This window comes from Arachis ipaensis, chromosome B2 (genome assembly GCF_059453495.1).
Source record: "Arachis ipaensis isolate K30076 ecotype BB chromosome B2, ASM5945349v1, whole genome shotgun sequence".
Classification (NCBI taxonomy): Eukaryota; Viridiplantae; Streptophyta; class Magnoliopsida; order Fabales; family Fabaceae; genus Arachis; species Arachis ipaensis.
In genome coordinates this window covers 76,070,520-76,142,608 of record NC_142437.1, presented here as the reverse complement: position 1 = coordinate 76,142,608, position 72,089 = coordinate 76,070,520, and the positions used below count along the sequence as shown (strand labels likewise).

Below are 72,089 nucleotides of genomic sequence, written 5' to 3'. Positions count from 1 at the left end.
ATTACCTGGAGGACGTTCTAGGATTGCCTTCGGCTTTCCTCTATTATTATGTATTATATATGTGGAAGCTGTTACCGTACTGGGGACCTCTGGTTCTCACCCATGCGGATTTTGTGGTTTTCAGATGCAGGACGCGAGGCTTCTCGTTGAGGCATGCTGGAGACTTCTGGATTAGCGAAGATCCTTTGTTCTTGGGACTCTGTTTGGTTTATATATCTTGTTTAGATACTTTTATCTCCATTAAATAATACAAACTGTGATGACTCCTTCTAGAGGGGATTTTGGAGAATAGGTTGTATGTATTTGTGTCCCTTTGGGTTTCCTTTGGGGTTTCCTTATTTTATTATATGTATATATTGCTATGCTCGGACCGGTTCTCTTCGCAGCCGGATTTTGAGTCTTGATATTCTTGTTTTTGACACTCTTTATATATATGACCTCGCGTTAGCTTATCCCGGTTCGTTACGTTATCGATCGGAGTGTTGCGCGTTCGAGTTACGGTTTTTGTTTACTCCCTTTTTCTACAAAGGCTCCTAGTTATAATCAATTATTCATACTACTATACGTACTAAATTTTTGTTTTAGAGGTCGTAATACCTTGCCATCTCTGAATTATGACTTAAGCATAAGACTTTGTATGGTAGGGTGTTACATTATGGTATCAGAGCAGTTCGTTCCTGTAGAGCCTGAGAAATGGACTGACTATGCTTCTGTGCATTCTCTGTGTGTGTGTTATGTGCTACTAGTATATCTGCTTGATATAATTGGCATAAACGTTCATGAGCATGCATTTGGGACTTTGAAGCACTAGACTTCCGATATTGAGACTGATCAACTTAATATTGATTGTTTGGTGTGTATAGGAACCAGATGGCGCCTCGTGGACGCGGTAGAGGCCGTGGGAGAGGACATACGAATGCTCGTGCACCGGAGACTAACCCTAATGACCCGGTGAACTTTATGACTGCGTTGGAGAACATGGCTGCTGCTATGCAAGCCACTGCTGAGGCTCTTGGTCAACAGATGAACAACCATGGTAATGACGGAGGTGGAGTTCAGGGCCCGATGACACTGGCAAACTTTTTGAAGGTTAATCCACCGAAGTTCAAGGGAACTACTAGCCCGACTGAAGCCGATACGTGGTTTCAAGCCATGGAACGAGCACTGCAAGCGCAGGTGGTACCTGAAGGGCAGCGTGTAGAGTTCGCTACCTATTTGCTCACTGGGGAAGCGTCGCATTGGTGGCAAGGAATCCGACGCCTCCTGCAGCAGGGTGATGATTATATCACCTGGAATGTCTTCCAAGAGGAGTTCTATAAGAAGTACTTTCCGACTTCTGCTAGGACGGCCAAGGAGCTTGAATTGTTGCAGCTGAAGTAGGGTACTATGTCCGTATCTGAGTATACTGACAAGTTTGAGGAGCTGTTCAGATTCTCTCGTATGTGTCAAGGGACTCCGGTGGAATATGAGGAATGGAAGTGTGTTAAGTACGAAGGAGGACTCCGGAGCGATATTTTCAGTTCGGTGGGGCCAATGGAGATTAGGACTTTCTCTGAATTGGTGAACAAGTGTAGGGTTGCTGAAGAGTGCGTGAAGAGGGCAGCCGTTGAGAAAGGAAGTCACAAAGGATCATTTCCACAGAACCGAGGGAAGAGCTTTGCACCTAGAGGTCTGCCTTTCAAGAGGGGAGGTTCTTTTAGGAGGCCCAACAACAACTACTCCCAAGGGAAAAGGTTTGGGAAGCAGCCTCAGAATGATCAAGCTTGTACTAGGTGTGGAAGTCACCATCCGGGAGTACCATGCAAGGCCGGATGGGGTTTGTGCTACAATTGTGGAAAGGCAGGGCATAAAGCCGCAAGTTGTCCAGAGAAGCAAAAGCAAGGTGCTGGGAAAGCACAACAGACTGGTCGGGTGTTCACCACCTCAGCTGTGGGTGCAGAGGGATCCGAGACACTCATTCGAGGTAACTGTGAAATGGCTGGTCAAACTTTAAATGCTTTATTTGATTCGGGAGCATCGCATTCATTCATTGCATTTGAGAAAGCCCATGAGTTAGGATTGAAGATCCTAACCTTAGGTTATGACTTAAAAGTGTATAATGCTACCCATGAAGCCATGGTAACTAGGCTAGGATGCCCAAAAGTTTCGTTTAGGTTCAAGCAGCGTGATTTTGTCCAGAATTTAATCTGCTTACCGATGATCGGTCTTGATCTTATCTTGGGATTGGACTGGTTATCTGAGAACCATGTCCTGCTTGATTGTTCTACAAAGTCGGTGTACTTTATGCCGGAGGATACAGAAGGGCCGGTTGTGGTGAATAATTATTACTTGAATTCGATGATGGTGAACTGTTCTGGAACCGAATGTCAGGGTATCCTGTTGTTAACCGCGGGTGTTTCGGGTGATGATCAAAGGTTGGATCAGATTCCGGTAGTGTGTGAGTTTCCAGAAGTGTTTCCCGATGATATTGAGGAATTTCCACCTAACCGAGAGGTCGAGTTTGCTATTGAATTGGTGCCTGGGGCGGGGCCAATCTCAAGTGCTCCTTATAGGATGTCACTGTTAGAGATGGCCGAGCTAAAGTCTCAGTTAGAGGAATTGTTGGGTAAGAACTTTATTCGACCAAGTGTATCCCCATGGGGTGCTCCAGTGTTACTGGTAAAGAAGAAATTATGGAAGTATGCGACTCTGTGTGGATTACAGGCAGCTGAACAAGGTCACCATAAAGAATAAGTACCCATTGCCGAGGATTGATGATCTCATGGATCAGTTACAAGGAGCTGGGGTTTTCTCTAAGATCGATTTGCGATCCGGTTATCACCAGATAAGGGTGAGGGGTTAGGATATCCCTAAGACCGCTTTCAGGACTCGTTATGGTCATTACGAGTACACTGTAATGTCCTTTGGGTTGACGAACGCTCCTGTAGTATTCATGGATTACATGAATAGAGTATTCCGTCCGTTTTTGGATAAATTCGTTGTTGTCTTCATTGACGACATACTGATTTACTCCAAGACTGAAGAAGAGCATGCGGAACACTTGCGGACCGTGTTGCAGATTTTAAAGGAGAAGAAACTCTATGCGAAACTGTCTAAGTGTGAGTTCTGGAAGAGTGAGGTGAAGTTTTTGGGTCACGTGGTGAGTAAGAAGGGAATAGCCGTAGATCCAACTAAGGTAGAAGCTGTGATGGATTGGAAGCAACCAACCACAGTAACTGAGATAAGGAGTTTTTTGGGTTTAGCTGGCTACTACCGAAGGTTCATCAAAGACTTTTCGCAATTAGCTTTACCGTTGACAAAGTTAACTCGCAAAGACACTCCGTTTGTTTGGACTCCTGAGTGCGAGGAGAGCTTTCAGACATTGAAGAAAAAGTTGACCACTGTACCTGTGTTAGTGTTACCTGAGCCGAACGAGCCTTTTGAGGTGTACTGTGATGCATCGTTAAAGGGCCTAGGGTGCGTGCTGATGCAGCATCATAATGTGGTGGCGTATGCCTCACGACAGTTGAGACCTCACAAAGTTAGTTATCCTACGCACGATTTGGAACTCGCTGCGGTTGTGTTTGCCTTGAAGGTGTGGAGGCATTATCTCTATGGGGTTAAGTTCCAAGTCTTCTCCGATCACAAGAGCTTGAAATACCTCTTTGATCAGAAAGAGCTTAATATGAGGCAAAGGAGGTGGATGGAATTGGTGAAAGACTATGACTTTGAGTTAAATTACCATCCTGGAAAGGCGAATATAGTGGCGGATGCGTTAAGTCGGAAGTCGTTATATGCGTCTTGGATGATGCTTCAAGAGGAGAAGTTGCTCAAGGAATTCGAGAGTCTAAAAATTGGTGCTCGAGAAGTATCTGGAACCTTGTGTTTGAGCCGATTAGAAATCTCAAGTGACTTTAAGTCCGAACTCCTAAAGGCTCATGAAAACGATGAAGCGTTATGGAAGGTGTTACCGGCTATCGAGCAAGGAAAACAGTGGAGAGTGTCGGAAGAAAAAGATGGGTTATGGAGATTCAAGGGTAGGATCATTGTGCCGGATGTTGGCACTTTGAGGCAAGATATCCTAAAGGAGGCACACAAAAGCGGATTCTCCATTCACCCGAGAAGTACTAAGATGTACCATGATTTAAAGGCGATGTTTTGGTGGCCAGGTATGAAGAATGATGTGGCGGAATATGTTTCAAAGTGCTTAACTTGTCAAAAGGTAAAGATTGAACATCAAAGACCTTCCGGGATGTTGCAACCCTTAGAGGTTCCGCAATGGAAGTGGAAAAGTATTGCAATGGACTTTGTGTCGGGATTGCCAAGGACTAGGACTGGTTTTGATGCTATCTGGGTGATCGTGGACCGACTGACGAAGTCAGCTCACTTTTTACCCGTTCGGATGACTTACACCCTTGGGGAGCTAGCTCGGTTATACATAAAGGAGATTGTGAGACTCCATGGTGTACCTGCTACTATAATCTCTGATAGAGATCCTCGTTTCACTTCGAGGTTTTGGGGTGCATTTCAGAAAGCTTTTGGAACTCGATTAAGCTTGAGTACAGCGTACCATCCTCAAACAGACGGTCAATCCGAGAGGACGATCCAAACACTAGAGGATATGTTGAGAGCATGTGTTTTGGACCAACCGGCGAGTTGGGATCGGTGTATGCCGTTAGTAGAGTTTGCATACAATAATAGTTACCATGCGAGCATCGGAATGGCTCCGTATGAGGCTTTGTATGGGAGAAAATGTCAATCTCCACTATGTTGGTATGAAGCTGGAGAGAAAGGCTTGTTGGGGCCGGAAATGATAGCTGAGACCACTGAACAAGTCAAGAAAATCCGAGATAGGATGCTTACGGCGCAGAGTCGTCAAAAGAGTTACGCCGATCAAAGGCGGAAGCCCTTAGAATTTGAGGCAGGAGATCATGTTTTCCTGAAAGTTACTCCGACCACAGGAGTAGGTAGAGCGATTAAAGCAAAGAAGTTGAATCCTCGATACATTGGTCCATTTCAGATCCTGGAGAGGATTGGGCCGGTGGCGTATCGGGTGGCTCTACCACCCCATCTTTCAAACCTGCACGACGTATTTCACGTGTCGCAGCTTCGAAAGTACACTCCTGATGCTAGCCATGTGTTAGAACCCGAATCGGTTCAGTTAAGAGAAGATTTGACGCTTCCAGTGGCTCCAGTCAGAATTGATGATACTAGTATCAAACGACTGCGTGGAAAAGAGGTTTCATTAGTCAAAGTGGCTTGGAGTCGAGGCGGTGTTGAGGAACACACTTGGGAACTTGAGTCGGAGATGCGAATGGATTATCCGCACTTATTCTCAGGTAATTGCATTTGAATTTTGTGGGCAAAATTCCCAATTAGGTGGGTAGAATGTAAGACCCAGTTAATTAACAGCTAATTAACCCATAAATGAGAATTTATTCTAGAAAGCCAAAAATGTTATTTTTATGGCTAAATGTGATAGAGGAGATTGAGACGAGAATTTCGGTACCAATTTTATAGAAATCGGACCAAGATTGGACCAAACGGGCCAAACCGGTCCAACCGGACCCAAAGTGGGCCCTTGGCCCAACTAAACTAAACCAAAACCCTAGTTTTCAGCACTCTCTCTCCTCACAACACACTAAACACGCTGAAAATGGAGGCTATGGAGGGAAGAACACTCTCTCAAGTTCTTTCTCTCACTTGATCTTCAAACCACCATAACTTTTGATCTAGAGCTCCGATTGCCGCTCCGTTTGCGGCCACACATTCACCGCGGAGAGCTCTACAAAACTCATACAATTAATCTTGAGGTAAGCCACGTTTTACTGTTCGAAATTCCAGCCCATGATTTCGAGTTTCATGAGCAAAAATGTTGAGATTTTGGGTTCTTTGATGTTATAGGACCCAACTCTCTTGAAGGAGAAGGTTAATCTTGTCTCCTTGGACCTTGGGTGTGGTAAGATTCTCAACCCTAGCGTAATTTGTTGTTCTATGAGGTTTGGGCATTGAGATGTTGTGTATGGGTATGATGATTGTGGCTTAGGTTGTGTATATGTGAATATTGGAGCTTGATTGGTGATTTTGGAAAGCTTGGAAGAGGGTTTTGTGTGATAAAATCTGTTCTTGGAGGTGTTGATACCTTGAGAGCTTGTGGACAAGTGGTTTGGAAGTGCTCCGGTTGAGCGTAGAAAATCGGCTAAGGTATGGTTTCGGTTTCTCGTATCTAATATGTAATGTGGTAGGAAATACTTAGGCTAGAGGCCCTAAGATAGGCATTGAATTGTTGGTGTTGTTGAATGGTTGAGATATATGATGTGTTCATATATGTGATTATGAATATTGATGCCTTGATTGTGTGATATATGAGAAATGCATGTTGTGATATATGCTTGATGGATGATTGAGGTTGAATTGAGGGGTGGTACCATGTTGATGGTGAGTATGATGTTAATTATGTATAGTGATTGTTGATTGGAAATGGTATTATTGGAAATTGGGATGAGGAAGGATGCATGACATGATATTGTGTTTGTCCTTTAGCCATTTGATTGAGAAGTGTTAAAATGGTTGGAGGTAGTTTTGGGAATTTTGGTAAAATGTCAATGCGTGAGTTGAGGATGGCTTGTTGTTGAATTTGGTACACTTTGATTGATTTCAAAGAAAAGGGATGAAATTGGCATGTTTTAATTGATTTTGAAAAGAGTTGAAAGTGGCTTGTTTTGAAAATGGCACTTTGTGGTTTTGAATGAAAATATGGTTTTTGGGCATACTTTGACGGGACATAACTTGGACTACGGATCTTTGATTTGTGCCAAATCTATTTAGAAATGAAATTGGATCCGGGATGTCCATGCCGTTCGAAGAACGGGTGAAAAATGATTTAAAATGAGAGAGTTATGACCGTCGAAAGATTGGGGGTTGAATCTGTGAATTCTGCAGCTTTTAACTTAGAAAAATTTTAGCAGAATCACCCCCCGCGCGTAGGCGCACTTGGCGCGTACGCGGCGTTCTTCGAGAAAGCATCATCCACGCGTGCGCGTGGTGTGCGCGGGTGCGTCGATGCGCTGCATCGAATGCCCAGCCATTTTCCAGAGAGTTGTGCCAGAGTTGTGCCAGTTTTGTGCCTGGGGCACAATGTATTCGCGCGTATGCGTGGCTGACGCGTGCGCGTCGTTTGGCTAATTTTCGACCCACGCGTTCGCGCGTATGACGCTTGCACGCTGATGAGTTTTAAGGCCATCCACGCGTGCGCGTGGAGTGCGCGTACGCGTGGCCCTGTTTTCATCCCAAAGTTGATTTTTGAGTTTTAAAAAGCCAAACTTCATACTTCTAAGCCTCCGATCTCACCACTTATGTCTTAAATCATTATGATATGCCTAGCATGAGGAAAAAGGCTAGTGATTGTGGTAACTTGCGAGTGAAGCAAGGGAAAAATGAATGATCCATGAGGATCAAAGATGATTATGTGAGATGTGGAGGATGGCGGTGGAAGTGCTTGTTATGCCATGGGCCGAATGGCCGTAATTGTTAATGAATTGGCTGGTTATGGATTTAACTGTGAGCCGGATGGCTGGATTATGCCGTGTGGCGGCGGAGCCATGTTTATGGCTAAGTATAAATGCATATATGCTGTTGAATGAATTGTGAATGTTTGCACTTCCACCATTGGAGATGAGGGTTTCCCTGGGTAGTAGCAATGGCTAGCCACCATGTGCTCCAGGTTGAGACTCGAAGCTCTGTTAACCCAATGTCGTAAGTGTGGCCGGGCACTGTGAAAGGCCCGGATGAGCTCGCCCCCATAAATATTCACCAGTGATGGTGATGGATAAATATTCACCAGTGAGGGTAATGGATATGGATCATGATTATGATCAAGTTTATGATGAGTATAACTCGAGTTGGGGATGCACGACAGAGGGACAGTCCAATGGTTAGCTACCAGGACTTGTCGGGTTGGCTCTATAACCGACAGATGATATCATCAGCCACTAGGGACAGGCATGCATCATAAGCATACTACATGAATTGTTTGAGATTGCCTATTGACTGCATATTACTTGCTAATTGCCTAAATTCCTTATCTGTTCCTATTTGTAAATCTCTTGTCTGATATAACTGTGTTTGCTATATTATACTCCTGCTGGTGGTTGGGAGGTCTGAAGGAATTGGAAAGGGAAGCATTAGTTAGAATGAAGGATCTTTAGTCAGTTGCCACTTACGGTTTAGCTTGTTTATAAGCTTTGATATTACCTGGAGGAAGTTCTAGGATTGCCTTCGGCTTTCCTCTATTATTATGTATTATATATGTGGAAGTTGTTACCGTACTGGGGACCTCTGGTTCTTACCCATGCGGATTTTGTGGTTTTCAGATGCAGGACGCGAGGCTTCTCGTTGAGGCATGCTGGAGACTTCTGGATTAGCGAAGATCCTTTGTTCTTGGGACTCTGTTTGGTTTATATATCTTGTTTAGATACTTTTATCTCCATTAAATAATACAAACTGTGATGACTCCTTCTAGAGGGGATTTTGGAGAATAGGTTGTATGTATTTGTGTCCCTTTGGGTTTCCTTTGGGGTTTCCTTATTTTATTATATGTATATATTGCTATGCTCGGACCGGTTCTCTTCGCAGCCGGATTTTGAGTCTTGATATTCTTGTTTCTGACACTCTTTATATATATGACCTCGCGTTAGCTTATCCCGGTTCGTTAAGTTATCGATCGGAGTGTTGCGCGTTCGAGTTACGGTTTTTGTTTACCCCCTTTTTCTACAAAGGCTCCTAGTTATAATCAATTATTCATACTACTATACGTACTAAATTTTTGTTTTAGAGGTCGTAATACCTTGCCATATCTGAATTATGACTTAAGCATAAGACTTTGTATGGTAGGGTGTTACAAATTTCACATGTATTCAACCTAATTTCATATAATTTCATATACATACACAATTCCAAAACCCTAACCTCATAAAATTGGAATATTAAAAGGGGTTAATTATTCCTTACCTCATACATTGATGATTGGGGTAAAATCCAGTAATTATCTAATGTTAGATTGTACCTACACCACCGAAATCATTAAAATGCCTCAATACTCAAACCAAAAACATGGAAAAGAGAGAAACAGAGAACTGGGAACTAAAATTAAAGACCCATACCACTTTGTTGGGTTAGAATCAAAGAGTTCGTCAATCAGACCTCCGGATTGAAAGTTATGGAAGATAGAAGATTGAGCTGGAAAGGGGTTTTGGTCATTTGATGTCTCTTCTCTTTGCAGCGTGAATTGAATGAATGGAAGGGGAAAGAGGCTAGTTACATGCTTATATATGTTGGGCCTTGGGCCCAATATGGGCTTGGTCTAACTAGTTTGGCCCATTGACCTAATTTTGGGCTAAAACCTTTAAAATTAGTGTTTAAATTCTTATTCTAAACATTTTTACTTCTCTAAATTATAAAATTCAATTCTCTAATTTCTTTGGATCGTAACTAATTTATTAGTTAAATATTTATAAATTTTCAGGGTTTTACACCCATAGTACATCAGAGGTCATCGTTATTTCTGACAACAAGGACATCGAGGAGATAGAGATTGTGGATCTGACTTTTGAGGACGATGAGGATCCTGAGATGGAAATAGAGATCATGGACTTGACTTCTGACAGCAATTAGCTAGCGATATCAGCATCTTCTTTTGGCAGCTTTCTAGTTTAGTGTTTCTTTTGTCTTAGACTCACACTTTTGAGAGATGAAGTTAGAATACTAGCTAGTCTGGCATTAGATTAGGGGCTTTCTATATGAGCCAGACCCTAGAGATATTTTGAGTTGTATATATGTACATAACTATGAGGGAGTAACTAACTTTTCATCTTTTTGGTGCTATATATATATATATATATATATATATATATATATATATATATATATATATATATTATAGTATATTATCCTGTTTGTGTATGTATCTATTTATCGTTTTAGTTTGCAAAATCTCATGTTTCTTCTTATTTGCGAATTATCTTTAAGGAATTTTTTTTTATAAAAGTTGAGCTCTATTAACCCATTTACAGGCTTGATATTATTAATAACAGTGTTAGTGTAGTTTCAAATTGGTAACACTCGATGTTTTGGTATGAGCATGCCATACTGAAAATTGGGTTGTTACAACTGCTACTGCTACCGGTTGCGTCGCTGGCGGTCCTGCTTGATGTTCTTATCGTTGTCGATGTTGTATTTCGGGTCTTTAGAATCTCTGCACCTCTCATGGTTCTGTTATTATTGTTGGTTCTGAACTGATTTTAAATTCTGAATTTTTGTTGATGTAACAGTTGTTACTCATGGTGGGGTTCTCCCAATAACTCCAACTGACACTACACTAGTGCCATCTAACAACACGGTTATCTATGAGGAGAAACCTTTAAAGTTTCAAAGGAAGCGAATCGTATATAAACCTGCAACACTGTGTTTATTGCCATAGAATGGTTGCTTAGTGCTTGCTGACTCATCTTTGCTTGCAGAATGAAGAAGCTAGAATACAACATGAACTTGAAGCTCATGAGAAAAGAGTTAGAAAAGAGATTGAAAAATAAAAGATTCTACAGTGAAAGATTTGAGTCACTCTCAATTTTTCCCGATTAATATAAATTTATTTTATAGTATAGCTAATACTGTCATGCCATACATTAAGATGGAAGAGCAAATAAAGAAAGAGATGGAGAGGAATAACCGTGAAAGGTAGAAAGAAGAAGAAAGGTGGAAAGAAGAAGAAAGGTTTCTATGTGAAAGATAGCGAGAGAAGGAGAGGTACCAAAGAGAACAGAGGCACGGTCTAGAGCATAAGGAGAAGCTTTTATAGAAAGAATCAATAAGAGTATATAAGATTTTTCTACTAATTTACTCTGATATGTTAAATGAAAATAAATGATGCTGATCTTAGTTGTTCTTGTAGGCTGAGAAACTAAAACAGAAGGAAGAACTACGCAGGGAGAAAGAGAAAACAAGGATCAAAGCTACTATTGAGAGGGCTCTTTCTCGTAGAATGGCCAGAGAATCAATGGAACTTATTGAAGATGAACGTCTGAAACTAGCTACACTGAAGAAGAGACTTCCTTCGATACTGGCTCTTGATTATAAAACTATGCAAAATCTCATGTTTTATAGAGGTGAAGATATATTCAATGGGATTGTGTATCTTGTGTTTATCTGCTTCCTGAAGATTACACTATTTGGAAATTGAAGTTGAATTGTGGTAATTTTAATTTTTCTCATCTATTAACATCTATTTCATTTTGACTGAAATGAATTGGTATCTACTTTGTGTGTGTGTGTGGCATTTTTGCTTTTTTTTGGGAGAAGGGGGGTTATGAAATAATGATGATGACAAAAACCTCCAAATTAACTTTTTTACGAATTCTGCATGTCTTTATAACTGTATAAAGGATAGGAATTTAAATATTTTTATGGTCAATTAAGTGTTTAAACATAAAAAATGGGCATCACTTTGAAATCCTAATTTTTATTGATTGTTTTGGATTAAAACATGACTCTCATATCTCTTAAATTTATGATTTTTTTTCATTTTGGTTTAGCCTGTGATTCCTATAGTTGAAATATTCAATGCTCATTTTAAGGGAGCTATTGTTGGCATTTGTTTTCAGATTGGTAGACACCATTCCCACTCGAGTCTGTGCAGTTGAAAAGACCATTTTCAATCCAACCTTGGTTAGACTCAAAAGAAAACAGGAAATTTTCTCATGGTCAAGTTTTTTTTCATGTGTGTGTGTGTATATATATGTATGTTATGTTTGGCATTCCTTATAAGAAATATGTTAAAACTTTCTGATTACTTTATTTTTAGGTTTGGAGGTTCTTGAATACTTTTGCTGATATTCTTGGAATATGGTCATTTGCTCGAAATTCTTATTTTCTTTCTTTCCTATTTCTTGTTTTTCACTCATGGAAATAATTCTGTTACATTAAGCTTCTATGATACTCTTGGTGAGTAAATCATTACACATTAGGCTCAAAAAAATTCATTATGATATACTTCGTGTTGAACATGTTACATATTTAGCATTATTTCTTGAAAATTGATTCACCTAATGCTTAGGCTTATCTTCTTTTTATTTTCGTGCTTATACCTGTAGGTTTACTAAAATAGATGATTCTCCTCATATTTTGTGCATAATAATAAAAGGGAGGGATGATAGAGAAAATAATATTTCTACCTTACCCTGCAGTATTTTAGCAAATCAACCAACTATGTTTCCAAACATAGATATTAATGTAGTTGCCAAGTCTTAGGCGTTGTTTATTTGTATTTTTCATTTTTTTAATTTTTAATGTGCAATGAGGAACTTAGATGTATAATGTATAATGAATTTTATATAAGTAGGATCACATTTGTGCAGTCAGATTGAAACATCTCTAAATAAGTGAGTGAGTACTTACTTTTACGTGATATTGTAACTGAGCCTTTTTCTTTGTTAGTTTACTAATTAAGTCATATTTTTTAGAGCTATTGAATAGATAGAATAGGCATTTGATCAAGCCCAAGACTTGGTTATTATTAAGTTAAGCTTCAATACCTGATTTCTTTAAACATGGTTTGGGCTTTTTTAAACATGCATAATTTTGATGAACTAATTATATTTGTATGCATTATAATTTTTTAGTTCAATGACTAAAATAAAAAAAAAGTAATATGCTATTTATTTTAGTATAGCGACAAAATTGGTATTCTAACTAATATTCTGGAAAATATTAGTGACATACTCGATGTTGATGATGGTGACAAATTAAAGACTCCATTGTGACTGAAACATTTGTGAGATACCTATCGATTTGTTACTAGTTTAAAAGGAATTTGTGATGACATTCACCATAGTATTGCAACTAATTGACTACATATTATTTTCTAGCAAATTAGCGACTACTTCGTAACTTTGCTTTCTCATTTAGAATATCTTTGGTTTAGCGACAAAATTCCTACAAATTTGTTTAAGGATTTTAAAGATTAGCTATAAATTTACTACAAAATGTGATAGATTTGCGATTATATTAGCGGATAACTTACGATGAGTTAGGTTCAGAAAAATTCCTCACTAATTAGCGTCAACTAAGCATTCCATTTTATCTATGAAGTTAGCTTGGATTTAGCGATGAGTTTGTTGCAGTAGAGTTTGTCGCTAATTAGCGATTACTATTTAGTCTATTTCTTCTATGGAATTAGATTTTACTTTAGTGATGAATTTGTGACTATCTATTTAGTACCTAAAAAACTTTCTGATGAATTAGTGACTGTTGGGTTTGCCTCACTAATCTGCGACTTGTAATTAGCGAGAAAAGCATTAGTTTCTAGGCAGTAGCTAATCTGTCACAAAATTATATTTTGTGTCAGATTAGCGATAATTTTATAACTATTTTTGTGGTAGCTAATTGCCCTTATTCTTATAGTATTTTTGCATGCAAGATAATAATAAAACAAGATCAAACGCACCTTACGGTATAAAGAAAACTACAGAAAAAAATTTAAGCCAACTAAGGAAATGCAAAGAAACAAAAATAAAATAGAATCTAATTTTAGAAAAGGATTAAACAAAGAAAAGAAGGTAAAATAAACGAAAAAAGAAGATAGAAGGAAAGAGAAAATAAAAAAGAAGATAAAAGAAAAAAGGAGAACGTGGAACAGAATAAAAAAAAGTACAGGATTAAATTTTTTTTCAAAATAAAATAAACGTACATAAATTAGAAGAATGAATGGAAATAAGAAAGGAAACAAAAGGCGTGAAAAAGAAAACAAGAACAAAGAAAATAAACGGAAAGGACAAGAAATGTGAAGAAAAGAAAAGAAAAGTACGTAAACATGATCTAAGTTAGGATTTAATCGGACTTTCTATTGTCAATCTCAATTATTCCTGCGGCAACGACGCCAAAAACTTGATGAGCAAAAATTAAAGCTCACAGATACCGGAAAGTGCACTAGATCGTTCAAGTAATACCATGGTGAGTAGATATCGTTCCCATGAAGATTAAAGGATTGTACAAGCACTTATCAAATTAAATTCTTAATTAGATTAATAAAACCTAATTTGAAGGGGACAAGATTGTGTCTTGCTGAGAGCTTGAGAACCTTGAGTGCTTGAATGCTTGAATGCTTACGGACAGAGAGATTGAATATTGATTTTGAGAGAAAACAGTGATGGTGAGAGTCAAGAGCTTCGAGATATTTGTGCTTTTAGAGAAATTAAACCTTGTTTACTTATCTTGAAGTTTGCAAAGATCCTTCATGACAAATCTTTAGTAATTGATTTCCAATTTCCTGGTTCCTCAGGTTCTTATGCATTAATTAGTCGTCAATTAATTAATCAAGAGATTAATCACAAAAACTAATTTATTTTTCTAATTAGATTTAAAAGTAGTCCTTAGGTCGAATTACATGTCACATATTCAAGTTAGTTATGTCCAATTGAATCTTTAGAAGAAAAATACAATTTTCAAAAGTTGTTCTCATCTGACTTATATGTCACTTATTCAAAATTAAAGTAGCTACAAAAAAAACACCCATTCAGGTACACTTGAAAAGTGTAGCCAAAAGTGAAAAAAAATGATGCCTTAGGCTACGGCTACGCTTTTTGGGCTACGACTACGCTTTTTGGGGTGATTCCTATTCGCCCGTTGCCTATTCTCAAAGGCTACACTTTTCTGCACCAAGGGCTACGCTTTTGGCGTTTGGGAATAGGCTACGCTTTTCAAGTGATGCTGTCCAGGACCAAAGGCTACACTTTTCAGCTTTCATTCTTCCAGAATAGGCTACGTTTTTCAACGCTACTGCATCACTTGTAAAGCGTAGCCACATTGTATACCATAGCTACTTTTTATAAGCGTAGCCTTAGGTCCCTCTTTTTTTTATATATACTATAGCTACTGTATATAAGTGTAGCCTTAGGTCTCATTTTTTTTTGTATACTATAGCTACTGTATATAAGTCTAGCCTTAGGTCTTGTTTTCTTTCCTGTATATATATATATATATATATATATATATATATATATAATAATTATTAATACAACATAATAGTTAATATGATTACATGTATAAATGAGTTGAATATTAAAAAATAAAAATAAATACATAATTATACTAAATAATTTCTTTATATAATAAAAATTATCTCTAACCAAAATATATTTATAACATTGATCCAAAAGTACTAGAATGAAGTTAACTGTAAAAATTCATACATCTCAAACTAAAGTAAGTATAGCCATATCAAAACCATAATATCACTTAGCCAATAAAAGTATCTTCTAATAAAAATTATTAGTCAACCATACATGTAAAGATTCTAAATAGCACTCTATCTTAGCCAATAAACCACAATAATAGTCAGCTTAATCTTCATTATTGCTTAATCTTCATTGTTGCCCTGCATAATTATATAGAAAAATAGTTAAAAAAATATTCATAATGACATTCGTAATTATAAAAATTAAATGGAACACGTAGACATACAAACCAAGAAAGCATGTACTAAAAAAAATAACATGGTCACGGAAGAAGAGGTGAATTCAAGGAATTATGTATTATCTTGTTTCATTCAAACCATGAAAATCTACAGGTGTTTCTTTCTTCTATTTCCTTTAACACAATCCTGATATGTCCCTATAGCATTTTTCATGCACTAATTAACCAGACTTTCACACTTAATAAAGCCAGCAAACATTTCCAGCCATAGCAATTAATGTAAATGCAAGTAAAAAACTATGGAACAAGGAATAAATAAGGACATACCACATCTAAGTTCGGAAAATGTGTTGATCCATGGCCGCTATTCGCATCAATAGGAGACTGTTGGGCGTCTTGTAATAAAGCTTCTAGTTCTTCTGGCCTCATTCCAGGTTCCGATCACTGCAGTAATAACTTGATCATATTTCGCAACCCATGAATCTCTTTGTCTTGTTTTTGCTGTTTGGCCTCTTGTTTTTGCTGTTGGGCCTCCATGTGTCCAAGTTTATCCTTTAGGCTGGACACTTCCTCTTTGTGCTGATTCTTGATTTCATTAATTTCAGCATGTTTTTTTAAATCAGTCTTTGTCACAGATCTTCCATACAACCTTACCCAACCTGGTTGTTCTTTCCCGAATAAGGCCTCAAATGCTTCCTCTTCTGTTTCACCAGCAGCTTGGCGGTGTTGGAAGTCTTCCTGCATAGAAGAAACATTTAAAATTGAGTTAGTTACCGTATCCTAAATTTGAAATGTAATTATGAATGATTCAATGAACTCTTACAACAGCAGTTTGTGTTTCCTCACCCACTTCTTTCCTCTTCCGACTTGTTCGGGTAGCAATGAACATCTCAAACCTTTTTGATTCCTCGTTTGTTTCCTTTGTTGCTCGTTGCAAAACAAGATCATACTTCGGTTTCTTCCTTCAATTTATGCAAATATAAATTCTAATATAATATAAATCTACTATTTACCATAGCCACTCGTACTCTTCCGAAATTGATTGGCCCCATGCGATGTGGAAACTTCTGTTTTTCCTTGTGTTGCTTGTTTCTTTGACTTATTGACTGGAAGTGAATAAAAAGTTAGCATACAGTTACTAACACGTGCAGCATAATGAGTTAGGCAAATCTACTAGCAAGGCTGCATTATTAAGCTAAAGCAGTGAAAAATGCCACATTCACCCGACAAATATTATTCAAAAATAATGAACCTAACTCTACATCTAGTTATACAAACTATTTAGTACAATTTATCCATGAAAAGCAAGTACATAACCATCAAAAGCTTTGTTTATCTATGGAGTTTTCTCATCATAATTCATAAATGTCAAAAAAAAGAACGGTTACAAACTACAATTCATGTCAAATAATATGCAGCTGTCCTTGTCCAATGGAGAACTACTCATTTACAAAACCAACCTGACTAAAAAATAGTACCCCAGATTCACTACTAAGTACGGCGCCATCAGCTGATGATGGGAAACTTTTTGACCAATTAGTCTCATCAAGATTCCTTCCATTATTTCACCTCCCACTAGCTTCACAAAGAATCCAAAAAAACATAAAATTTTATCCCAGTTAGATATTAGGAACACCAACCTCACTGATTGAGTTCTCAATCTTATCTCCAACAACTTCACTATCCCGAGTAGGTACCTACATTCCAACACAAAGTATCCAAAATATCCTACTACCACAGGGGGAAAATGCCATCGCCACAACACACACCAAATCACAAATACCTAATACGCACCTATAACTGACTAAAAGCTGGGCAGAGAAAATGACAAAGCACACTCTATAATTCATCTCAGAGCATGCTCATTTGGCATGAACCACTATCAATTTGGCTACTGCTAAACATATATCTGACCTTTGCAATGAGATAAAAAAGTAGCTAGCCAAGTAGAAAGGCATATAGACATCACATAATGCTGAAACGCTTAATAAATTTTCTTTTAATAACAATAATTCACACCAAATTAGTGCTTATTGAGACATCAAAAAACATCAGAGCTGCTTCACATTAGTAACTAAATATATACCATATTGCTCTTTGAATAGTCAAATAGTTTCACATGAAAATTTGACATATATAGTCTTTTACCTGGATTAGAGGATGACTCCAATAATAGATCAATTTTATGAAACCACTTTGTGGTACTTGTGGGGGTCGATTCTTCACCATATCTTCAATAGTATCATAGGGAACAAAGTGCTTTTACTTAATCTTTTCTTTGAACCGCTTCCAAGCATCTCGAATCGCTTGCATTACCCACTTTTCTGCACTGTCTGGGAGGATAAACTTGGTCTGCATGATTATAAGTAATTGTTAATTGCTCTTGTGCTGAATAAAAAACTTGAAATCAATAATTACCAAGTATCTTACATTAACATAATCTCACATGAACTTCTTAGCTTTAGAAGGAACAGCATGCCAACTAGTGTACAAAAGGCTTACGAATCTTTTATTTCTACCAATAGTGCCAACAAAACTAGTTAAATTAGAAACACTTTGGTCGGTTGGTCCTACGGGCTGTCCAATATCAAAAGTGACTTCTTCCCGCTGTTCCATAGTCCTTGCATAAATCTCCTTGCAAGTTGTTTTTCCACGGGTTTTCTTCTTCTTTGGCTCTCCTAGTTTCATTCATTAGGAAATAGATTAAGGACTAATTAGTGATGCTAATTGAAAAAAGAAGCATTACAATTTATAAGAGAAGATAGAAAAATAGCAAAACAGTACCTTCTTCATCATCAATGTCCTCCATCACATGTTGATAATAGTCTTTATCAAGTGCCATGCTTTCTTCCCCGTCCTCACTTAGTTCAGTGCTTGGTCCTTCAATTTCCACGTCTATCCCATTTTTCTTTAAGAACTCATAAATTGTTGTAGCCTTTACTCCTGGCATCCTCTTACCCTTTGTTGATATTCCTTGCTCAAACATTACACTTTCAGGTTGTGGGGTAGTTTCAGGAGAAGGCAAAGTTGTGTCATCTTGCCCTGTTTAAGTCTCTTCATCTGTGAGTTAAAAATTCTGCTATTGCCCTTGGTTGATTGTGAGTTGAGTAGAACTTGGACAACTCAGTTCTTGGCTTAGACTTGTTGACACGTTGCTATTCCTTTTACGAATTGCTTCGAGCTTCCTTGGAAGTTCATCTTCTCCATGTTTGTAGGCTTAGACTTCTTTAAGCCTTGTGTTGATTTCTCACCCTGCACTCCATTCTTGACTTTCTCAACAGTAGGCATAGGCAATAGCTCCTTTCTCTTTTTATTTTCTGGCTGTTGCGAAGGAATATTTGGCTATACTTCCAAGGTGGTAGGCGTGGAATTAATCCTTTTTCTAATAGAATCGAATGTGCTTCGCAGATGACTAAAATCCAACTTCTTTGACGTGGATATCTTCTGCCCTTTGGTTGCACGCATCTCCAATTGACTTTCCGGTTCATCCACCCTTCACTCAGATTTCTCCTTGTCATTAGCAGCTGCAGCTTCCATTTCATATTTCTTGCATTCAGTTACAATCCTTTGTCTCTTAGCCTCAAATTGTCTAAGCAAATTCTTACTTGATGTAGCTTTAAGATCAATAAATTCTTTATTCCTACACAAATAAATGGAAGAGACTGAAAAATAAGTAGAGTCAATATACCCATCAAAATCAATATAAGAAATATGTAAGAGACTGACAAATTAACAGGAAAATAAGTATTACTTACAAATAAAAAGGTGAAAAAGAAAACTTAAGTATACATATGTACATATTATGCAATAAATTGCTTAGGATGACCAATCAGAATCAGAATCTCCAATGAAGTCTGCCTCATATTCTTGGACAGAAGTCACTTGGGGAACCGTTTCAATAACCGTGGGTCGTAAATCAGTCCTCTCCAGAATAAGTTCACCATCATCAGCTGGTATGGCAGGGCTCGTTATACGCTCGTGTTGTTCACTATAGTGTGTTTGACGGGCCTCAGACTCAGATTCGTCGCTTGTTTTAAATAAATCTCTTGGGACAATTTCCATAACATAATGTTTGTTATGTTCATATGGATCTTGCACATAAAAACACTGATGTGCTTGAGATGCTAGTATAAAAGGTTCATTTTGGAAGCATTTCTTATGGAAGTGAACAAATGTAAGACCATACTTATCTCTCCCAGCATCGTACCACTCACACCGAAATAAGACCACCTTAAAACGCCGAAAATAGTCTAACTCTACTATCTCAAACAACCTGCCATAATAAGCTACATTGTCTTGGATTGGACTTTGATCCTTAGCACTTGCAAAGCTTGAAGTTAAAGCAGTTAATATGACACCACTGTTTTGTGTTTTCCTCCTTGCCTCACTCTCCACCGTGTGAAACCTGTATCCATTAATTATATATCCAGAAAATCTTCTTGCCACAAAGCTTAGACTTTGAGATAATTCTTTTAGCCAAGAAGGCACATTTGGATCCCTTGCACGAGTTTCAAACCACTGCGTGAACGTTTTGTTGTGAACTTTTGCTTTTCTCCATTTTATTTCCCGCTGATTGTTAACCTCTTCCTTATGCTCTCTATAATTAATAATAGTTAGGTTTGATCACAAAAATATGGGTGAACTTGACCGAAATAAAAAAAAAAGTTTAATTGAGTTACCTAACATAATCTACAACTTCTTCACAATTGTGTAATACATACACATGGGCTTGAGCAATTGCTATGTCATCTAGATTAATTGGTTCTCCATTTCCCACACCTAACGAACGACCTTTGTTAGAAAACAACTTTGATGGTACAACTTTGTCTTCGTTAGGATCATCATCATTCTGAGGCCGTTTATTAAGTCTTGTTTGCACACCTCCATGCAAGTATCTTGAGCAGAAAGTTAAGCACTCCTCAGCCAGATATGCCTCTGCAATAGAACCTTCGGGCCGACTTCTGTTGCGAACATATGACTTTAATGTACACATGTACCTTTCTAGAGGATACATCCAACGAAACTGCACCGGACCTCCAATCTCACCTCATTTGCTAAATGAATGGAAAGATGAACCATTATGTCAAAAAAACTAGCGGGAAAGATCCTCTCAAGGTGGCATAACATTTTCACAATCTCTAACTCCAGTAGATCTATCTCTTCCAGTGTGATGAACTTCTTGCACAAGCGACGAAAAAAGGAACTTAGTCGAATCAACAGAATGACCACATGATCAGGAAGGATGCTTTTAATCGGTATTGGTAGTAAATAGTGAAGCATGAACTGAGCATCGTGGGTCTTATACCCAGAAACTTTTCTTTCTCCTAGATGTACACAGCGTGATATATTCGAAGCACTACCATCAGGTAGCTTTGTTGTCTTCAAAACACCACAAAAAACTGACTTCTCTGCAGCAGTCATAGAAAAGCATGCCTTTGCCAACTTTATTCTCTTGCCATTATTCACCTCCTTTGGTTGAAGATTTTTCCAGATACCCAAATTTTTTAAGTCATATCGAGCATTCAAATGGTCCTTTGTCTTGCCTGGGATATCCAAGAGAGTTCCAATTACACTGTCAGGTATATTCCTCTCTATGTGCATGATATCTAAGTTGTGACGCAGTGGGTTCTCGTGCCAGTAAGGCAATTCAAAGAAAATTGATCTTTTTTTCCAATTCCATGGGAAACTATTTGATGTACTTTGCTTCTTTCCAAAGACATTCTCAACATTTTGTAGCATCTCAAAAATTTCGGCTCCTTCAATAACATGTGGAGGGGGTCTTAATTCCTGCTTCCCATTAAAAGACCTTGTATTGGTTCTCCATGGATGATCCATGGGTAAAAAGACATGATGGTCCATATAAACTGTCTTCCGACTATGTTTTAGTTGTAAGCTACAGGTATTTTTGTTGCAACAAGGGCAAGCCAATTTTCCCTTTGTACTCCACCCAGACAACATAGCATAAGCAGGAAAATCGTTGATTATCCACAAAAGAGCTGCCCGCATTTGAAAGGTCTCATTCTTTGACGCATCATAAGTTTCGACCCCTATTTCCCACAACAACTTCAAGTCTTCTATCAATGGTTGTAGATACACATCAATGTCTTTACCAGGTGATTGTGGCCCAGGAATAAGCAAAGAAAGCATACAATATTCGGGTTTCATGCACATCCATGGAGGCAAGTTGTATACCATCAGCATCACGAGCCACGTGCTCCATGAAATGTTCATGCTACGAAATGGGTTGAATCCATCACTTGACAAGCCTAGTCTAATATTGCGAGATTCTTTTGCAAATTCTTTATCCATTTCATCAAGGTTCTTCCATGCCAAGCCATCAGCAGGATGCTTTAATGTCCCATTTTTTACGCGCTCCTCATCATGCCACCTCAGACTAGCTGCCGTCTTTGAGCACATAAATAATCTCTGAAGTCTTGGAATTATAGGAAAGTATCTCAGAGTCTTTGCAGGAATAGGACGACCTTTCTTGTCAGGTTGGTTCTCGCTATTATCACTAGAATTTTCAGTATATCGAGAAGTTCCACACACACGACATTGTTTTTTATCCTTTAGTTCTTTTCTATACAGGAGGCAATCATTAGGACAAGCATCAATTTTTTTATAATCCAGCCCTAAATCTCTTATCATAGCCTTTGTCTTATGGAAAGATGAAGGTATGTTAATGTCAGGCATTGCCTCTTTCAATAGCTCAAGAAGTGAAGTAAAGGAGGCATTGCTCCAACCGTGCAAACACTTTAACAAGTACAGACGGATGGTAAAAGATAATGTAAAAAATTTATTACAACCCGGGTATAACTCTTGACTTGCCCCATCTATTAAATTGTAAAACTTTTTAGCCTCTGTATTTTGACCTACAGTAACACCCTCAGCATGAGATACATCTCCAAATGCATCATTAAGCAGTCCTTCGATGTCATCGCGTGCACCTTCTTCATCATCCGTGTCATCGTCAATCGCCATCGGGATTGCCCATTCGCCATGATTAATCCATGTTCTATATTCCTTAACGAATCCGTCGGCTACTAAATGGTCAAATACCACATCTCTTCTATACCAATTAATGTTACAACACTTCTTACAAGGACATTGAATTTGTCGTCCATCCGGTTCTCCCTTGGAGTATGCAAAGTCTAAAAAACTAATAACACCATTGATATACTCTTCACTATACCTCGGTAGATCCATCCAATCCTTTGGCATATCACAAAACCTAATTGATAATTATTAAATTTTTTAGGAGGAAAATTTATAAGGGGTCGCAAAGTGAAGATAACAAGAATAGAGGAGGAAGGGTATTATTCGCTATAAAGGGAATGGGCAATGAAAAGGACTTTCAAAGCCTTGTAATTAGGTTGGAAAATAGTTCCTAGTCTTAGAAGTAATTCTCTAGAAACCCATTGAGGTAAAACAAATAAAGAGAAACATAGAATTTATAGTACAAATATAATAGGTTAAATTCTAACTTCAAAACTAACAAATCAAAAGCATTAAAGTATGCATTGTACCTTGCCATGACATAATCACGTTTTGACAAAATCTGCTTGGAAGACCTTAAACAAAAACTCTCGCCTTCAATCTTAACCATGAATAACTATAAAAATCACAGACAAAAAAAAATTGTAATTGCCATATGCAACCATTTAACCACGAATTTAGCACAATCATCATTTAGCAAGAATTAAATTGATATAATCGAACAGATTTGGGACCCAGCAGCAGCTACAGCAATTAAATAATTCAACAGATAATGGCAAAACAACAAAATTTTAGGTGTATAAATATGGCTATTAATTAGAATTTTGTTTATCACATATTGAATTTGTGAATAAAGGAAAACAGATGAAAAAGGGCATTGGGCTATATAAAGAAAGTGATAATAATAAGAAAATAGACATTTCAATGTTGGAAAGATGTAACTGGCATGCAGAACAAGACATTTCAACATGCATGGCCCTTTGCTTGAAAGCTTAATTGACCATTGACCAGTATATTTTAGATTGACTTGGTTTGATTTGGCTAAATTATTTTTAAAAGGTTAAATAACCTAACCCAACTTTGAGTGGTTTGAACTTTATTCTACTTCAAATTCTAACCGGCCAACTCAGCCTGTTTCTTATAAAATAAGTTTTAAATTCTACTTTTTAAGACACAAAAAAAAAAGAAAAATAAAGCATGGGCAATGGCATAGTGTTGTAGCAACATGTCCTATTTAAGTGACAGAGGTGCACCATCAACCTCAGCAAAGAAAGAACAACAACCACCCCCATACTCCTAATATTATAAACCGTACCCTCAAAACAGTTAAACAGAGCAGGTAGAACAACCCTCAATACTAAACCACCAAGCAAACCCATTTATTAGAATGACCAACCAAAAGACAAAGATCCAAGCTAACACTTGTGCATTTTAAGTAATTCAGAAAAAATGGAAAAAAACCACACACACACACACACACACATATCCTTCAGAAGACCAGAAAATCAAAACCCAGATTTCATAACCATAATAAAAAAAACTATTATTATTATTATATTAATATAAAAAAATAAATAAATTAATCAAATTGAAATACCTAGTACGGGGTACAGATTAAAATTGGAAAAAGCACCAGAAATATCTTCACTTGAGGTGATTTAAGTGGGGAAATTAAAAAAAAAAGGTTTACCAGAATGAGCAAAGTGATTTAAGTGTGCCTACTCAAACGCTGCGTTTTCTGTTGAGATCAAAGATCCAGAGAGAGAGTGATCACAACAATCTAAAGCTCATGGCAGCCACCAAATTTTGCTCTTGAAAAGGAAACACAATTTCGGATGAAGAAAATTATTAATCCTCAATATGCATTTGGATTCAGTATCAATGAATAAGCTACTAAAAAAACCAACCATGAACAAAAGGAGAAATGATACATATTGATATTCCTAGATATTGTAGTATAAAAAAACCTAAAAACAATCGAATTTTAATAAACTAAGTTGGCAAAGTATTGGCAAAGTATATGGAAATGTTAATAGAAAGCAGTTGACTTATGAATGATGGAATAACTCGCCCATCATTACTCAAAAAGCAAAACAAGTACAAGAGTAACAGTAGCAGTTAACAGAAACAGAAGAGAAGATGAAGATTAATGTGGTTTTTCATTTTGGAGTTTAGGATTTTATATTGGAGGGATAAAATTGAGCCTTGTAAAGGATAGTAGTGTAGAGAATGGTTAGTTAGCTTGTGACTTAATAAAACTGTTAAGGCAATTAAGAATCCAATAGATTTTTCATATCAGGCAAAGCTGTTAGTTACTCATATTATTAATGTATAAATAGGAGTGCAAGTCTTGTATGTAAAACACAATCAATAATATTGCTACTTGATGTATTTTTCATTTCATTCATGTAATGGTAGTGAAATAATTAACAACATGAAATCAGTAAACTACTCTAGAAAAATGAATAATAGTCCCCATTAGTACTTGATTTTTGTTTATTGGAACATTACCATTTACCACTACAAAGTAAACTGTGTTGATTAAGAAAGCAACAGTCATTCACAGATCCAAGAATCAAACAGCTGACTAGTCAATAAATACATTATGTAGCCTAACTTATTTGAGCATAAGCATACTCAATGGAAAGGTTACTTAGATATAAAACTACTTCTGCCATTTAATCAAAGGATAAACACAATAAGTTGCAGCAACCAAAGTTTAGAGAAATTCAAGAGCATGAGATCTAGAAATATAGCTAAGTACAAGATTTAAAATAATATCATAGTGCAGAAACATATTCTAACAAAAATATACCTCTTTAATCCCAAAACTATGAATACTAATTTTGTGTGTGTGTGTGTGAAAGAGAGAGAGAGAGAGAGAGAGAGAGAGAGAGAGAGAGATCAATCCTCAAATGCACCTTCAGAAAGGGAACTACACCTGCCCAATTGTCTTATATAATTTTAGCACCCAGTTCCCTCAAATTGTTATCCAGAATCAGTGGATCCTTACTCCTTAGAAACCCCATGGCATAAGCAGTGAAACTTCTAATGTGGAACACATGTATTACATGTAAAGTTAAAGACTCCCATTTTGAAAAAATAAACCTTTTTATGCCTTCCAAGCCAATAAATATAAAAATGTCTTCATTTTTACTAAGTGTAATTGAAAGACAAAACAAATATACACAAAATCAGGAACAAACAAAATGTTCTGGTCTTCTTTTAAATCAAATTTCTATTATGATTAGAAGAAAGAGACAAAATACACATACCTGCAAGGCTGTAGCTATCTCCAATGCAACAGTGGCGTTGATTGCCTTACTTCATTTAACAAACTCTAAGACACAATCAATACTCTCTGTCAAAACCTGCGAGTAACAAAAATTCCAAAGATAAAACAATGAAAACAATAATCTTCTGCATTGGAAAGTTTGATTTCTGTTGATCTAGCGTTTCACAGTTCAAGGTTTATTTTATTTGTTAAAAATGGAAGTCCATACCCTGTCTCTTTACAAGAATTTGTTTCTTTAGAAGATTTTATGAGAATACTTGTTTCAGAATCCTTTAAAATCTTTTTGTTTTTTTATATAAAAAGAGTAATCATCTCAAACAATCTCCCTATTTGGTTTTCTTAATTTATTAGTAGGCAAGACAATTTTAACAGAAGAATGGTTTGTGCATAAAAGAAAAAAATATAATAACACAGCTTCTGCTATGGACACTCTGCACATCCAGTTCAATCTTTGTTTTAGCAACTTCAATTTAGACAATAAATGTTAACAGCTCTAATTATTTTGCACCAAAAATCATACAGAAGCAAACCTCCGTAAGTGGACCTTCAGGAGCAGACAAACCATAAAATTTTAGCAACAAGTCACAGTAAACCCTGTGGTGTAACACTAACAGAATGAAACCCCCAAATTCACTAGTTCTACTGCACCGCAACATTAGCATGCATGTTCATCAATTCACAAGTTCACAGGATTTTGTACCAAACTCCCAAATTGCAACCCTAAAATCGGAATCCTATCCTCTCAGATTTTAGAAACCAAATGAAGGTGAATACATACCTTCTTGACGATGGTGAGTGACTGATGAGAGGCTTTCAGTTGAGGCAGAGTCTTCCTGATGTGAGCGCGCAGCAAAGAGAAGCAACAATGAAGATGAGTGACGGCGTGGTGAGTGGTGAGTGATGAAGATGAGTGAGTGGTGGCGACGGTGACGGTTGTGCGCGACAGGGTTGGCGAAGGTGAGAAGCGCAGAGATGATGATGGTGAGGGCGAACAGGAGTGACTTTCTTGTAGTGAGTGGTGATGAGTATGGGTTTCTTTGCGTTGCTGCAGTGAGAGGGTTTCTTCGCGATGGTGCAGTGAGAGGGTTTCTGCGCGATAGTGGGTGGTCAGTGGCGATGGTGAGTGTGGTGAGAGGGTTTCTTCACGGGTCAGTGCAAGGATGAAGGGACTTTAGAGGGGAGTGATGACCTAGGAGGGAATTGACAAAATTTTCGCTAAGTGTAGGTTTCCTTTCGCGTAAAAGAGGAAAAAAGTTACCAAGTGATAAGTATTTTGCTCTGGATACATTAGGCATCACTTTTTAAGTGCACCCAAAACTTAAAAAATAGGCTACCCTTTAAAAGCGTCTCCTTTGATACGAAAAGTGAACCTATAGATATCAACCTACGGCTACGCTTTATAAGTGATTTCTATAATACCTAAGGCTACACTTTTTAAATGATGCCGCATTTGTGTATCCTTTTCTCTTATAAAAAGGCAACACAGAAAAAAGCGTAGCCTATTCATAGAATAGGCTACGCTTTTCAAATGTAGCTTAAAAAAAGTGTGGCTGAATGGGTATTTTTCTTGTAGTGATAGTTCAATACAAATGCCACCTGGAAAATAAATAATCTTAAAATGTCACCCAAACCAAATACGATTTCAGCTCAAAAATGGCGTATCTGGCTCATGCATCAACTTGGTTACTCTCAAATTTCAACATTCTAATTGAAATACAAGAAATAAACAAGAGAATAGTTGTTGTGTTTGTGATTATGTACAGAGCAGAAACCGGTTTCTAAAATCGAAAACCTCAACCCTTCAAATTTCAGAATCAAATGAAAATTAATACATACGTAATCGACAATGTGAGCACAGAGAGGATGACGAGAAGTGCAGAGATCGACGACGGTATGGGCGGCACGCGACGATTAGTGTAGGAGGGCGAAGAGGAGCGACGGTCAGTGGTTAGTGGTGAGTGGTGTGTGGCAGTGAGTGGTGACTGGGGGTGAGTGGTGACTAGGGTGCGATCTTCGCGATGGTGAGGGTTTTCGGTTCGCGCGATGCAGGAGGGTTTTCTGAAAGGGTTTTCTTCACGTAGTGAGCGGTGACTCTTGGAGGGTTTTCTTTTCTGAAAGGTGAAAAGGTGATAACGAGCTGAGTGTGAGCTGAGGGTTTTCTTCTCTGAAAGGTGAAAGGTGAAAGGGTTTTCTTCTCTTGGAGGGAAAATTTTCACTAAGTGTGAAATGAGTGTGCGTCCTTACGCTGGGGAAAAGTTAAGAGGGAAAAAATTCACAAGTGACAAATTTTTGGCTCTAGATACATTAGGCATCACTTTTAAAATGCACCTAAAACTTAATAAATAGGCTACCCTCTAAAAGCGTCCTCTTTGATACGAAAAGTGAACCTATAGATATCAACCAATGGCTACGCTTTATAAGTGATTTCTAAAATACCTAAGGCTACACTTTTTAAATGATGCCACAATTGTGTATCCTTTTCTCTTATAAAAAGGCAACATGGAGAAAAGCGTAGCCTATTCATAGAATAGGCTACATTTTTCAAATGTAGCTTAAAAAAAGTGTGGCTGAATGGGTATTTTTCTTGTAGTGTATTATGATTGAAAATCATGTACGTATCGCACACCAATTGAACAACTATTCCTAGCTGAATTCAAAAAGTCATGTGAAAGAGTTTTCAAGTTTTAATTTAAATATCAAATTTTTTAATTCTAATAAAAGAATTCAAAAGAGATTAGCATACCTTTTGATACCACTAATCCGAATGAACAACGAATAACTCAATCATGAAATAGATAAATGAAAAACTTTAAAATAAAACAAACATAGATTAATAACCCATAGAAAACATAAACAAAGCTCCTAACCCTTTGACGAAGGATTAGTTGAAGAACCGAAAAATAATCAACCAATTAATTAACGTAAAATAATAATAAAATAATTGCCTAAAATATGTCAAAAATTTAGAAGTCTTAATTTAGAAATTTAGAGGTGACAATTGAATTCAGTAAAATTTTTCCAGTTGGAAAATATAATTTTCTACAAAAAAAATTGCGTAAAAATGTGTAATGGTAAATTAGCCGGCAGTATCGACTTAAGTTTGGTCGATACTGCGTGAGAATAAAAAAAAATGGTAGAAAGACTTAGGAGAATAATTAAAGTTTAAAACCGGGCACTAATTCTAAAAGTTTGGCACAAAATTGCGCTAAATGGGATAAAAATGCAAACGGGTTGGATCAGGCCCAAGTTGGACCTAAGCCCAACATATATATAACCTTAAACGAGGTCATTTCAGCCTCATAACTTCATAAACACACACACTTACAGCCGCAATGAGTTGGGAGAAGAGGGAAGAAGAATACTATTCATCTTCAACTTCTTCCTCTTATAACTTGAGCTACGGTGCTCCGATTTGTGTCCCGTTTGCGACTACGCAAAGCTCTCGCCGAGTCCATTAGTTCTACTATTTTTGCTGGTAAGCTTTTGACTTTCATACTCCCTTTCTCTGCCTTAAGTGAATTTCAAATTCGAGGTTTGTTTTTTAGTGAAATTTTGTGATTTGGTTGTTTAGGTGCTAACCAATAGTGAGAAATCATTAGGTTTCATCACCAATTTCTATGATTAAGGTAAGATTTCTTAAAAACCCTTGTGGTTTGGTATATTGTGAATTCTAGGTACTGAAGTTAGTGATATTGGTATGTATAGCTTGATATTTCGTGACTTTGGAAGTGGTGTTGGTGATTGGAGACTTGTTGGAATCAAATTTGGTGATTTTGTTTGTATTGGGAATCGGCCAAGGTATGGTTTTAGTTTTCTTTATGTAATATGTAATGTTTCGTGATACTTAGGCTAGTTGACCTTAAGATAGGATTGAATTGAATAAATGGTTGATTGGATTATGTATGTGATATGTAAATTATGATGAGGTTGTATGAGTTGCATGTGGTTGGATGTGAGGATGATAATTGGGATATAATGATTGTGATACTATCGCAGTGATGTGATCATGTTGTATGTTGATGAAGGATGTATATGAGGGATTGAATTGTACAAATTGTTGATATTAAAATATTGATTTGGAATTATTAATTTTGTTGGATTATGGTGGGAAAATTGAGTGAAATATGTGTCGAAATGATTGAGGTACAATGGAATGGTAAAGTGTAGTGTATGGTAGTATTTTGTGATGAAATTGAGTAGGTTTTGATTTAGTTTGGCTTTGAAATTTGGAAAGTAGAGAACTTTGATGATTTTGTGTAAAACCTTGTTTTTAACGAACTTTAGCAAGGCATAACTTGGCCTCCGGATCCCCATTTTTATGAAACTAGATTTTTATGAAGGTTTGCACCAAGAGCTTTAAGACGTTTGAAGAATGAATGGAAAATATTTCAAAACGAGAAAGTTAGGTACAAAAATCTAAAATTTTACAGTTTTAAAAATTTTCTAAGTTTGATACAGCATGCGTACGCAAACCTGTGCACGGAACGCGAGCATTCTCCACTGTCTGGGGTCTCGTGTACGCGGGCATTACCATGTGTACGGAAGCATGTATTTTCAAGGCATCCATATGCGACTTTTAACATGCGTTGCAAGCATCCTTTTCTGTTAGGGGTATCTCGCGTACACTAACAGGGTGCTGCGTACGCGGACGTCCGAATTTCAACTAATGCGTATGCGGGACAAGGCATGCTGCATTCGCATGACCCCTGTTTTACTGAAAAATTATTTTCCTCACTTTTCCAGGGTTCTCTAACTTTCTAAACTTCTTCAATTTTTGTGTAAGAATAATAAAGATGAGTCAATGAGTTAAATTGATGAATTTTTGTATAAGTTTAGAAGACGGAGACTTAGGTTTCTGAAGTTGTGAGTGAACGGGTGAAGTGCTATATTGGTGATGAATTTGAGAACTTAAGAGTTAACAATAACTTGTAAAATCAAGGATTAATGATGGTTATGATGAGTCTAAGACTCAGAGATGAATGATGAACTTATTGAATACTGTTTTACGTGGATATTAATGTGAGGACTGTGGTAGAGTATCCCGCTTACATCCTTTCGAGTTCAACAGTAAGCCAAACACTATATCCTTGGGAAAGTGAGCTGGACACTATATCCCTAGGGAGGGTACCCATTTATACTCGTGACCGAAAGGTGACATTCCCATGGGAATGTGTTGGGTTGGCATTTGAACCGACAATGTGATATCACAGCTAATAGGACAGCCATTCATCATGTGCATTTTCTATATGGTTGCTTGCTTTGTTTACTTGCCTCTATTACCTAAGTTATAACATGTTTACTTGCTTCCTGATTTACTTGCTATATATGAACATTAATTGTGTATTACTTGTATGCCCTTACTTGTGTTTTCTACAGGGATTGAAGAGGCTCGGTAGGCGGTGGCTATGGGATCGCAGGGAGGTTAGGTTGGCGAAGGCTGTGGGACAACGGTGTTATCAATAGTTTAGAATTTCCCCTAAGTTAGATGACTTGTTTAAGGACTTTGTTAAATTGTTTTATAAGTTTGAATCTATCCTTGATGTAAAGTTCAAGGATTGCCTTTGGCATCCCAGAACCTTATATCTTACATTACTAGGAACTGTTACCATATTGAGAACCTCCAATTCTCATTCCATATGTTGTTGTTGTTGTTTGTCAGATGCAGGTCGTAACCTACCTCGATGAGTTGCGAGATGGTGACGGAGCGGAGGATCTTTTATCACCTTTTGTATTTTGGATTACTTTATCATAGATATACTCTCACTTTTGTATCTTCGTTGCTTTAGAAGCTTGACTTTAGAGATAAGTTGTATATGTTGTTTTAACTCAAAAACTTTGTATTGTTTGTATAATAACTAGTCGGCCTAAACTCCGCGGGCTACGACTAAAGCTCTTTTTACTATCATACTTATATATCTATACTGATTAGTATTGTATTATGTTGTATCTTATGCATTTACACTTACAGTTATCGAGTGAACGCTTTACGCTTTCTGTTTCTATTTTGAGCTATAATTCTTCATCAGACTTCTAGTGTTATTATTTTTTCCTATATATATTATTGTACGAGTTTTAGAACTATCGTGACACTTTGTTATCTTTTGCTTTATGTCATGAGGTAAGGCTTAAGGCAATAGGGTGTTACTTTTAGTGGTATCAAAGCGGTTCATCTTCGTGAGCCTGAGGGATGGACCAAAATTATGCTTTATTCTATACTCTGTGTCTTTTTCTTTTATGCTATTTAGGTTTACAGCTTCATATATGTATATCATGCTTGTTTGTGAGTGCCTTTTTGGGATAATTAAAGCACCAGGCTTGAGATATTGAGATTGATCACCTTGATATCAAATTATCAATTGTTTGGTGAAGACAAGAACCTTAATGGCCACTCGCAAACGAGGTCGTACGCGTACACGGAGAGACAATGAGGGTAATCAACCCGTTAATGAACATGCCGAGTTTATGGTAGCGATGGCCAACCTGGCAAATACTATGGAAGCGAATGCTGCTGTGACTATGCAAGTCGTGGAAAGGATAGGTCAACCGGCCGAAAATGGAAATGGAAAGGAAATGGGAATGGAGAAGGAGACGATAACGACTTGGGAGGTGCTCCGATGACCTTGGCTTTATTTCTAAAGGTTCATCCACCAAGTCGACCAATCCTACTGAAGCAAACAATTGGTTCCAAGTCATGGAGTGTGCTCTGCAGGCTTAGCATGTTCCAGACAATTAGTTTGTGGAGTTTACGGCGTACCAAATTTTAGGAGAGACTCAACATTAGTGGCAAAGAGAATGCCGATTACTACAACTTCAGAATGTCGACATTTCTTAGGACGTATTTCAGACGGCCTTCTACAAAAATTATTTCCTGGAATCAGTAAAGGAAGCTAGGTAGTTAGAGCTTATGCAACTAAAGGAAGGCTCATTGTCCGTGGCCGAGTACACAAGCAGATTTGAGGTGTAGGTTCTCTAGAGTGTGTCAGGGTGCCCTGAAGTCCTATGAGAGTTGGAAATGCATAAAGTACCAAGGAGGTTTGAGGGAGAACATCATGACTGTTGTGGCTCCTTTGGAGATTCGGATATCTTTTGAGCTTGTGATCAAGCCAAGGGTTGTGAAGGATTATGTAAAGAAGGTAGCACTAGCAAGGGATACCCAAGGAGGAAACAACAACAGAGGCCGAGGCAAGTACTTTCAGCCAAGAGGTCAGAACTTCAAGAGGGGTGGACACGCACCTTAACACCCTCAATGTCAAGGAAGCATTAGAAGACCCACTTATGATCAGTACCACCAGGCGAGAGGAAAAGGTGCCTGTTTTTTTTATGGACTGCCCGGACACATTGCAAAGGGTTGCCCTCGTAGGAGGAATTCGAATACAGGTCAAAACCAACCCCAAGGTCAAGTGTTTGTTGTGAACACTAGTGATGCTGCTAAGGCAAATCCTTTTATGAGAAGTAAATGTTTATTTGGTGACAAGACATTGGTTGCATTGTATGATACTTGAGCATGATGCCAGGACATCTTGGCTAGTTTCACAAGCCATTTTTAGTTTGTTCTAGAGTAGTTTCATACATTTCTTAGGCAATAAGTAAGTATTTGGATGAGAAATTCATGCTTACCTTGATTCATGCAAACAATGTTAATTTGATTCATTTTCATGAGATTTATGCCATAATTACTTATGTGCTAAGAATGAGGCAAATTCTTGTGATTATAGCAAAGCTTTGATGTATTTATTTTGTTGATAATAGGAGGAAGGAAGCAGAAGAGGAGCAAGAAAAGGAAAGCAGGCAATGCAACTTTCTACAAGTTTCTGGTGCCAATGTTGGAGGGAACGTTGGTAGTCCAACGTTACTTCCAACGTCCTTGAAAATGTTCATTTTCTAGAGCTGAAAGAATTTCGGGCGACGCGTATGCGTCAATGACGCATACACGTAAAAGAAGAAAATTTTTAAATCCACGCGCAAGCGTGAGTCACACGCATGCATGGAATGGCAAAATTGACCATCCATGCGTACGCGTGGATCACGTGTACGCATCACCAAACGAACGTTGGAGGTCCAATGTTGCCTTAAATGTTGCCTCCAACGTCCACGACAAGCAGCCCAGAGTTTGGAGTTGGGAAACTGAAATCGATGCGCATGCGTCATAGTCTATGACGCGTACGCGTGGAATGGAAAAAAGGCAATGCACGCGTAAGTGTGATGTATGCGTACACATCGAAAAGCAAAAACACAGCTTTCACATCTCTTCCCAGATCCTACTCGTAATACCACAGACAAGGTTTAGACTTTCCAGATCTCAAGAATGACCGCAAATAATTCTAGCCTATACCACGAAGGTTCCAATCTTAGATTAGAAACCCAAGAGATACGCATTCAAGCCATTGCTAGTAGAACAGAGGTGGTTGTCAGGCACATGTTCATAGGTGAGAATGATGATGAGTGTCACAGATCATCACATTCATCAAGTTGAAGAACAAATGAATATCTTAGAGAAGAAGTAGGCGTGAATTGAATAGAAGAACAATAGTAATTGTATTAATTCATGAAGAACAGCAGAGCTCCACACCTTAATCTATGGTGTGTAGAAACTCCAACGTTGAAAATACAAAAGTGATAATGGTGGTCATTGGCTTCGGCCCCAAAGAGGGAACCCGAAGAACCAAGATGAAAATACAATAGTAAAAGGTCCTATTTATAGAGAACTAGTAGCCTAGGGTTTACAGAAATAAGTAATTAACGCAGAAATCTTCTTCCGGGCCCACTTGGTGTGTGCTTGGGCTGAGCATTGAAGCTTTCACATGTAGAGACTTTTCTTGGAGTTAAACGCCAGATTTTGTGCCAGTTTGGGCGTTTAACTCCAGCTTTTGTGCCAGTTCTAGCGTTTTGACGCCAGAATTCTTAAGCTGACTTGGAACGCTGGTTTGGGCCATCAAATCTTGAAAAAAGTATGAACTATTATATATTGCTGGAAAGCCCAGGATGTCTACTTTCCAACGCAATTGAGAGCGCGCCAATTGGGCTTCTGTAGCTCCAGAAAATCCACTTCGAGTTCAGGGAGGTCAGAATCCAACAGCATCTGCAGTCCTTTTTCAGCCTCTGAATCAGATTTTTGCTCAGGTCCCTCAATTTCAGCCAGAAAATACCTGAAATCACAAAAAAATACACAAACTCATAGTAAAGTCTAGAAATGTGATTTTTAAATAAAAACTAATAAAAACATAATAAAAACTAACCAAAACATACTAAAAACATACTAAAAACAATGCCAAAAAGCGTATAAATTATCCGCTCATCACAACACCAAACTTAAATTGTTGCTTGTCCCCAAGCAACTGAAAATCATATAGGATAAAAAAAAGAGAATATATAATGAATTCGAAAAACATCTATGAAGATCAGTATTAATTAGATGAGCGGGGCTTTTAGCTTTTTGCTTCTGAACAGTTTTGGCATCTCACTTTATCCCTTGAAGTTCAGAATGATTGGCATCTATAGGAACTCAGAATCCTAGATAGTGTTATTGATTCTCCTAGTTAAGTATGTTGATTCTTGAACACAGCTACTTTATGAGTCTTGGTCGTGACCCTAAGCATTTTGTTTTCCAGTATTACCACCGGATACATAAATGCCACAGACACATGACTGGGTGAACCTTTTTAGAATTTGACTCAGCTTTGCTAGAGTCCCCAATTAGAGGTGTCCAGAGCTCTTAAGCACACTCTTTTTGCTTTGGACCACGACTTTAACCGCTCAGTCTCAAGTTTTCACTTGACACCTTCACGCCACAAGCACATGGTTAGGGACAGCTTGGTTTAGCCGCTTAGGCCAGGATTTTATTCCTGTGGGCCCTCCTATCCACTGATGCTCAAAGCCTTGGATCCCTTTTTTATTTTACCCTTTCCTTTTGGTTTAAAGGGCTATTGGCTTTTTCCTCTTGCTTTTTTTCTTTCATTCTCTCTTTTTTTTTCATATATATATTTTTTTCTGCAAGCTTTTCACTGCTTTTTCTTGCTTCAAGAATCAATTTTATGATTTTTCAGATTATCAAATAACATTTCTCCTTTTCCATCATTCTTTCAAGAGCCAACAATTTTAACATTCATGAACAATCAAATTCAAAAATATGCATTGTTCAAGCATTCATTCAGATAACAAAAAGTATTGCCACCACATCAAAATAATTAATCTGTTATAAAATTCGAAATTCATGCACTTCTTTTTCTTTTCAATTAAAAATATTTTTTATTTAAGAAAGGTGATGGATTCATTTTCATTGCCTTAAGGCATAGACACTTAGACATTAGTGATCATGTAATAAAGACACAAGCATAAATAAACATAAAGTATAAAAATTCGAAAAATAGAAAATAAAGAACAAGGAGATTAAAGAACGGGTCCACCTTAGTGATGGCGGCTTGTTCTTCCTCTTGAAGATCTAATGCAGTGCTTGAGCTCCTCAATGTCTCTTCCTTGCCTTTGTTGCTCCTCTCTCATGACTCTTTGGTCTTCTCTAATTTCATGGAGGAGGATGGAATGCTCTTGGTGCTCCACCCTTAGTTGTCCCATGTTGGAAGGTGTTGATTTGCTCCCAATAGTTTTGTGGAGGAAAATGCATCCCTTGAGGCATCTCAGGGATTTCATGATGAGGAATTTCGTCATGTCCATGAGTGGGATCTCTTGTTTGCTCCATCCTTTTCTTAGTGATGGGCTTATGATGCACGGAAATTTGTCTCTCAACAATTTTCCTTAGGCAAGTATACCGAATTATCATCAGGTAAAAACTCACAATAGAGTGAGGTTGAATCCCACAGGGATTGATTGGTCAAGCAACTTTAATTATAGGAATGTTCTAGTTGAGCGAAGCCAAATTTGGTTTGATAGTTGCAGGAAATTAAATGGCGAAAAAGTAAATAGCATAAAATGTAAATGCTGAAAGTAAAGAGCTGAAAATAAATGACGAAAAAAGTAAATTGCAGAATCTTAAATGGGAATGGGGAAGATGCTCATAAAAGTAAATTGCAGAAATTAAAGAGAATGGGTAAGATCAGAAATGGGGAATTCATTGGGTTTAGGAGATGTTGCATTCTCCGGATCAAGTTCATTTTCACCTCTTCCTCAATCAATGCGTTCATTGATCTCCTTGGCAATCTTAAGTGATCAAATTACAATTCCTTGTAATTCAATCTCTCAAATCTTGATCAATAGCCAATTTCTTGGTCAATTGCTCATGAGAAGAGATGAAGTATGGTCACTGATTATACCACATGCATTCCCAAATTAAGTATTGGTAGAATTATAGTCACCATATCCTTCCAACCCCAATTTGGTCCAACATGAGAAAGCGTTTCTAGCATGATCTCTTCATTCCTCTTCCAAGGTTCAGAAGAGATCCAAGTATGAATAGCTTCTTTTCCAAGATAACTATCCAATTGGATGAAGATTGAAAGCTTTCTAGTAAAATCAAGAGAAAAGATAGAAGAAGAATAATAAAAACTAATATTGATCCATCAAATTACAATAGAGCTCCCTAACCCAATGAAGGGGGTTTAGTTGTTCATAGCTCTGGAAATGGAAAACAAAGATGGAAGATACATTCTAAAAAATAAACTAGAAGTGCAGAGTAAAATACAAAGAGTAGTTCTCAAATTTCCAACTCCCCAAAAAAAGCTCCTCATCTAATTCAAAACTACCCCTATATATACTACTCTTCTGATCTTCTAGTTGGTTCTTCAAGTCTTGGATATGGGCCTTTGGATCTTGAGTTTGAAGTAGTTATCCTCTTCAGTGGGCTTAGCCTTACTTGCAGAGAGAAAGTGTGAAGTAGGCAGGGTATTTAGCTCAGGACGTTAGTGGCATTAACGTTAAGTGAGAGTGTGGGTTCAAGACCGTTAGTGACAATCACCTTTTTCACTAACGTTCCTAACCCAGGGATGATCCACGTTAACTTCAACGTTAGTGGCACCAACGTGACCACTAACGTTGCCTCTTGGTCCTTCGCATACGTTATTGGGACTCACCTTTTCCAATAATGTTGAGAGTCCACTCTTCCCCTTACGTTAGAGTCCACGTTAACTTAGTTAACGTGGCTCTTAACGTAGGCTTGCCAATCCTTCGAGAACATTAGTGATGCTTATCTTTGTCACTAACGTTCGAAGATGCCCCTACTTCCCACGTTAGAATCCACGTTAACTAAGTTAACGTGGCTTCTAACGTGGTGATGATAGCCATCTCCAACATTAGTGACAAAGGTGAGTGTCACTAACGTTGGCTCATCATCCTTTCCTCCACGTTAGCTTCCACATTAACTAAGTTAACGTGGGAGTTAACGTGGCTCATAGTGGCTCATTGTGGCTCATTCCAACGTTAGTGACAAAGGTGAGTGTCACTAACGTTGGCGATTATTTGCTGTCTCCACGTTAGCTTCCACGTTAACTAAGTTAATGTGGGAGTTAACGTGGCTCAAAGTGGCTTAGTCCAACGTTAGTAACAAAGGTGAATGTCACTAACGTTGGCCATTCTTTTGCTTCCCAATGTTAGAGTCCACGTTAACTAAGTTAACGTGGCACTTAACGTGGCCAATATGAGCTTGGTCCAACGTTAGTGACAAAGGTGAGTGTCACTAACGTTGGCTCCACTTTCTTCTTCCACGTTAGAGTTCACGTTAACTTAGTTAATGTGACTCTTAACGTGGGCTATGATGGCTTTGAGGACGTTATTGGTGATTACTTTTCTCATTAACGTTGCAAGCTAGCTCCTATTCCACGTTAGTGGTCACGTTAGTTAGACTAACGTGGCGGCTAACGTGGTTCTCTCTTGCTTCCTTTGTCCTAAAATCAAGCAATAAAGTGCATCAAAGTTCTAATCCTCATCATGAGACATGCATCATCCAATTTGTCATTTAATTAATGAAAAATTCTCATGAAATCATATAAAATGCATCATGCTTGCTTGAATCAAGATGTAAGTGAAATTTTACCCAAAACTTGCTTATTTCCTAAAAAAATGCATGAAACTACCCTAAAACAGTAAAGAAAAGGTCAATGAAATTGGCCAAAATGCCTTGGCATCACAACACCAAACTTAAAGCTTGCTTGTCCCTAAGTAAGTACTGGAACAAGAGAATGATGAATGAAACGCCAAGAGAAATGAGTCATTATTGTGGAAGTCATGTCCTTGGTTTTATGGTGGTTTCATGCATAGCAACTTAGGTTCATTCCTTCACTGGCTTACAGACCTATATCATGTCCTGGAATACCCACTTGACTGCACCTTATGAAACTTTTATTCATTGATCCTTTTTGTCATTTCGGGGCTTATTTGTGTTCTTAGACTAGGTGCTCTGTGAGGGGGCGACTCTTTAAGATAAGCTTTCAGCCAGCACTCCCGAACCAGTTGGTTCAAGGTGCTAGGTGTTAAGACACCCCTAAGGACTTACTCCTTCAAGTCTCTTTCCCCCATACATACACACCACAGGCACATGGTTTGTTATTTTCTTTCTTGAGACCTTGGTGTCCAGCACCTCTTTGGGTTACTAAGCATTCTGTAGCAAAGGTTACTCTTGATAGTGGACTTTCAGCTGATAATCCCGAGTTAGTTAACCCAAGTTACCAAGTGATAAGGCACCCCTAAGAGCTTATTCATCCAAGTAAATTCCTTACACAGGAACACCACAGACACTTGCCTCAAGATTCAAACCCTTGGTGCCTAGCCTTATTTCTTACTCTTTTTCTTTTATTCTTTAACTTTCATTTTTTTTTCTTTCCCTTTTTCTTATTCGGATCTTATTATTTATCTAGTCTCATGGGGTGTGTTTCAAGCATATAATTCAGGACAGATAGTTACCTTCCCACCTTATTGGTGAACCAACTTAGCTAATCTATTATCACACCATAAAATTAGGGACTTACTCCACAATATGAACTCCCCTCTGGTCTTTGATAACACACATTCTCTTTTTATTTGATTAAAAAGGAGACAAGCAACATAATATGCAAGATGGAATTGAAAACAGGCAATTTGACTAGTAATCATAGACCTAAGCAAGGAGAATACTAGAAACAAAATTGAAAATCCTAAACCACCATGGAAGCATATTCTATTTCATACATGATTTTCCTTATTTAAAGCTTTGAAAAATATGGATCAAAGAGGGAACTCCACCACCTTTTACTCATGGGGTTGCCCATGCTCTTCCTCTTGCTTGTCTTCTTGGTGTTTTTCTTGAGTGCTTGTACTCCCACTTCTCTTGCCTTTTCCAATCAACTTCTTCCAAAAACCAGCATCTTCCATCTTCTTTTTCAGTGTTTCCTTCTGCTGTTTCACCTTCCTTTCCTCTTATTCTGTGAAATCTTTTTGGACCTCATCATACCTAGGGATTGCAGAGTGTAGATTATGCATATGACTAGACATATAGTTCAACTTAGCTTGAGTGTTTATGTTGAACGCCTCCCTATGTAGTTGCCGTCCTTTATTAAGTACACTGAACTCATTGAATGCCTTCGTCTGAGCTACCTGGCGTTGGTTGAGTTCTTAAAGGCGCTTATCTTGACGCTCTTGCCTTTCAGACACTTGATTGATGGCTTGAGTGAGCTGGGAATAATGTTCCATTTGCTGTTTCTGCCACTTCCCTTGTTGATTCATCTAATTAGAAAGGAGTTCTTCTTGACGATCCATCCTTTGAGCTTGAATGTGCAGTTGTTGTTCTTGTCCCTCCATATAACTCCTTGCTAGTTCCTCAATGGCTCCATGAATGTGATTCAAGTTTATGTTGGTTGGGTCATAATATTCTCTTTGTTGGTTTTCTTCCTGATGAGACTCTTCTTGGTGAGCTCCTCCTTTTGGTTTTGGCTTTCCTATGTGAGGTCTTCTTTGTTGTTGGGTTGGTCTCACATGAGTTAGATGCTGAAACATAATTAGCCACCTAGGATTTAACCAATCTGGGTTGCTATCCTCAAAGATAACCTTGGCCTTCGTGCACAGTCTGAGGATAGTGCTGGGGTACCAAAGCCTGGCACCTGAATCAATCTTCTCAGCTGACTCTTGAATCCCCTCAGCTATAAGTTCATGCACATTGATATCTCCACCTTGTACTAAGCAATGTACCATAGTAGCTCGAGTGATGTTGACCTCAGAATTGTTTGCTGCTGGGAGGATAGATCTCCTCACGAGTTCAAACCATCCCTTGGCTTCAGGGCTGAGGTCTCCTCTCTTGATGAACCTGGGTCTCTTATCCGCATACCTTTCCTAGTCAGCTCCTATAACACATATGTCATTCACAATTTATTCGAGTTCATCATCGTCAGGGCTCTTGCTTACTCTTGCTTGATAACCAAGCTCATCAAAATGTGGTGATTTCAAATGAAGAGTTCTTGTTATAGCATCGGGGCTAAAGTCCACCTCTCTCCCTCTTACGTAACTTTTGAAGGTGGGAGCCTTGGTTTTGTCTTCTCTGACCACATTTGCATAGAACTCTTTGATGAGGTTTGCATTTATCTTCCCCTCCGGGTTCGTAAGCCTTTGCCAAACCCTTTGTTCAATCTTCTCTCGAATCTGTGGGCACTCATCCTCGTCAATTTGGAATGTTAACTCAGGCAGTATCTTCTTGAGCTTTATCCGTTCAAATTCGAGTTCATGGAATGCAGTTTTGAATCTCTTCTCATCGAAAGGAATGCTCTCCACTGGTTCCTTCCTCTTTTGCCTCTTGGAGCTTGATGATGCCATGAATTTGAGTTGATGTGTGAAGAGGGTGGAAGGTACGGATAGATGAGGAATTTGGTTGGTTAGGACAAGGTGTGATGAAGAGATTTGGATGCCGAAGGTGTGAAGTGTGAGAAATGGGAATTGGAATGTGAAGGGAAAGTACGGACTAGGACTCACTTATATAGGGAAGTGATAAGTGAATGAAAGGTGTGAATTGATCGGGTGGTTGTGTGATGGACGGATGGGGTTTAGCATGGGTGAGCACAAGGATCACCAACTTTATGATGGGGTTGGTTCAGTTTCCAAGCTTGTTCTTCTTCCAATGTTGCATGGCAACCATTCCCAATGCAATCCCCTTGAAGACACGTGTGTAGTATCATCCTTTTGTGTTAACCGAACCCTTCAATTGCCCCATCAATGCTCCTACAAAATAAAAGAAATGTGATCAAAAACACACTTGTAGAAAGTGGCGGCAAAATTAAAAGGCTAACTACTTTTTAAAGTTTTTGTTTTTAACTACTGAGTGCTATTCATGAGTGCAAACCAACTGGCTAACTCAACATCTATGTATGCAACATTGGCAACTCCAAACTTAGTTTGGTGCCATATGGTGTAAAAGATTTGTTCAAGGCCCCTAAGAGTGACATGATGTGGGTTACATTTATGTTCTCTTAATGTGCTTTGAACACCAAACTTGTTCCTCACTATATGTTGCACACAATTATTCATTCAAGTGCATATCAAGTTGATTTGAAATTCATGAATTTTGCATTATTAACTATTTTTAAAAGCATGTAAAGCATGGGTTGCCTCCTATGAAGCGCTTCTTTAGCGTTACTAGCTTGACGTTCTTCCTTTATCAGGGTGGTTGGTAGTGCTTAAAGTCTTCCCCCCTTGCAGTAAATCTATCTCCATTGGCTTCATCAAGGATCTCCACATGTTCTAGGGAGAGAACTCTGTTAATGGTAAAAACTTTAGGTAGCTGAGATGGGATGGTGGGGAGATCGGGGGGAATGGCTGGGACGTAAGCTGAGATTACTTTATCCCCTGGAGAGAAGTCCTCTGTAGGGATCTTCTTGTTCCTCCACTTCCTTGGTACCTTCTTCTTTGTTCCTTTTGAAGTTGCCTTGCTCTTTGTGACCTTTTCTTCCAAGGAGATTTTGTTGCTGGTCTCATATAACTCTGGTTGTTTGGGTTCCTCCTGATTTTCCTTTAGCTGTGACAACTGCTGATTGCCTTTTTCATCAACCAAGGGGATTCCCAGATGTGCTGGTTGTGCTTCAGTACTTGTTTCTTCCTTCAATGTCTCACTATGATCTTTCCTTGGTTCTTTGTTCTCTTGATCTGTTTCTTGTGATGGTTTGAAAACATTGAAGGTGAGTTGTTCGTCATGGATCCTTAAAATTAGCTCCCCTCGCTCCACATCTATAAGTGCTCTGGCTGTAGCTAGGAATGGTCTTCCTAATATGATTGGGTGCAGGTGACTTTCTTCCATGTCCAAGATGACAAAGTCTGTGGGAAGGAAGTATTTCCCAACCTTCACCAATACATTTTCAACCACTCCTACTGCTTGTTTTTGAGTTTTGTCAGCTAGCCTGATAACTACATCTGTGGGTATGATCTCATTAATCTACAGCCTCTTCACAAGGGATAAAGGCATTAAGTTGATGCTTGCTCCCAAATCACATAGTCCTTTATCAAACACTGTTTCTCCTATGGCACATGGGCTGTGAAAACTCCCTGCATCCTTCCTCTTTGTAGGCAGCTCTGGTTGAATGAGAGCACTGCACTCCTTATTCATCACTATTGTTTGTCCTCCCTTGAGTGAGCTTTTCTTGGTCAGCAGCTCCTTCATATACTTAATGTATGAGGGCATTTGTTGGAGGGCCTTGATGAATGGTATGTTTACATGGAGGGATGCAAACATGTCAAGAAACCTTGAGTATAGTCTCTTCTCTACACAGCCATTTAGTAATTGGGAAAAGGGTGCATAGAGTCTCAGCAGCTCCTTCTGTGTATTTGTGGTTTCTTGATGATTGTCCCCCTGCTTTCCTGCTGAAGTATCTTCAGGTTGTTCTAATGGGTTGGTCAGCTCTTTCTTAGTCCCCTTATTACTTATAGTAACCATCTTGCAATCTTCCCATCTGACTTTCTTTGCTTCACCTCTCGGATTTTTCTCTGTGTCACTTGGAAAGCTATCAGTAGGTTTGGGAATCTGCTCAGAGAGGTATCCCACTTGAAATTCCAGCCTCTTGATGGTGTCTCCCTGATTCTTGATATTGGCTCGCACCTCCTCCTTGAATACCTTATTATCTTGAATCTCTTTACATATGCCTTCAAGTAGTTTCTCAATCCTTGAGAGTCTGTCATCAGATGATGGTGGGTTGGGATTGGAGTGATGAGAAGGGTTGTTTTGGTTTTGGTATGGATGTTGAGAGGTGTTGTTAGGGTGATGTTGATATGATCTTTGTGTGGAATTTTGGTGAGCTGCATGGTTGTTGGGGTTGTGACGTCTCTGATCTTGGCCTTGATCCTGTTGATTTCCCCACCCAAAGTTTGGGTGAATCCTCCAACCAGGGTTGTAGGTCTTGGAGTATGGATCATGGGTCTGCCTGGGTGAGTTTCCAATGTAGTTGGCTTGTTCTTGTTCATCCTCTGCCTCTGCATTCACTCCCTCTTGGGTTGCTGATGAGGTGGTGATTACTGCTACTTGGTTCCTTTCCATCTTCTTGGTGAGGTCAGCCAACTGCTTGGTAATAAGCTTGTTTTGGGCCAGCAGTGCATCCACATTGTTTAGCTCCATCGCTCCTCTAGTGTTGCCTCTTTCAGAAGCATAGAAGTAGTCATTCTCAGCTACAGTCTCAATGACATCTATGGCTTCTTCAATGGTCTTCTTCTTGTTCAGAGATCCCCCGGATGAATGGTCTACTGCCTTCTTTGATTCATAAGAAAGGCCTTCATAGAAAATGTGTAGCTGTACCCATTCATTGAACATATCTGGTGGACACCTTCTTGTCAGGTCCTTAAACCTCTCCCATGCTTCATATAGAGTCTCACCATCTTGCTGCCTGAAGGTTTGCACCTCAGCTCTCAGCCTGTTGATCCATTGAGGAGGATAGAATCTTGCCAAGAATTTGTTCACCACATCTTCTCAGGTTGCTAAACTCTCTTTTGGGAAGGATTCCAGCCATTTAGATGCCTTATCCTTGAGTGAGAAAGGGAACAGAAGTAATCTATAGGTGTCAGGATGAACACCATTAGACTTCACAGTATCACATATCCTCAGTAAGGTGGTTAGATGTTGATTGGGGTCTTCTTGGATACTGCCTCCGAATGAACAATTGTTCTGAACAAGGGTGATGAGCTGTGGCTTTAGTTCAAAGTTGTTGGCATGTATGGTTGGCCTTTGGATGTTACTTCCACAATTTCCTGGGTTTGGATTGATGTACAAACCCAAAACCCTTCTCTCTTGCCCAGCCTAATGTGCTGGACCTTCTCGGCCATGGTTGTGAGTCTCTTCTTCATGATGGTTCTCCATATTCTCATCCATATCTGGTTCAAAGTACTCCTCCTCTTCCTCAGCACCAACTACTCGTTTTCCTCTTGCTTCCCTCCTTAATCTAAGGAAGGTCCTCTCAGGTTCAGAATCAAATGAAGTTGAAGCCCCGCTTCTTCTCCCTGTCATACAACCAACAAGGTACAGGCAATGAAATAGATGCAGAAACTATTCTTGTTAGAAATGTTGTTAGTGTGAGTGATGCAATATATCAAACAGTTAGTGGGTTAGTGAACTGAATTGTAAATAACAAAGAAAGAGGAGTTGGGGGTAAAGGGCAGAAAATAACTAAAACTGAAAGTAAATTACTCAAACAGAAATTTAAATCAAACAAAAGAAAAATGCTCAATCTAGTTATCCTCCAATCTAATCATTGTTGATACAAAATCAATCCCCGGCAACGGTGCCATAAACTTGATGCACAGAAATTTGTCTCTCAACAATTTTCCTTCGGCAAATATACCGAATTGTCGTCAAGTAAAAACTCACAATAGAGTGAGGTCGAATCCCACAGGGATTGATTGGTCAAGCAACTTTAATTAGAGGAATGTTCTAGTTGAGCGAAGCAGAATTTGGTTTGAGAGTTGCAGGAAATTAAATGGCGAAAAAGTAAATAGCATAAAATGTAAATGCTGAAAGTAAAGTGCTGAAAATAAATGACGAAAAGTAAATTGTAGAATCTTAAATAGGAATGGGGAAGATGCTCATAAAAGTAAATTGCAGAAATTAAAGAGAATGGGTAAGATCAGAAATGGGGAATTCATTGGGTTTAGGAGATGTTGCATTCTCCGGATCAAGTTCATTTTCACCTCTTCCTCAATCAATGCGTTCATTGATCTCCTTGGAAATCTTAAGTGATCAAATTACAATTCCTTGTAATTAAATCTCTCAAATCTTGATCAATAGCCAATTTCTTGGTCAATTGCTCATGAGAAGAGATGAAGTATGGTCACTGATTATACCACATGCATTCCCAAATTAAGTGTTGGTAGAATTATAGTCACCATATCCTTCCAACCCCAATTTGGTCCAACATGAGAAAGCGTTTCTAGCATGATCTCTTCATTCCTCTTCCAAGGTTCAGAAGAGATCCAAGTATGAATAGCTTCTTTTCCAAGATAACTATCCAATTGGATGAAGATTGAAAGCTTTCTAGTAAAATCAAGAGAAAAGATAGAAGAAGAATAATGAAAACTAATATTGATCCATCAAATTACAACAGAGCTCCCTAACCCAATGAATGGGGTTTAGTTGTTCATAGCTTTGGAAATGGAAAACAAAGATGGAAGATACATTCTGAAAAATAAACTAGAAGTGCAGAGTAAAATACAAAGAGTAGTTCTCAAATTTCCAACTCCCCAAAAAAAGCTCCTCATCTAATTCAAAACTACCCCTATATATACTACTCTTCTGATCTTCTAGTTGGTTCTTCAACTCTTGGATATGGGCCTTTGGATCTTGAGTTTGAAGCAGTTATCCTCTTCAGTGGGCTTAGCCTTACTTGCAGAGTGAAAGTGTGAAGTAGGTAGGGTATTTAGCTCAGGACGTTAGTGGCGTTAACGTTAAGTGAGAGTGTGGGTTCGAGAACGTTAGTGACAATCACCTTTTTCACTAACATTCCTAACCCAGGGATGATCCACGTTAACTTCAACGTTAGTGGCACCAACGTGACCACTAACGTTGCCTCTTGGTCCTTTGCATACGTTATTGGCACTCACCTTTTCCAATAACGTTGAGAGTCCACTCTTCCCCCTACGTTAGAGTCCACGTTAACTTAGTTAACGTGGCTTTTAACGTAGGCTTGCCAATCCTTCGAGAACGTTAGTGACGCTTACCTTTGTCACTAACGTTCCAAGATGCCCCTACTTCCCACGTTAGAATCCACGTTAACTAAGTTAATGTGGCTTCTAACGTGGTGATGATAGCCATCTCCAACGTTAGTGACAAAGGTGAGTGTCACTAACGTTGGCTCATCAACCTTTCCTCCATGTTAGCTTCCACGTTAACTAAGTTAACGTGGGAGTTAACGTGGCTCATTGTGGCTCATTCCAATGTTAGTGACAAAGGTGAGTGTCACTAACGTTGGCGATTATTTGTTGTCTCCACGTTAGCTTCCACGTTAACTAAGTTAACGTGGGAGTTAACGTGGCTCAAAGTGGCTTAGTCCAATGTTAGTGACAAAGGTGAGTGTCACTAATGTTGGCCATTCTTTTGCTTCCCAATGTTAGAGTCCACGTTAACTAAGTTAACGTGGCCCTTAACGTAGCCAATATGAGCTTGGTCCAACGTTGGTGACAAAAGTGAGTGTTACTAACATTGGCTCTACTTTCTTCTTCCACGTTTGAGTTCACGTTAACTTAGTTAACGTGACTCTTAACATGGGCTATGATGGCTTCGAGGATGTTATTAGCGATTACTTTTCTCATTAACGTTGCAAGCTAGCTCCCATTCCACGTTAGTGGTCACGTTAGTTAGACTAACGTGGCTGCTAACGTGGTTCTCTCTTGCTTCCTTTGTCCTGAAATCAAGCAATAAAGTGCATCAAAGTTCTAATCCTCATCATGAGACATGTATCATCCAATTTTTCATTTAATTAATGCAAAATTCTCATTAAATCATATAAAATGCATCATGCTTGCTTGAATCAAGATGTAAGTGAAATTTTACCCAAAACTTGCTTATTTCCTAAGAAAATGCGTGAAACTACCCTAAAACAATAAAGAAAAGGTCAGTGAAACTGGCCAAAATGCCCTGGCATCAGCTTATCCTCATCAATGAGGATGTCTTCCTCTATGTCAATTCCAGCTGAATTGCAGAGGTGACAAATGAGATGAGGGGAGGCTAACCTTGCCAAAGTAGAGGACTTGTCTGCCACCTTGTAGAGTTCTTCGGATATAACTTCATGAACTTCTACTTCCTCCCTAATCATGATGCTTTGGATCATGATAGCCCGGTCTATAGTAACTTCAGACCGGTTGCTAATGGGAATGATTGAGCGTTGGATAAACTCCAACCATCCCTTAGCCACGGGTTTGAGGTCATGCCTTCTTAGTTGAACCGACTTCCCTCTTGAATTTCTCTTCCATTGAGTGCCCTCTTCACAAATGTCTATGAAGACTTGGTCCAACCTATGATCAAAGTTGACCCTTCTAGTGTAGGGGTGTGCATCTTCTTGCATCATGGGCAAGTTGAATGCCAACCTTACATTCTCCGGACTAAAATCTAAGCATCTCCCCCGAACCATTGTAAGCCAATTCTTTGGGTCCGGGTTCACACTTTGATCATGGTTCTTGGTGATCCATGCATTGGCATAGAACTCTTGAACCATTAAGATTCTGACTTGTTGAATGGGGTTGGTGAGAACTTCCCAACTTCTTCTTCGAATCTCATGTCGGATCTCCGGATATTCATTCTTTTTGAGGTGATTAGGGAATGGGTGAAGAAGAGAGAGAGAGAGGTGGGGTAAGTGGGGATCCTGTGGGGTCCACAGATCCTGAGGTGTTAAGGATATCTCATCTCTGCACCAAGTGGCGTGAAAAAATGCCCCTTTCTGCCAATCCTGGCATTAAACGCCAGGCTGCTACCCATTTCTGGCGTTTAACGCCAGCTTCTTACCCATTCCTGGCGTTAAACGCCAGTCTGGTGCCCATTTCTGGCGTTTAAACGCCAGTAAGTTTCTCCTCCAGGGTGTTCTATTTTTAATATTGTTTTTCCTTCTGTTTTTGCTTTTTTAATTGTTTTTTTTTTGTGACTTCACATGATCATCAACCTGCAGAAAACATAAAATAACAAAAAAAATAGAAATTTAACATAGATAATTAAAGATTGGGTTGCCTCCCAACAAGCGCTTCTTTAATGTCAATAGCTTGACAGTGGGCTCTCATGGAGCCTCACAGATGTTTAGAGCAATGTTGGAACCTCCCAACACCAAACTTAGAGTTTGAATGTGGGGGTTCAACACCAAACTTAAAGTTTGGTTGTGGCCTCCCAACACCAAACTTAGAGTTTAACTTTGGGGGCTCTGTCTGACTCTGTATTGAGAGAAGCTCTTCATGCTTCCTCTCCATGGTTACAGAGAGATATCCTTGAGCTTTAAACACAAGGGAGTCTTCATTCACTTGAATGATCAATTCTCCTCTGTCAACATCAATTACAGCTTTTGCTGTGGCTAGGAAGGGTCTGCCAAGGATGATAGATTCATCCATACACATCCCAGTCTCTAGGATTATAAAATCAGCAGGGATGTAGTAGCCTTCAACCTTTACCAAGACATCCTCTAGTGAGATTCTTGCAGCTTGTACCTCAATGATCCCTAGCTTCTCCATTACAGAGAGAGGCATGAGGTTTATGCTTGACCCTAGGTCACATAGAGCCTTCTCAAAGGTCATGGTGCCTATGGTACAAGGTATTGAGAAGTTTCCAAGATCTTGTCTCTTCAGAGGTAATTTATGCCTAGTCAAGTCATCCAGTTCTTTAGTGAGCAATGGAGGTTCATTCTCCCAAGTCTCATTACCAAAGAACTTGGCATTTAGCTTCATGATTGCTCCAAGGTACTTAGCAACTTGCTCTTCAGTAACATCTTCATCCTCTTCAGAGGAAGAGTACTCATCAGAGCTCATCAATGGCAGGAGTAAATTCAATGGAATCTCTATGGTCTCTATGTGAGCCTCAGATTCCCATGGTTCCTCACGAGGGAATTCCATGGAGGCCAGTGGACGTCCATTGAGGTCTTCCTCAGTGGAGATCACTGCCTCTTCCTCCTCTCTAGGTTCGGCCATATGAGACGTGTTTATGGCCTTGCACTCTCTCTTTGGATTCTCTTCTGTATTGTTTGGGAGAATACTAGGAGGGAGTTCAGTAATTTTTTTACTCAGCTGACCTACTTGTGCCTCCAAATTTCTAATGGAGGACCTTGTTTCAGTCATGAAACTTTGAGTGGTTTTAATTAGATCAGAGACTACAGTTGCTAAGTCAGAGTGGCTCTGCTTAGAATCCTCTGTCTGTTGCTGAGAAGATGATGGAAAAGGCTTGCTATTGCTAAACCTGTTTCTTCCACCATTACTGTTGTTGAAGCCTTGTTGAGGTCTCTGTTGATCCTTTCATGAGAGATTTGGATGCTTTCTCCATGAAGGATTATAGGTGTTTCCATAGGGTTCTCCCATGTAATTCACCTCTTCCATTGCTGGGTTCTCAGGATCATAAGCTTCTTCTTCAGAGGAAGCTTCCTTAGTACTGACTGATGCAGCTTGTATTCCAGACAGACTCTGGGAAATCATATTGACTTGCTTAGTCAATATTTTGTTCTGAGCCAATATAGCATTCAGAGTATCAATCTCAAGAACTCCTTTCTTCTGATTTGTCCCATTATTCACAGGATTCCTTTCAGAGGTGTACATGAATTGGTTATTTGCAACCATTTCAATGAGTTCCTGGGCTTCTGCAAGCATCTTCTTCAGATGAAGAGATCCTCTAGCAGAGCTGTCCAATGACATTTTGGACAGTTCAGACAGACCATCATAGAAGATACCTATGATGCTCCATTCTGAAAGCATGTCAGAAGGACACCTTCTAATCAATTACTTGTATCTTTCCCAAGCTTCATAGAGGGATTCACCTTTCTTCTGCCTGAAGATTTGGACTTCCACTCTAAGCTTACTCAATTTTTTAGGTAGAAAGAACTTTGCCTAGAAGGCATTAACTAGCTTTTCCCAAGAGTTCAGGCTTTCTTTAGGTTGTGAGTCCAACCATGTCCTAGCTCTGTCTCTTACAGCAAAGGGAAAAAGCATAAGCTTGTAGACCTCGGGATCAACCCCATTAGTCTTGACAGTGTCACAGATTTGCAAGAATTCAGCTAAGAATTGATGAGGATCTTCCAATGGAAGTTCATGAAACTTGCAATTTTGTTGCATTAGAGAAACTAATTGAGGCTTAAGCTCAAAATTGTTTGCTCCAATGGCAGGGATAGAGATGCTTCTCCCATAGAAGTCAGGAGTAGGTGCAGTAAAGTCACCAAGCACCTTCCTTGCATTGTTGGTGTTTTCAGCTGCCATGGCTTCTTCTTGTTTAAAAAGCTCTGTTAGGTCCTCTACAGAGAGTTGTACTTTAGCTTCTCTCAGCTTTCTCTTCAAGGTCCTTTCGGGTTCAGGATCAGCCTCAACCAGAATGTCTTTGTCCTTACTCCTGCTCATATGAAAGAGAGAAGAAGAAAGTATGAAATCCTCTATGTCACAGTATAGAGATTTCTTGAGGTGTCAGAGGAAAAGAAGAATAAAAGGAGAAGGTAGATAGAAGAGAATTCGAACTTATCAAGAAGGATAGAGTTCGAATTGCACCTTGAGGAGGTGTGTTAGTCCCTTAAATAGAAGGATGTGAGAAGAGGGGAAGAATTTTCGAAATTAAAGTAAAATATTTTGAAATAATTAAAAGAAATTTTGAAAATTTGGTAAAGGATTTTCGAAAATTAAGATTGGGAAAGAAATTAAGTGATTTTTGAAAAAGATTTTGAAATTAGAAATCAAAAAGATATGATTGAAACTTAATTTTGAAAAATATGTGATTGAAAAGATATGATTGAGAAGATATGATTGAAAATCAAATTAAAAAGAGAAAGTTTTAAAATTAAAGTTGATTACTTGACTAACAAGAAATTAGAAGATATGATTCTAGAATTAAAACTTTTGATCCTTTCTTAATAGGCAAGTAACAACTAGAAAATTTTGAATTAAATTATTAATTGTAGCAAGGATTTTCGAAAATAGTAATAAATAAAAAAAATTGAAAAGAAATTGATTTTGAAAAGATATGATTGAAAAGATATGATTTGAAAAAGATTTGATTTTGAAGAATTATGAAAAATTGAAAAAAATTTGAATTAAAAACAAAATCTTCCCTCTTATGTCATCCTGGCGTTAAACGCCCAGAATGGCATCCATTCTGGCGTTTAACGCCCAAAATGCTACCTTTTGGGCGTTAAACGCCCAGCCAGGTACCCTGTGTAACAACCCTAGTTTTTAAAAATCAAATAATTAGTTATATGTGATTTATTTTAAGAAAAATCTTTTGCTAAAGGTAATTAAATGGAGTTTCATGATAATTGAAGTTTAAATTAATTAGAATTTTTATATAATCTTTATTAGATATTTTGTATAATTGAAATTATAATTTTGATAATTGAAAAAATAGAAGAATTGTATAATTTAATTTAAATAAATTCTATTTTGAATGAATTAAGTTATTAATTTGAACTCTTAGAAATTATTTTATTAGAAATGATTAGATTGATATTTATAAATACTTTAAGTTTAAGTCAATTAATATTTATGTACAATTTTTATCATAATTAGTTATTTTATAAATTGAAATTAAAGTTTCGGAGATAGAAAAATAAAGAAAAGTTATATCCTTTAATTTGAATAACTAATATTGAGCTAAACCATATTTTATAAAAATGTGATTAATATATTTATTTTTTATTTTAAATTAGAAATAATTGATTGAACTTAGCAATATGATGATAAATAATGTTCCTAAATATTTTTAATAGAGTATATTTGATTTTGAAATTATCCTACCCTCCAATTTTATCAAAATATCTATTCATATCTATCCATATTACTTTATAAAATCCCTAATTCCTAAACCTAAATTCCCAAATTGAATCAGAAACCCTAATTCCTAAATTAAGAAACCCTAACCCTAGCCCCCTCACCACAGCCGCACCCCACCCACTTCCAACCTTCCTTCAGCGTAACATTCAGTAGCAAAATAGAGAGCAGAGAGAGAGGGCCGAGGGAGAGAGTGACAGAGAGCTGAGAAGGAAGAGAGGGAGCTGCGCCCTGCTGCTGATCCGTCACCGAACTCGCCGCCCAGCTGAAGTTGCGTCTGCTGCCTCACCGCCGCCTCTTCCATCACACGCTACTGCTGGTGCACGAAATTGTGATCCCTGGTAATGGCTCCAAGAACTTGGTGCTCTAATCTTAATTCATGATTCGTCATAACTTCGATACAACTAACCAGCAAGTGCACTGGGTCGTCCAAGTAATAAAACCTTACGTGAGTAAGGGTCGATCCCACGGAGATTGTCGGCTTGAAGCAAGCTATGTTCACCTTGTAAATCTCAGTCAGGCGGATATCCAATGGTTATGGAGTTTTCAAATAATAATAATAAATAAACAGAAAATAAAGATAGAAATACTTATGTAATTCATTGGTGAGAATTTCAGATAAGTGTATAGAGATGCTTTCGTTCCTCTGAGCCTCTGCTTTCCTGCTGTCTTCATCCAATCCTTCCTACTCCTTTCCATGGCAAGCTTTCTGTAAGGCATCACCGTTGTCAATGGCTACATTCCATCCTCTCTGTGAAAAAGGTCCAAATGCTCTGTCACGGCACGGCTAATCATCTGGAGGTTCTCGATCATACTGGAATAGGATTCACTCTCCTTTTGCGTCTGTCACTACGCCCAACACTCGTGAGTTTGAAGTTTGTCACAGCCATCCCTTCCCAGATCCTACTCGGAATACCACAGACAAGGTTTAGACTTTCTGGATCTCAGGAATGGCCATCCATGGGTTCTAACTTATACCACGAAGATTCTAATATCTTGGACTCAGTCCTCTGTATTAGATATCTAAGAGATATTCATTCTAGCTTGTTTTCATGTAGAACGGAAGTGTTTGTCAGGCACGCGTTCATAAGTGAGAATGATGATGAGTGTCACATAATCATCACATTCATCATGTTCTTGGGTGCGAATGGATATCTTAGAAGTGGAATAAGTTGAATTGAACATAAAACAGTAGAACTTTGCATTAAATCATGAGGAACAGCAGAGCTCCACACCTTAATCTATGGAGTGCAGAAACTCTACCGTTGAAAATACATAAGTAATGAAGGTCCAGGCATGGCCGAATGGCCAGCCCCCAAACGTGATCAATAGATCAAAAGATAATCCAAAAGATCATAAGATGTAAATACAATAGTAAAAAGTCCTATTTATACTGAACTAGTTACTAGGGTTTACAGAAGTAAGTAAATGATGTAGAAATCCACTTTCGGGGCCCACTTGGTGTGTGCTTGGGCTGAGCTTAAAGTTTACACGTGCAGAGGCTTCTTTTGGAGTTGAACGCCAAGTTGTAACTTGTTTTTGGCGTTCAACTCTGGTTCGTGATATGTTTCTGGCGTTTAACTCCAGACTGCAGCGTAGAACTGGCGTTCAACGACCTGTTGCATCGTGTAAACCTGGGCAAAGTATAGACTATTATATATTGCTGGAAAGCCCTGGATGTCTACTTTCCAACGCCATTGAGAGCGCGCCATTTGGAGTTCTGTAGCTCCAGAAAATCCACTTTGAGTGCAGTGAGGTCAGAATCCAACAGCATCAGCAGTCCTTCTTCAACCTCTGAATCTGATTTTTGCTCAAGTCCCTCAATTTCAGCCAGAAAATACCTGAAATCACAGAAAAACACACAAACTCATAGTAAAGTCCAGAAATATGAATTTAACATAAAAACTAATAAAAACATCCCTAAAAGTAACTAGATCCTACTAAAAACAATGCCAAAAAGCGTATAAATTATCTGCTCATCACAACACCAAACTTAAATTGTTGCTTGTCCCCAAGCAACTGAAAATCAAATAAGATAAAAAGAAGAGAATATACTATAAATTCCAAACTATCAATGAAACATAGCTCCAATCAGATGAGCGAGACTTGTAGCTTTTTGCCTCTTGAATAGTTTTGGCATCTCACCTTATCTATTGAAGTTCAGAATGATTGGCATCTATAGGAACTCAGAGTTCAGATAGTGTTATTGATTCTCCTAGTTCAGTATGTTGATTCTTGAGCACAACTACTTTATGAGTCTTGGCCGTGGCCCTAAGCACTTTGTTTTTCAGTATTACCACCGGATACATAAATGCCACAGACACATAACTGGGTGAACCTTTTCAGATTGTGACTCAGCTTTGCTAAAGTCCCCAATTAGAGGTGTCCAGGGTTCTTAAGCACACTCTTTTTTTTGCTTTGGACCTTGACTTTAACCGCTCAGTCTCAAGTTTTCACTTGACACCTTCACGCCACAAGCACATGGTTAGGGACAGCTTGGTTTAGCCGCTTAGGCCAGGATTTTATTCCTTTAGGCCCTCCTATCCACTGATGCTCAAAGCCTTGGGATCCTTTTTATTTACCCTTGCCTTTTGGTTTTAAGGGTTATTGGCTTTTTACTCTTGCCTTTTGGTTTTAAGAGCTTTTGGCTTTTTCTACTTGCTTTTTCTTTTTCTATTTTTTTTCGCCATTTTTTTTCTTTTTTTTTTTCTGCAAGCTTTTGTATTCACTGCTTTTTCTTACTTCAAGAATCAATTTTATGATTTTTCAGATTATCAAATAACATGTCTCCTTTTTTATCATTCTTTTAAGAGCCAACATATTTAACATTCATAAACAACAACTTCAAAAGACATATGCACTGTTCAAGCATTCATTCAGAAAATAAAAAGTATTGTCACCACATCAATATAATTAAACTAAGTTCAAGGATAAATTCGAAACTCATGTACTTCTTGTTCTTTTGAATTAAAAACATTTTTCATTCAAGAGAGGTGATGGATTCATATTCACTACTTCAAGGCATAGACACTTAGACACTAATGATCATGTAATAAAGACACAAACATAGATAAACATTTAACATAAGAAAACAAAAAACAGAAAATTTAATAACAAGGAATGAGTCCACCTTAGTGATGGTGGCGTTTTCTTCTTAAGGAACCAATGATGTCCTTGAGCTCTTCTATGTCTCTTCCTTGTCTTTGTTGCTCCTCCCTCATAGCTCTTTGATCTTCTCTAATTTCATGGAAGATGATTGAGTGTTCTTGATGTTCCACCCTTAGTTGTCCCATGTTGGAACTCAGTTCTCCTAGGGAGGTGTTGATTTGCTCCCAAAAGTTCTGTAGAGGAAAGTGCATCCCTTGAGGCATCTCAGGGATTTCTTGGTGATGAGCTTCTTCATGCGTCTCTTGAGATCCATGAATGGGCTCTCTTGTTTGCTCCATCATTTTCTTAGTGATGGGCTTGTCCTCATCAATGACGATATCTCCCTCTATGTCAATCCCAGCCGAGTTGCATAGATGGCAAATGAGGTGAAAAAAAGCTAACCTTGCCATAGTGGAGGACTTGTCAGCCACCTTGTAAAGTTCTTGAGGCATAATCTTATGAACCTCCACCTCTTCTCCAATCATGATGCTATGGATCATGATGGCCCGGTCTATAGTAACTTCAGACCGGTTGCTAGTGGGAATAATTGAGCGTTGAATGAACTCCAACCATCCTCTAGCTACAGGCTCAAGGTCCAGTCTTTTCAGTTGAACCAATTTGCCTTTTGAGTCAATCTTCCATTGAGCTCCTTCCACACATATGTCCATAAGGACTTGGTCCAACCTTTGATTAAAGTTGACTCTCCTTGTGTAGGGGCGTGCGTTCTCTTCCATCATTGGCAAGTTGAACGCCAACCTCACATTTTCCAGACTAAAATCTAAGTAATTCCCCCGATCATGGTTCCTAGTGATCCATGCAGTAGCATAGAACTCTTGAACCATTAGAATTCTGACTTGTTGGATGGGTTTTGTTAGAACTTCCCAACCTCTTCTTTGGATTTCATGTCAGATTTCTGGATACTCATTTCTCTTGAGTTTGAAAGGGACCTCGGGGATCACCTTCTTCTTGGCCACAACATCATAGAAGTGGTCTTGATGGGCTTTGGAGATGAATCTTTCCATCTCCCATGACTCGGAGGTGGAAGCTTTTGTCTTCCCTTTCCCTTTTCTAGAGGATTCTCTGGTCTTAGGTGCCATCAATGGCAATGAAAAAACAAAAAGCTTATGCTTTTACCACACCAAACTTAGAATATTGCTCGCCCTCGAGCAAGAGAAGAAAGAAGAGATGAAGAAGAAGAAGAAATGGAAGAGAGGGAGAGAGGTTGTGTTTCGGCCAAGAAGAGGAAGAGAGGGTTGTGTTGTGTGAAAATAAAGAAGAATGGAGAGGTTTATATAGTGAAGGGAGAGGGGTTAAAGTTCGGCCATATGGGGAGGGTTTGGATGGGAAAGTGATTTTGAATTTTGAAGGTAGGTGGGGTTTATGAGGTAGGTTTATGGGGAAGAGTGGATGGATGTGAGTGGTGAATGGGTAGTAGGGAAAAGAGCTTGATGTGATCGGTGAAGGGTTTTGGGGAAAGGTGTTTATTGAGAAGAGAGGATGAACATTGAGAAGAAGGAAGAGATTGAGTGGAGGTAGGTGGGGATCCTGTGGGGTCCACAGATGCTGAGATGATCCTGTGGGGTCCACAGATCCTGAGGTGTTAAAGATTTACATCCCTGCACCAATTAGGCATGTAAAATGCCTTTGCATGCAATTCTGGCGTTTAAATGCCGAATTCATGCTTGTTTTGGGCGTTCAGCGCCCAAATGCAGCATGTTTCTGGCGTTGAACGCCAGTTCTATGCTTGTTTCTGGCGTTCAGCGCCAGCTTTCCTCAGTGTGCATTTCTGGCGTCTGAACGCCAGGATGCTGCTTGTTTTGGGTGTTCAACGCCAGATCCATGCTCTGTTCTGGCGTTGAACGCCAGCCAGATGCTCCTTACTGGCGTTTAAACGCTAGTAAGCCCTTCCTCCAGGGTGTGATTTTTCTTCTGCTGTTTTTGATTTTTCTATTTATTTTGTGACTCCACATGATCATGAACCTAATAAAACATGAAAGAACAATAAAAATAAAAATAAAATTAGATAAATAAAAATTGGGTTACCTCCCAACAAGCGCTTCTTTAATGTCAATAGCTTAACAGTGGGCTCTCATGGAGCCACACAGGTGATCAGGTCAATTTTATAGACTCCCAACACCAAACTTAGAGTTTGACTGTGGGGGCTTTAGTTGACTCTGTACTGAGAGAAGCTTACTGTGCCTCTTTTCCATGTTTACAGAAGGATGACCTTGAGTTTTAAACATAAGGGAGTCCTCATTCAATTGAAGGACTAGTTCACCTCTGTCTACATCAATCACAGCTCTTGCTGTGGCTAGGAAGGGTCTTCCAAGAATGATGGATTCATCATCATCCTTCCCAATATCCAGGATTATGAAATCAGCATGGATGTAAAGGCCTTCAACCTTTACTAACACGTCCTCTACCTGTCCATAAGCCTCTTTTCTTGAATTGTCTGCCATCTCTAATGAGATTCTAGCAGCTTGCACCTCAAAGATTCCCAGTTTCTCCATTATAGAGAGTGGCATGAGGTTTATTCCTGACCCAAGGTCACATAGAGCCTTCTCAAAGGTCATGGTGCGTATGGTATAAGGTATTAGGAACTTTCCAGGATCCTGTTTCTTCTGAGGCAATCTCAGTTGATCCAATGCATTTAGTTCATTGGTGAACAGGGGAGGTTCATCTCCCCAAGTCTCTTTACCAAATAAATTGGCATTCAGCTTTATGATTTCACCAAGGAACTTGGCAACTTGCTCTTCAGTAACATCCTCATTCTCTTCAGAAGAGGAATACTGACGTTAGGATTTTTGCCAGTAAAGAATGTCATAAAAACAGTCGCGTTGTAGATATAGTCTCTAAACCGACAGAAATCCCTTCGTACAAATGTTTTTTGGTTGTCACAAGTAACAAACCCCTTTAAAATTGTTAACCGAGTATTCAAACCTCGGGTCGTCTTCTCAAGGAATTGCAAGGAGGTATGTTCTTATTATTGGTTATGAGTTTGTAAATTGGGGTTTAGGAAGTAAGGTGGGAATATGTTATATGACAAATAAAATAAAATAATAATAATAAACTAAACTCTTGGCAAAGTGTGAAGAACTGGAAGTCTTATCCTAGTTATCTTTATCAATTGTGATGAGAATTGGATTCTTCCCCCACCTTATTAACCTCTAACTATGAAGGTAAGTTAAGTGGACAAATTAATTCGAATCCTCAAGTCCCAGTCTTTCCTTGGGAAAAGTTAGAGTTATTGGATCTCGAAGTAATTCTTGAAGAATTCTAATTTTCAATCAACAATGAGTTTGATAACTCAAGAGTTACCAATGTCTCAACCAAAGCCAAAAGAGAAAAATCCAAATTATTTATATAATAAAAAGGAGCAATCATAAGTCTGAAATACCTGAAAATATATTAAATAGAAAATCAATCTAAACATAGAGAGTCATAAACAAAATTGAGAAAAGAAATAAAAGAACATTGAACCTGTGATGGCAAAAGATGAAATAATTATGAAGTGAAAAGAATCCTAATTCTAAATCCTAAGAGAGAGGAGAGAACCTCTCTCTCTAAAAGCTACATCTACTCCAAAAATTGTGAATATGAATGCCTTTTTATGAATGGATGTATTCCCCCACTTTATAGCCTCTAATCTGTGTTTTTTGGGCCGCAAACTTGGTCAAAAATAGTACAGAATTTGCTGGTTTCGAATTTTGCCACGCTGGATTTCCGTCACTGCGACGCGGCCACATGGATCATGCGATCGCGTTGCCTAGCTTCAGAGGAACTATAGCATATTATATATCAAATTGAAGCTCCGGACATTATCTTTCCAACACAACTGGAACCGCGTCATTTGGACCTCTGTAGCTAAAGTTATAGCCGTTTGAGTACGAAGAGGTCAGGCTGGACAGCTTAGCAATTTCTCCAACTTCTTGTATTCCTTCCACTTTTGCATGCTTCCTTTCCATCCTCCAAGCCATTCCTGCCCTATAATCTCTGAAAACACTTAACACACATATCAAGGCATCTAATGGTGATAAGAGAGGATTAATAATAAGCAAATATAAGATCAAAGAAGCATGTTTTCAATCAAAACACATAATTAGGAAGGAAATATAAAACCATGCAAATAGTATGAATAAGTGGGTAAAGAGTTAATAAAAACCACTCAATTGAGTACAAGATAAACCATAAAATAGTGGTTTATCAACCTCCCCACACTTAAACACTAGCATGTCCTCATGCTAAGCTCAAGAGAAGCTATAAAGATAAAGAGGAATGGTATGAAATGCAACCTATGAATGCAACTACATACTAAATGCTTTGACTTACTTGGTTAAGAGTAAATAAGTTCTCCAAGACAAATACAAACTAATTTCCACTAATTCAAATCATACAATAAAAAGCAAGTGAACTTGTAAGAAGACAGCTCATGAAAGCAGGGAACATAGAATTTAAGCATTGAACCCTCACTGGAAGTGTATATCACTCTAATCTCTCAAGTGTATAGGGTAATTCACTCTAGTCTTCTCTAATCATGCTTTCTAAAACTTTGTTCTTCATCTAACCAATCAACAAAATTTAGTATACCAATGCAAATATCATGAGGTCTTTTCAAGGTTGTAATGGGGCTAAGGTAAGGGTAAGGATATATATATACATATATATATATATATATATATATATATATATATATATATATATATATATATATATATATATATATATATATATATATATATATATATATATATATATATATATATAAGGCTAAGTGAGCTAACAAATTGAATCCTTGACTAGTCTAAGATCTCACCTAACATATACATACTTTATACAATTTTAAAATACTTTACCTAACTACCCCAAATTTTTCCCACTTGTATTACATGCTCATGTATCAAACTTATTTTCGAATTTTGTCCCATGTGCATTGATTCTTTTTATTTTGCATTTGGGGTAATATATTTTTTTCATTTTTCTTTTATTCTCTTTTTTTTTCTTTGTTTTGTATCCCCTTATTTAATTACTTAATATATTTTTTTTCAATGCACATGGTAATTTAGTTATTTTGATTTCACATGAGCATGCTTCCCAAATTTTCAAATAACTTATTCAATTTAATTCCCTACTTTTTCATAACATCCCATGTTCCCATAAAATTCCCTACACTTAAATTTTACACAATATCTATCTTAAGCTAACCAAGGATTCAACTTGGGATTCTTATTTTGTTTTTTTGCTTAAGGCTAGTAATGTGGTTATAAAACAGAAGGGGTTTAAAAGCTCAAGGGGGCTAACAAGGGTGATGTAAAAGGTAGGCTAATTTTAGGATAAGTGAGCTAAAATCAAACAATGGCCTCAATCATATGCAAGCATGTAAATACACTAAATATTGGACATATAGAATGGAACAAAGTAAAGATTACAATCATAGAAAAGGGAACACACAGGAATAAAATATTTATGGTTAAATAATGTAACCATATAAATAAGCTCAAATCTCACAAGTTGTGTGTTCTTTAGCTCAAAAAAAAACATGTTCCAAATATAACTTCCAAACAAGTTTAACACAAAAAAAAATTTTTTTTCAATTTAAATTAGTGAAATATTATAAAAATTTCTTGAAAAAGAAAATATTACTTCAACCAAGTAGTAACTAAATGCATAAAATCAAATAAACATGCAATTAAATATGCAAATGTAACAATTAAGAAAGAAAATAAAATATTGGTGTTTGAGACAGGAAAGTACTAACCCATGGAGATCGGTATCGACCTCCCCACACTTAAAGATTGCACCGTCCTCGGTGCATACTGAGATGTGCAGGTGGACGGGTTGTTTCAACTGTTGCTTTTCTCGAAGGATTGTGCAGATGGACTTGTCTGTCTCCCCATGTAAACGTCTTCCGGTTCCCTTCCGGGTGGCCATCCTGAAAGAAAAAGGGAAGAAGAGTAACCCAGAAATAGAGATAAGAAAATAAAAGAAGTATAGATGGGTTAATGCCAAATGATAAGGGTCTCATTTACATGGAAGCTTCAACATGTACGGGAGAAAACAATAGAAGCCATGGCATACCAGTGGTGCAAAATTTGCAACCATGGGGAAAAAGGTGGGTAATGAAAGACAATGTAAATTCATGTCAATGCAAAAGGAATATCAGTAATATAAAAATTAGCATTGATTTAAATAATATTACCCAATCAGAATAAAACAAGTTACGAAGCACCAAGAAAATACCAGAAAAGATGTAACAGTTGAATAAGAACATTTGAACACCAATAATAAATTTAGAAAAAATAAAAAAATGCAATGAATGAGAGTATGCAAATAAATTAAATAAAATAAAATGAAAGTGAAAAAGAATGAGAAGTAGAAAAAGAAAGTGAGAAAGGAGAGAGAAGGGAGAAATTAGGATTAGAAAAGAAAAGATAAGAAAATTGGCACTAATCTGGATAGGTTGTGCGACGCTGGCGACGCGGTCGCGTGGTGCGCAATAAGGTCAGGTGACGCGGACGCGTGGGGCACGCGATCGCGTGACTTGATTTGTGCTAGTGGCGCGAGTGCAGCCTCGCGGTCCCACAACTCTCTGTTCAAAACTTAGTATTGCCAAAATCCAGGGTGACGCGGTCGCGTGGTCGACGCGATTGCGCAGATGGCCTTATTTCCAATATGACGCAGACGCGTTGGTGACGCGTTCGCGTGGCAGGGCTTGTGCTACTAGCACGGGTCCAGCCCAATTCCAGCTCAACTTTCGGCCATGCACCCTTTTGACGTCGAAATCTTGGTCACGCGGCCGCGTGGGGCACGCGGTCGCGTGGGAGGCCATTATTCCCATATGACGCGGTCGCGTGGGGTAATTTGTGCCATTGGCACGCCTCCAGCCCTGCTCCTGCGAAACTTTCTGTTCATTTTCTTTTCTTCCCATTGCACTGGTGACGCGGACGCGTTAGCGACGCTACCGCGTCGTGTGCGTATTTTTTTTTATAATAATCTGAAAAAAAATGCAGAATGCAATGTTAATATGAATGTGATGCAAAACTCCAGGTTCAATATAACAAAATAAAATAAAATTCAAAAATAAACAAAACTAAATAAAATTAAAATTGAGAAAGGAATGATTATACCATGGTGGGTTGTCTCCCACCTAGCACTTTTAGTTAGAGTCCTTAAGTTGGATATTTGATGAGCTTCCTGCTATGGTGGCTTGTGCTTGTACTGATCCAGGAATCCCCACCAATGTTTGTATCTCCAGTAACCTCCGGGGTCCCAAACTAAGCATGTAAAGCCCTTAAGAAGCTTCAAACAGATTCTTAGGCTCCCGGGGTGACAAATGTCAGAGCAGATTCCAAGATCCCAAATCTTGCTTTTACACCTGTCTTTGTGTTGATTATCATGATTTCATCCGGGAAGCAAGCAATCTGAATTCTCACTAAAGCTGCCAAACAACTTCCTAGACCCATTCAGTTGAGCTTTACACCAACCCTTGTGTTTAAGCTTAAAGCTTCCAACCATAATGAACCTTGCAGGATAATTCTTACCACTGACCATCTTCCTCTTACTCTTAATGCCACAAAGAGCTCTAAGTTGACCATTCGTCTCCAGTAGCCCATATTCAAGTGGGATTAGAAAGCTAAGGGATATGAATTTTATCCACTTGAATGTTGTAAAGGATGATGGTAACTTAGGGGGAGGTATTTTTAATGAAATTGCAAGCTCCACTCCCTTGTGCTCTTCTCTGACAACTTCCACCTCCTTGTAAGCTTCTTCAATTTCAACCTCTTCCAAGTCTTCAACCAGGGTATGCCTTGGAGGTTGTACACCCTCCTCAACATCAAATGCAACCGTCTTAGAAGGAGGCTCTATGTCTTGACTTTCCCATGGAGGTTCAGCATCTCGCAAGTCTTCAACCACTTTTTCCTCTTTAATAATTACTGCTTTGTCCAGTAGTTTTAATATAAAATCGTACTCATCCTTGATGAATTGCTTTCCATGACAACTCCTTTCAATTGTTCTTTCATCTTCAAGGGTATTTACTACCTTCACCTTTAGGGCCTCCTCTAGCTCCTTATGAAGTATGGATTCGTGAAGATGATCCCTTCTCTCTTGTTCCATGTCAATAGCATCATTGGGATCATGTTGCTCTTGGATTGATGGATGTGGGTACTCTTCCATGGATGGTGGTGATGGGATGGAGAGATCATTCTGTGGTTGAAAAGGAAGTGCACTAGAGCTTGAGGGTTGATTGTTGAAGGTATTTGGTGGTCTGATTTGGGTGACGAGAGCTTGTATAGTAGAGTTTAGATTGGCAAGTGCTTTCTCCATGGAGGTTTGGGGTGGATCTATGTATGGTTCATTTGGTTCATAAGGTGGTTGGTATGGTGGATGTGGGTTAGGGTCATATGGAGGTGAATGGTGGAAAGGGGATTGTGAGTATGGTGGTCCAAAGTCATGTTGAGGAAAGGGTTCATAGGCATATGGTGGTGGTTGTTGATAGTCCACTGGAGGTAGTTGTTGCCATGAGGTGGTCCTTGTGGCTCCTCCCATCTTTGATTGTTCCAACCTTGATGCCTGTTCTCATTGTAATTTCTTCTTCCTGCAATATTATTGTAACCAGACTCATAGCCAAAGGGGTGAGAGTTCATAGTAGCAAAATAAAAATTAAAAATGAAAATAAAAATAAATTTGAATTAAAAGGTTATTTAAATTTTTGAAATAAGATAAGATAAGATAAAAATTTTAAAAATAAAAATCTGAAATTTTTTTCGAAAAAAATTAATTAAAAATATTTTTGAATTTAATGAGGAAAGAGAAAAACAATAAAATGACACCAAATTTCAAATTTTTAGATCAAAACGAAGAAAACAACTAAGAACAGCTTGAAGGTCAAGATGAACGTGAAGAACAACTTGAAGATCAAGATAAACACTAAGAACAAATTTTTGAAAAATTTTTTTAATAACTAAATAAAAACAAATAACCTCTTAATTTATGGAAAAGCAAAAATAAAAACAAATAAACAAGAAAAAATCAAAAAAAATATTTACAATAACCAATAATAAGGCACACATTAGCAATTCCCCGGCAACGGCGCCATTTTGACGTTAGGATTTTTGCCAGTAAAGAATGTCATAAAAACAGTCGCGTTGTAGATATAGTCTCTAAACCGACAGAAATCCCTTCGTACAAACGTTTTTTGGTGTCACAAGTAACAAACCCCTTTAAAATTGTTAACCGAGTATTCAAACCTCGGGTCGTCTTCTCAAGGAATTGCAGGGAGGTATGTTCTTATTATTGGTTATGAGTTTGTAAATTGGGGTTTAGGAAGTAAGGTGGGAATATGTTATATGACAAATAAAATAAAATAATAATAATAAAATAAACTCTTGGCAAAGTGTGAAGAACTGGAAGTCTTATCCTAGTTATCCTTATCAATTGTGATGAGAATTGGATTCTTCCCCCACCTTATTAACCTCTAACTATGAAGGTAAGTTAAGTGAACAAATTAATTCGAATCCTCAAGTCCCAGTCTTTTCTTGGAAAAAGTTAGAGTTATTGGATCTCGAAGTAATTCTTGAAGAATTCCAATTTTCAATCAACAATGAGTTTGATAACTCAAGAGTTACCAATGTCTCAACCAAAGCCAAAAGAGAAAAATCTAAATTATTTATATAATAAAAAGGAGCAATCATAAGTCTGAAATACCTCAAAATATATTAAATAGAAAATCAATCTAAACATAGAGAGTCATAAACAAAATTGAGAAAAGAAATAAAAAAACATTGAACCTGTGATGGCAAAAGATGAAATAATCATGAAGTGAAAAGAATCCTAAGAGAGAGGAGAGAACCCCTCTCTCTAAAAACTACATCTACTCCTAAAATTGTGAATGTTAGAACCCTTTTTATGAATGGATGCATTCCACCACTTTATAGCCTCTAATCTGTGTTTTCTGGGCCGCAAACTAGGTCGAAAACAGCCCGGAATTTGCTGGAGAAGAATTTAAATGCGCTGATTTCCGTCACTGCGACACGGCCGCATGGAGCACGCGGTCCCGTCGCCTATTGTCAGGGCAACTATGGTATATTATATATCAAATCGAAGCCCCGGACGTTAGCTTTCCAACGAAACTAGAACCGCATCGTTTGGACCTCTGTAGCTAAAGTTATAGCCGTTTGAGTGCGAAGAGGTCAGGCTGGACAGCTTAGCAACTTCTTCATCTTCTTGTATTCCTTCCACTTTTGCATGCTTCCTTTCCATCCTCCAAGTCATTCCTTCCCTATAATATCTGAAAACACTTAACACACATATCAAGGCATCTAATGGTGATAAGAGAGGATTAATAATAAGCAAATATAAGATCAAAGAAGCATATTTTCAATCAAAGCACATAATTAGGAAGGAAATATAAAACCATGCAAATAGTATGAATAAGTGGGTAAAGAGTTAATAAAAATCACTCAATTGAGTACAAGATAAACCATAAAATAGTGGTTTATCAAATACTCATCATAGCTCATGAATGGCATAAGGAGGTTCAATGGAATCTCTATGGTCTCTAGATGAGTCTCAGATTCCTTTGGTTCCTCAGAGGGACACTCCTTGTTGATCACTGGACGTCCCAGGAGGTCTTCCTCCTTGGGATTCACGTCCTCCCCTTCCTCCTTGGATTCGGCCATATCAATGGCCTTGCACTCTCCTTTTGGATTTTCTTCTGTATTGCTTGTGAGGGTACTAGGAGGGGTATCAGTGATCTTCTTACTCAGCTGGCCCACTTGTACCTCCAAATTTCTAATGGAGGACCTTATTTCATTCATGAAACTCAGAGTGGCCTTAGATAGATCAGAGACTAAGTTTGCTAAATTAGAAGTATTTTGTTCAAAGTTCTCTGTCTGTTGCTGAGTGGATGATGGAAAAGGCTTGCTATTGCTAAACCTGTTTCTTCCACCATTATTAAAGCCTTGTTGAGGCTTTTGTTGATCCTTCCATGAGAGATTTGGGTGATTTCTCCATGAGGGATTATAAGTGTTTCCATAGGGTTCACCTATATAATTTACCTCTGCTATTGTAGGGTTCTCAGGATCATAAGCTTCTTCTTCAGAAGATGCCTCTTGAGTACTGTTGGATGCAGCTTGCATTCCATTCAGACTCTGAGAAATCATATTGACTTGTTGAGTCAATATTTTATTCTGAGCCAATATGACATTCAGAGTATCAATTTCAAGAACTCCCTTCTTCTGAGGCGTCCCATTACTTACAGGATTCCTCTCAGAAGTGTACATAAATTGGTTGTTAGCAACCATGTCAATAAGTTCTTGAGCTTCTGCAGGCGTTTTCTTTAGGTGAATGGATCCACCTGCAGAAGTATCCAATGACATTTTAGCTAATTCAGACAGACCATCATAGAATATATCCAGGATGGTCCATTCTGAAAGCATGTCGGAAGGACACTTTTTGGTCAGTTCCTTGTATCTCTCCCAAGCTTCATAGAGGGATTCACCTTCTTTCTGTCTGAAGGTTTGAACATCCACTCTAAGCTTACTCAGCTTTTGAGGAGGAAAGAACTTGGCTAAGAAAGCCTTGACCAGCTTATCCCAAGAGTTCAGGCTATCCTTAGGTTGAGAGTCCAACCATATTCTAGCTCTGTCTCTTACGGCAAACGGGAAAAGCATAAGCCTGTAGACTTCAGGATCTACTCCATTAGTCTTAACAGTATCACAGATCTACAAGAATTCAATCAAGAACTAAAAAGGATCTTCAGATGGAAGTCCATGAAACTTGCAGTTTTGTTGCATCAGAGAAACTAATTGAGGCTTAAGCTCAAAATTGTTTGCTCCAATGGCAGGAATGGAGATGCTTCTTCCATGTAAATTGGAATTAGGTGCAGTAAAGTCACCAAGCATCCTCCTTGCATTATTATTATTTTCAGCTGCCATCTCCTCTTCCTGTTCGAAAATTCCTGTAAGGTTGTCTCTGGATTGTTGTATTTTAGCTTCTCTTAGTTTCCTTTTTAGAGTCCTTTCAGGTTCAGGATCTGCTTCAACAAGAATGTTCTTGTCCTTGCTCCTGCTCATGTGAAAAAGAAGAGGACTAAAGATACTGGGGATCCTCTTTACCACAGTATAGAGGTTCCCTTGTGTGAGTAGAAGAAAAGAAGAATAAGAATGTAGAGGAGAAGAATTCGAACTCAGAGGAGAAGAGGGGGTTCGAATTTTGGGTGAAGAGAAGTGTTAGTAGATGAATAATTAAATAGAAGGAGATGAGGAAGAGGGAATTTCGAAAATTAAAAATTAAAATTTAAAGTTAAATTTTGAAAATAGTTTTTGAAAAAAGTTAGTAATTTTCGAAAATTAGGAATGAAATAAAATTAAAATCAAAAATTGAAAACAATTAATTAATTAAAAATAATTTTTGAAAAAGAGGAGGGTATTTTCGAAAATTAGAGAGGGAAAGTTAGTTAGGTAGTTTTGAAAGAGATAAGAAACAAACAAAAAGTTAATTAGTTAGTTGAAACAAATTTTGAAAATCAAATTTTTAAAAGATAAGAAAATAAGAAGTTAGAAAAGATATTTTAAAAAGATAAGATAAAAAGATATTTTTGAAAAGATATGATTGAAATTAGTTTTGAAAAAGATTTGATTTTTAAAATCACAATTAATGACTTGATTCACAAGAAATCACAAGATATGATTCTAGAACTTAAAGTTTGAATCTTTCTTAACAAGTAAGTAACAAACTTGAAATTTTTGAATCAAAACATTAATTGTTGATGATATTTTCGAAAATTCGATGTAAAATTAAGAAAAAGAATTTAAAAAAAAATATTTTTAAAATTTTCGAAAATAAATAAGAAAAATAAAAAAGATTTAATTTTTGAAAAAGATTTTGATAAAGATAAGATTTTTAAATTGAAAATTTGATTTGACTCATAAGAAACAATTGAATTTTAAAAATTTTTGAAAAAGTCAATCCAAATTTTCGAAATGTATGAGAGAAAAAAGGAAAGATATTTTTTTGATTTTTGAATTTTTTTAATGATGAAAGAGAAAAAGAAAAAAAATGACTCACAATATGAAAATTATGAATCAAAACACATGATGCATGCAAGAACACTATGAATGTCAAGATGAACACCAAGAACACTTTGAATGTCAAGATGAACATCAAGAACTTATTTTTGAAAAATTTTCAAGAAAAAAAAAACATGCAAGACACCAAACTTAGAAATTTTTCATGCATAGACACTAAGAATGCAAGAATGCATATGAAAAACAAGAAAAAACACAAAACACAAAAATATGAAGATCAAACAAGAAGACTGGCCAAGAACAACTTGAAGATCATGAAGAACACTATGAATGCATGAATTTTCGAAAATGCATAAATTTTTTAGAAAAGAAAATGCAATTGACACCAAACTTAAAAATTGACTCAAGATTCAAACAAGAAACATAAAATATTTTTTATTTTTATGATTTTATAAATTTTTTTGTATTTTTCGAAAATTATTTGAAAGAGAAAAATAAGGATTTCAAAATTTTTAATATGAATTCCAGGAATCTTGCACTCGTAGTCTAAAGCTCCAATCTGAGGGTTAGACATGGCTCACTAGCCAGCCAAGCTTTAGAAGATACAAATCAGGCACATAACAGCTGATACTTCATCCAACTTCATATACATGCCTTTTATGTAGACAAGTGGAAGCCTCAATCCAAAAGAATTTGGATATGGCTTTACAGCCAGCCAGGCTTCAACATATTACCATGAAACTCTAGAATTCATTCTTAAAAATTTTGAATAATTTTCGAAAACAAAAGGAAAAAAAAATTTCTTGAAAGATTTTTGAAGAAATATTTTTGAAAATAAAACAAAAAGAAAATTACCAAATCTGAGCAACAAGATGAACCGTCAGTTGTCCAAACTCGAACAATCCCCGGCAACGGCGCCAAAAACTTGGTGCACGAAATTGTGATCCATGGTAATGGCTCCAAGAACTTGGTGCTCTAATCTTAATTCATGATTTGTCACAACTTCGATACAACTAACCAGCAAGTGCACTGGGTCGTCCAAGTAATAAAACCTTACGTGAGTAAGGGTCGATCCCACGGAGATTGTCGGCTTGAAGCAAGCTATGGTCACCTTGTAAATCTCAGTCAGGCGGATATCCAATGGTTATGGAGTTTTCGAATAATAATAATAAATAAACAAAAAATAAAGATAGAAATACTTATGTAATTCATTGGTGAGAATTTCAGATAAGCGTATAGAGATGCTTTCGTTCCTCTGAGCCTCTGTTTTCCTGCTGTCTTCATCCAATCCTTCCTACTCCTTTCCATGGCAAGCTTTTTGTAAGGCATCACCGTTGTCAATGGCTACATCCCATCCTCTCTGTGAAAAAGGTCCAAATGCTCTGTCACGGCACGGCTAATCATCTGGAGGTTCTCGATCATACTGGAATAGGATTCACTCTCCTTTTGCGTCTGTCACTACGCCCAGCACTCGTGAGTTTGAAGTTCGTCACAGCCATCCCTTCCCAGATCCTACTCGGAATACCACATACAAGGTTTAGACTTTTTGGATCTCATGAATGGCCATCCATGGGTTCTAACTTATACCACAAAGATTCTAATATCTTGGACTCGGTCCTCTGTATTAGATATCTAAGAGATATTCATTCTAGCTTGTTTGCATGTAGAACGGAAGTGTTTGTCAGGCACGCGTTCATAAGTGAGAATGATGATGAGCGTCACATAATCATCACATTCATCATGTTCTTGGGTGCGAATGGATATCTTAGAAGCGGAATAAGTTGAATTGAACATAAAACAGTAGTACTTTGCATTAAATCATGAGGAACAGCAGAGCTCCACACCTTAATCTATGGAGTGCAGAAACTCTACCGTTGAAAATACATAAGTAATGAAGGTCCAGGCATGGCCGAATGGCCAGCCCCCAAACGTGATCAATAGATCAAAAGATAATCCAAAAGATCATAAGATGTAAATACAATAGTAAAAAGTCCTATTTATACTAAACTAGTTACTAGGGTTTACAGAAGTAAGTAAATGATGTAGAAATCCACTTCCGCGGCCCACTTGGTGTGTGCTTGGGCTGAGCTTGAAGTTTACACGTGCAGAGGCTTCTTTTGGAGTTGAACGCCAAGTTGTAACGTGTTTTTGGCGTTCAACTCTGGTTCGTGACGTGTTTCTGGCGTTTAACTCCAGACTGCAGCGTAGAACTGGCGTTCAACGCCCTGTTGCGTCATTTAAACATGGGCAAAGTATAGACTATTATATATTTCTGGAAAGCCCTGGATGTCTACTTTCTAACGCCGTTGAGAGCGCGCCATTTGAAGTTTTGTAGCTCCAGAAAATCCACTTTGAGTGCAGGGAGGTCAGAATCCAACAGCATCAGCAGTCCTTCTTCAACCTCTGAATCTGATTTTTGCTCAAGTCCCTCAATTTCAGCTAGAAAATACCTGAAGTCACAAAAAAACACACAAACTCATAGTAAAGTCCAGAAATATGAATTTAACATAAAAACTAATAAAAACATCCCTAAAAGTAACTAGATCCTACTAAAAATATACTAAAAATAATGCCAAAAAGCGTATAAATTATCCGCTCATTAACTGCCGGCCTGGAACCACTGCCACCGTGCCTTGCTGTCGACCTAACCACGTCGCCGCTGACCCGTGACGCTACCTCCAGAACTGCGTGAAGGACAGAGGGAGGAGAGAGAGAGAGTTCTCGTTGGAGGAGAGAGGGAGCTCGTGCCTCACCGCCGTCACCCATGGAGCCACGAGCTGCGCCGGTCACCGCTGGGAGAGAGGAAGACACGGGCTGGAGGAGTTGCATCCAGTTGCCGCTGTCGCGCCACTGACCGCCATCGTTCGCGCCACCGTTGCTGAGCCATAGCGCCGCCGCCGCCAGGTCTCACTGCTGTGCGTCACCGTCCAAAGCATAGAGTCACGATGGAGCTCCGTTTGTGCTTCTCTGGTCCGCTGAGAGAGGAGCTCATGGGTGGAAGAAGGCCAGTTGAGGGAGAGAACGCCGTTGAGTGGGGTAAACGCCTCTGCCGTGCTTCTTGGTCACTGGTGGTGGAGCCGCGTCGCCGTCACCCCTGGGCTGCCGTTCCTGCTGCCGCTGTTTCCTCATTCTATTATTATTGTCTAATTGAGGTAAGGCATTCTGGCTCTTGCTTCAATTTGAGTTAGCATGGAGTTTCTAGAATTTTTACTGTTATCCTATTTGAATTCACCGTTTCTGATTGCTGCCATGACCACCTCACGTTGCTGCTGGCCCTATTTGAAAATGGCTGCTACTTCTGGAATCCCAGATCGGAGAGG

The 72,089-nt window shown here is 38.2% G+C and overlaps 1 protein-coding gene and 3 non-coding genes across 4 annotated transcripts; 3 read left to right on the top strand and 1 right to left on the bottom strand.

The window, feature by feature from the left end:
- Nucleotides 1–20,445: 20,445 nt before the first annotated feature.
- On the bottom strand, nt 20,446–22,671 carry LOC107610964 (uncharacterized). The gene has a single exon (XM_016312939.2). The coding sequence runs from the start codon at nt 22,663–22,665 to the stop codon at nt 20,446–20,448; it is 2,220 nt and encodes a 739-aa protein (XP_016168425.2). The 5' UTR covers nt 22,666–22,671.
- A 21,756-nt stretch (nt 22,672–44,427) lies between these two features.
- LOC148574445 (small nucleolar RNA R71) lies at nt 44,428–44,534 on the top strand. The gene has a single exon (XR_015906386.1). It is a non-coding gene; the product is annotated as a small nucleolar RNA R71 (small nucleolar RNA).
- Nucleotides 44,535–50,539: 6,005 nt separating this feature from the next.
- On the top strand, nt 50,540–50,647 carry LOC148574444 (small nucleolar RNA R71). Its single transcript, XR_015906432.1, has one exon. It is a non-coding gene; the product is annotated as a small nucleolar RNA R71 (small nucleolar RNA).
- Nucleotides 50,648–67,173: 16,526 nt separating this feature from the next.
- On the top strand, nt 67,174–67,281 carry LOC148574443 (small nucleolar RNA R71). The gene has a single exon (XR_015906615.1). It is a non-coding gene; the product is annotated as a small nucleolar RNA R71 (small nucleolar RNA).
- The last annotated feature ends 4,808 nt before the right edge of the window (nt 67,282–72,089 follow it).

Coding starts and splice junctions, on each gene's coding strand:
- LOC107610964 (XM_016312939.2), bottom strand. CDS start 22,665: ATGCCAAAGGATTGGATGGATCTACCGAGGTATAGTGAAGAGTATATC.